Genomic DNA, 71,923 nt, shown 5'->3' with positions numbered 1-71,923 from the left:
GTCCCCAAACATCCTCACAGATGCCCCTGGGAGACTGTGTGACCAAATATCTGGGTGCCCTGTGGCCCAGCCAAGTCACCAGAGGAACCCTTCTAGCTGGGAACGCAACTGTTTTGTTAACTATGTGCTCAGTTGTCCAATGACGCCATTGGGAGAAAAAGGAAGGAGGAGGCATCTGGGGAAAATCAAGAAGCGAGTGAACAGACCTGGGAAGAGAGATGAGTCAGAGACAGAGAAGAGGTAAGATTTTGAGCTTCTGGGGGCACCTGGGTGGCTCCGTCGGTTAAGCGTCTGACTCTTGATTTTGGCTCAGGTCGTGATCTCACGGTTCGTGGGTTCCAGCCTTGCATCGGGCTCTGTGCTGACAGCATGGAGCCTGCTTGGGATTCTCTCCGACCCTTCTCTGCACGCACGCGTGCGCGCGCTCGTGCTCTCTCTCTCAAAATAAAGAAATAAACGTTAGAAAAATAGCAGAAAGTAATGGGCGATCATCATCCCGATCTGCTCAGTCTACACCTGCTGTCCTGGTGGTGTCCTGGTTGGTTCCGCCTTTGGGCCCAATAAAAGTGCCCCAACTAGACCATAAATCATACGATCCCCGTCAGTCCTCTGGCACTTTCTGAGCTGCCTGCATGTTCCCCACAGCTGGGAAAGGTTGCATGTTGGCTGATATCCTTCCAACTCTAATAGGGTGCCGCTCTTAGGGTCCTGGAATCAGGCTGATTCAGGTGACCCAGGAATCACCAACCACCATGGCCCCACCACCGTCTGCGAAGTTGTTCCAGAAACTGCCACGTGTCAGGCACTATCCTGGGCACAGGAGTCGGGGGAGGGGGGCGGTGAGCTACGAGGATGAACCGCATCTGGAGGACAGACCAGTAAGCAGATAATTATAGCGCAGCGTGATGAGGGCTTTGAGGGAAGGAAGCCCGGCGGCTCAGGAAGCCCCATGAAGAAGTGCCTTTTTATCACTGGCCATTGCTGCAGGCGAGTCTTTCTGAGGTGTTCAATATTAATTAATGAGCAGTAATTGAGCACCTGGCCCCCTGCCTTCACCCTCGACCCCCTGCCGTCCACCGTCCACACAGCCAGCAAAAGAGATCCTTTTCAAGTAGGCAGCTGACGAGGTCACTGTCTTCTTTCAACAGCCCCATGCTTCCCACGACAGGAGACTAGCATCCGGGTCCCTGTCCTACCCGCTCTGGCCGCTGGCTACTTCTCTGAGCACGTTCCCCTTGCTAGTGGGGTGTAGATGAGAGAATGCACTCCAGCTATGGGGACTCAGGGAGGTAGAGAGTTAAGCCCAGTGTGAGAAGCTAGGGGGCAAAACGCGCGCTCCAGTGAAGGATGGGCTGACCTGTAAGGTAGTGAGTTCCCTGTCACCGGAGGTATGCGAGCAAAAGAAGGATGCCCACTGGGAACACCCGTGAAAGAATTACAACTTTAAAAGAGGAGCTTCTGCAAGCTGAAACTTAAGGTCTGTTTTAATATGTTAACCTGTGATAAAGGCGTTTTGTCTATAGATGGACGTGCTCCCCTCCTGTCTTCTCAGTTTTCGGCAAGAGAAGAAACACTCGCCTAAGCTGAATCAGCTTTCGGGACCTCACTGGGTGACAGGGCAGCTGGCAGAGTCACCAGGCTGCTCCTTTCTGGCACACTGTTTCCCCAGACTGGAGAAAGGACCATCGGACGGAGCCCCGGCTGGCTGGTCGTCTGTTGTCTCTCTACTATTTTATTTTTCTATCAAATTCTCACCTAGCACTTGCTGTGTACAAGGCACCCCGCTAAGTGTCCTTTCTAACTCAAATAACCCCCAGAAAAACTCTAGCTGGTAGGTACTCTGATCATTCCCATCTTACAGATGAGGACACTGAGGACACAGAGGTTGAGGACCCTGTCCAGGGTCGCACAGATAGGCTGGGAGAGACCAGGATTTGAACCCAGGCGGTGCAGTTCTAGACCATATTCTCAACCACGACAGCCATCATACCACCCTCTTTTTTCCCTGAAAGCTTTGGTTTTTGATGTCTTAGCTTTGGTTTCATTGGAACATAAGTGCCTCCCCCTGGGAGTGTGCTCTGTCTATGGCTTATTTTGCAGGCTTTGGGACCAGGGCTGCAGGGTCTTTCTCTCTGGGCTGTGCTCTCTCACCAGGCACCAGCCGGTGCAGAGACCTGACCTGGGTCATAGGAGGCCAGGGAAGTGGCTGTGGGTGACCCCACGCAGCAGACCCACCTTCTCTCGTAGAGTCATCTCCTGTTCATCCTGGGGATTCCAACGGAACCACCACTTCCGGAGAAGTTTCCTCCGCCCTCTTCCCTGCCCTGCCCTAGGGTGTTAGGCGAGGCCGGGCTATGCTGCAGGAACAACCAACCTCGAATCTCAGCAGGACATCACAGCTAAGGTTCGTTTCTCAGTCATGCCAAGAGTCCCCCGCAGATCCAGGCAACCCCGCAGAACCCTGTGCCGCAACTCCAGGTTATTCCCTGCTTGTGATCGCACCTTCTCCACACGTCTGCCTCAAGGGGGGAGTGAGGGCTGGAGAACCATGGAGAACCGTATGGGGTGGGGCATCGTGTATGCTTGCGTTTCATTGGTCAGAACAAGTCACGTGACTCCAAAATGCCCAGGCAGGAGAGGACTAGACACAGGTGATCACTAGTCTTGTCTTCCACACCAGACCAGGTTTCCTTCTAATTGTTCTCACATCCACGTGTACCTTCCTTTTATGTGTCGGGCTGTAGCGACATACTGGTGTGATTCCATGATGGACGGCCCTCCTTCCCCGATCTCCATTAGAGTATAACTTCCGTGAGGCGGGAGCCATGTCTACATGTAAGTATTGCTGAATGAGTAGGTGAATAGATGAGTGGATGGATGGACGGACAGGTGGATGGATGGATGGATGGATGGATGGACAGATGGATGGTTGGATGGATGAATGGATGGGTGGATGGATGGACAGATGGATGGTTGGATGGATGAATGGATGGACAGATGGTTGGATGAATGGATAAATGGGTGGTTGGTTGGATGGATGAATAGATGGATAGATGGATGGATAGATGGATGAATGGATGGATGGATGGATGGATGGACCGATGGATGGTTGGATGGATGGACGGATGGATGGACGGATGGATGGACAGATGGATGGATGGATGGATGGACAGATGGATGGTTGGATGGATGAATAGGTGGTTGGTTGGATGGATGGATAAATGGGTGGTTGGTTGGATGGATGAATAGATGGATAGATGGATGGATAGATGGATGGATGGATGGATGGATGGATGGATGGGTGGTTGGATGATAAAGGGCGGCGGTGAGCCCTTTCTTTGCATGAAAGATGATGGTATTCACAATTTAGCATTACTTGGATGTGTCTGCTCTTTCCTCCCAAGTTTCAGAACTAATCCTTATAAGAGTTAATTAAGACTTCCTAGGGGATTAACATCTGAGGATTTTTTGGAGGATTAATTATCATTTGGTGTTAATGATGCAGCCAAACTCTCAGGAGAAGTTGTAATCTCTGAACTCAGGCCCTGCTTCCTGCCTCAGTCCCAGCTTCGCTGACCTGCCGGTCCTCCCGTGGCCACGAAGGACAATGGGTGTCTGAAGCCACGCTGGGGAGTGCTCCTTGTCTCTGTCCTTTTATGGCTGCAGCTTCCCTGGGCCATGAGCTCTGAGTATGGAAGGGATGGAAGAGACAGGTGGTACAGTTAGGACATCAGCAGAAAACGTATTCTCCATTCGAGGCCAGAATGTGGCATTAAATGTGTCTGATTTTCAGATGGCCGAGGAGGAGTCAGGGGCCCCTTCCAGGGCGGATAAGAAGGGAGAGGATGCTAAACCTTCACCGTCCTCTTTCCTCATAGAACCTCAGCCTTCTCTACAGTGTCATCAAAGCTTCGTCGTCCCTGTGGCTCTGACACTTTGTGAGAAGTCACTTGGGGGTGAGTTCTCAAGGGGGTGGTACGAGAAGGGTTTAAAATTAGTCACAATCGTCTGTGATGTCGTCCGTTGGTTGAACTGCCGGGGAGGCGAGTTTCATCAGAGGCCACGTCAAACCATCTCTCCTCTCCGTCGTTCAACATGATTTTATGATAAACAGAGCTGTCGCACGGGGTGGTGATCAGCCATGTCACTATCATAGTCAGGTTCTCCCACCTCGGGACACGTGGCAGACCTCTACCTCTCACCTCCTGCCAATGCAGCCATGGACTTGCCTTGTCCAGTGGGATGTGAGAAGAAGTGATGTGTCATATGTTATGACACATGTGATGCTCTGGGCAGAAATTTTTCAGAGTCGTTGGGCAATTCACCTTTTGCCTCCTTCTCCTGCCCCAGTAACTGGTAACCCTCCAGACAGGAGGCCTCAACGGCCCAGATGCACAAATGAGGAGTCTGATGGACTCCTTCCCGCTGGATAACCTATCCCGAAGGATAACCTTCCCGCTGACCTCCAGGGGCCACGCAGCGTGAGGGAAACTATGCTTCTGTTGTGTTTAGGCACTCAGGTTTTCAGTCGTTCGTTCCTGCAGTGTAGCCTAGCCCCTCCTGCCGGAAGGGAGTCCCAGTGTGGACAGCAGACCCCCTGGGAGGCACTGTGGAGCACGTTCCAAGAGCAGGTTCTCTGGAATCAGGCGGTCCTGGGTCTGATCCCTGCTGTGCCTCTTCGAGGCTGAGCCCCTAGAGACAAGTTACTTAACATCTCTGGGCCTCCTTTCCTTTCTCTGAAAAGTGAAGCCAGGACCCATCTCACAGAGTCCTTTGCCAGGACCTGGTGAGAAAATAAAAGAGCCGGGCATGGTTTCCTCCCATTTAGTAAACTCCGTAAATGTTGATGGAGCCAGAGTGCAAACAGGTATAAGTTTCTTTGCTTTGCTACGCAGTTCAATCTACTTCAAGCCGCGAGTTAGAAGCCAGTCAGTTTAGGGGCGCCTGGGTGGCTCAGTCGGTTAGGTGTCCGACCTCGGCTCGGGTCAAGATCTCGAGGTTTGTGAGTTCGAGCCCCGCGTCGGGCTCGTGCTGACAGCTCAGAGCCTGGAGCCTGCTTCGGATTCTGTGTCCCTCTCTCGCTCTGCCGCTCACCTGCTCCTGCTCTTGTGTCTCTCTCTTAAGAATAAATAAGACCCGTAAGAGAAAAAAAAATAGAAGCCAGTCCGTTTAGTGTTGTCTGTTTTGCCCAGTGATACCTCCTCACTCCAGCAGGGCAGGGGGACAAGGGTGACCGTCTTCGATCTCTGTTGGCATCTGCTGAGTCTTCCGTATTGCCATCTCGCTTCTGGTCAGGTGCCCACACCTGCCACGGCCAGAACAGCCTTGCTTCCTGAGAAGACATTCCACATCCCCCTCCTGTCTCCGGGCTTCTGGAAATTTCTCCACAGAAAGTCCCGTTGTCCTGGGTTAGCTGCCGGAGCCCCTGGGAGGCTGTGTGCCCCCTCTGGCTGGACACACCTCTCTATTCTGCTCTCCCTCCGTGCCGGAGGCTCGCTCTTGCTGTGGGAACAGGGACACTGCTATTTCAGCTTTGGAATTCCTTAAATCTACCTGCTTTAGGGTGGGCTGACGGGGGGTGGGGGTGGCTGTCAAGTTCATTGATTTCTTCAGATGCTCCTCCACCCCCAGGGTCTATGGATCTAATCTCGGAAAGACAGTTTGGCTTTCTGAGCCAATGTGAACAAATATGGCCCCAGCGCGTCATGTCTCCCAGAAGGAGATTTGGGGACCCGGGCAATGGGCTCACAAGTACCTTTTCTCTGTCTTTGCTTCCACGTCCTTTCCTGGAGGCAATGGATGCCATATGTTGGAGCCGCTCAGAAGGTAAGGAAGGGTCAGGGGGTAACAGGAAATACCAGCGAAAAACAATAATTGGTATGTATTTAAAATTATCACCCACATCATTAGCTATTACTATAATTGTTATTACTATAATCATTGGAGACATACTGAGTTATGGGTTCTTTTATTAATAAGTGAACTCCCTTCACCTCGTGCTCCCCTATCCAAATAATACCCGCTTAATTAAGGCTTAACTTTTGCCTTGCTGCCTCAAAAACCATTTCCCGACCTCCAGCCCACACGTTTCTTCCCTGCTCTCAGCTCCTGTCTTGCCCACCCTCTCTGGTAGGGATCAGGATCTATTTAAAATGAGCTTTTCCCCGGTGTATGTCTCGCTTTGCTCTCTTGTGCCGGTTACCCGGGGCAGCAACCAGCCCCCAGATTCCCGCTGGGGTGATCCTCGTATTATGTTTAAGGCACGTGTGGCTCAGGGATTAGGGGTGGGTAGAACTCCGACGGTTTGTGTCCGTGCCAGGATATCTGGGACTCTTCTCTGCCCCCACCTCCCACCCCCCACCAAAGGTGGCAGTGACTTGATGGCTGGGGTAGGAATCATCTGGAGATGTCTTTACTCACACGTCTGGCGTTCGATGGTGACTGTTGGCCAGAATGCCTACACCTGACCTCTCCATGTGGACTGGGCTTCCTCCTATCATGGCAGCGTCAGATTCTTCCTGGACGGCTCGGGGCTCCAAAGGACAGTGACCCACGATTACCAGGCAGAAGTACTACCCCTATTATGATCTAGCCTGGATGTCCCATGTCACCGCCGCAACTTCTGTCCCGAGCTGCCCAGGTTCATGGGGGAAAAATGGAGACCCCCACCTGTCTGTGGGAAGAGTGTCAAAGACACGCTGTATTCGGGATGGGAGGTGTTGTAGCGATCTTTGGAAAATACCATCTGCCACGGATCCTGGATACTTGCGCCCCCGCCCGCTGGGGCGCCGGCCTCCAGGATGGAGATCCTGACTTAATTCTCCTTGAATCTTTTCCAGATCTCTCTTGAAAATAATACACGCTCAGCAATATTTATTGGGTGATTAACTGGCCTGTGATCGAGACAGCCACCTGACTGTTTTGGGTTAAAGCAAGTGGAGTGGAATAGCATTTCGTAATGGACGAATCACTCAGATATATGCATTATCCAACTATCACTTAAATACCACAGCAACCCTGCCAAGGAAGTATTGGTAGCCTCATACACGAGTTCCCTGAAGTCTCAGAGCGTCTAGGTAACGTGTCTAATGTCAACGCAGCTGGTAAGGGACAGATTTGAATCCAGGATTTGCCCCTCAGCCCAGGACTCGTCCCCACCTCGAGTGGCAAAAGCCCAGTGGAAACAAAGGTGACCAAGAAAAAAAAAAAAAAAAAAGGCAGGTAAGTGTAACTCTTCAGCCGTTTGTCTCGAAGCTTTTGCCCGTCTCTGATCCAACATCTGCAGGCTGTTTCTACTTCCTGCTGAGCCCCTTTCCAGAAGGCTCCGTCTGGAAAGGACTCCAAATTCAGCACTGAAAGCCCGGCTCCTGGTAACCGAAGATGGTTGGCAAATGGTCTTTGAACAAACCTCTCTCATGAAATGCCGGGTCGGTTTCACAAGTACATAAAATAACAACGGGATCAAAGACATAAACAAGAACAAGCCTGTAATCGTCACAAAGCGGGCAGGCGTGGGGGAAGGAAGGCGGCTTCTGATGCTCTCGCCCCTCCTGTTTTCTTTGCAGGCGAGTCCAACGCTCTGGCCATCTGTTCCTTGTTGTGGGTGGTTAAGTGAAATGGGCTGCCAATACAAATAGCCCCACTTGAGGTTTGTTTGCATAAATTGTTTTGAAAGCTTCATGACGAATTTTCAGGATTACTTGCAGTGGTGGGGACCTCGGTGGAGGCGGAAATATAAATTTAGAGATGCCAGTTGGAATCTCTTAATTTCCTTGAAGCCCATCGCCCTGGCTCTGCTTCTCAACTGGCTGTGTGACCTTGGGCAGGTGAATTAACCTCTCTGGTCTTTAGGCTCCCCATCTGCTCGATGGGAGGTGATAGGCATTGTGGACACCTCATGGGACTATGAATTTGAAACAAGATGAGGCGGACGAAATGGCTTAGCGCGGGGATCGGCGCACGGCGCGAGCTCGGGAAAGGAAGCGATCGGAGCCTTTCTGCTGAAATGAGAGGAAGGGTGGCCCCATTTGGTGCTCAGAGGCAGACAGCCCTGGGGTGGTGGGCCAGCTACGTGACACGCTAGCTGGGTGACCTTGGGAAACATAGCTTCTCTCTGAACCTCGGGTTTTAAATTCGGGGAATGGGGCTAATCATGGGTCATGAAGGCTACACGAGGCCACGTGCAAAGCACGGAGCACGATGTCAAGTGTTCACAACGGCTGCCACGGTGATTATTCCACGAAGGCCATGGCTAGGCTACCGCTGGCTTGGGTTTGGGCTCTTTACTCTCTAGGCCTGGGATGGTGCACCCCCGTTCCGTCCCCTGTTGCTTCCGATCTTGGTCGGAGCCACCCAGAGTGCAGTTTGTTCAGAAGGAGCGAGACGGGGGCGCGGCTAGGAGGGGAGGCACAGGAGTGTCACAGGGGTACTTGACGGCCGTGCTCTGGACTCTGGCAGGGAAGACATTAAGGCCACCGCCTGCGCATGCTCAGCTGATAAAGAAAGAAGACGCACAGAGCGAGGTGGAGAGAGGGAGACACAGCGCAGAACAGCCCGCGGCCAAATGTCGCCAAGCTTGCGCTGGATTCCGGACCCCCCCCCCCCCGGGTGCTGCTGGCATCTCATGGCGCACGGCGAGGGGGTCTCCAGGGAGAGCCCACTTTAGGTCAGTTGTCTTGGGGTAAGAGGGAGAAAGAGACAGACGGGAGGGAGAGAGAAGTAACGAGAGCGTGAGACGAAGGAGGACTGAGCGAGAAGCACAGAAGAGACACAGAGAGCCGGGGAGGAGACAGAGATAGAGTCAGAGGGACATGGGAGAAAGAGAAGAGGCGCGGAGAGAGCAAGAGAAGGAGAGAAGCCCCGAGGGACACGGACAAGGACGGACACAGAGAAGGTGAGACAGAGAGATGGAGAGAGACAGGGAGAGACGCGCGTAGCTATACAGAGAGAGAGAGACACGCGTGCAGAGAGTGCAATAGGGACACGGAGGGGTGGGACAGCAGAGGGAGAGGTGGAGGGATGACCAGAGATAGAGACCGAAGAGAAAAGGAGGCCGCAAAGGCTGTCCACAGCTCCCAGAACCCGAGCAAACGACGCAGTCCGCTCGCTCTTGGATTCAGAGCTGCACGCTCGGGGGCCATCAGAGGTGGTGACGGGCGGTGACCCCCATCTTGTCCCTGGGACACCCGCTGCCCATCTGCCCCCCCCCCCCCCGGCCTGGCACACCGGCCAGACCTTTTTTTTGGCTCCCGGGGGCCTGGCCTGGTTCTTTCGTCTCCCTGCCGCGTGGCCCCGTCTCCTAGTGCACACGGAGAACGGCCCAGATGGAGCAAAGGGCCAGGGCTCGTGGCCATGCCCGTCGGAGCATTTCTACCGATGACAGTTAAATTGCCGGGGCCTCTGTTCTTCATTGACATCACAGACGGGAGAGTCCTCCGACGACCTCCCCCAAATGAAAGCCAGCTGCCCCCCGTCCCATCCGTTGTGCCTTCTTGCTTCCTTTCAGACGGTCTTCTGACTTTCAGCTCCAACCTGCCGTCTGCCTTGACAGGCTGTAGTGCTTAATGATGTTTTATTGTGTGATTTCACCAAACCCTAGAGTTTTTCACTTATTTGAAGCTAATGGACGAAATCTGGACCCATTTGCCAAAACAAGCCCCGTTGTGGCAAGGAGCAGAGTGGTCACACATAAATCAGAGTCTCAGGTAAAAGATTAGGTTTCTCCTGCATCGGAGCCAGCGACAGGCCGTATTTCTACGCGATTGGTACGTGTAGAACCAATGGCCGTCCCGAGGCATGTTTGAAACTCACTTTCCTACCGGGAAGGATGCGGGGCAAACTAGTGCCCTGGGTTCTGTGATAAATGTCGGCCTAACCTCTGTTGTATGTGAGTCCTGGAGGCATCTGTAGCTGGCAGGCACGCTCCAGAAAGCAATCACATCTTGGTAGGGGACGTGCCTATCGTTTGAAGTAGAGAGTGGACCAGTGGGCGAGGTTCTGGGGGGGTATGCCTACCAGCGGGGTTGCACTCTCTCGGCAGTGTGGAGTAGGTGACTCAGAGGGCAAAGCTTCACATTTGGGTAGGTATTAGAGCGGCGGCTCTCGGCCAGAGATGATTGTGCCTTCTGTGGGACCCTCGACAACGTCAGGAACGTTTTCAGTTGCCACAACTGGGAAGGGAGGGTGCCAGGGATGCAGCTAAGCGTCATACCATGGACAGGACAGCTCCCCACAACGCAGAATGATCTGGCCGAATATGTCAATCCTGCTACTGAAGAATCCTGTTTTACGTGGAGGGAAACAGTGTGGTGATATGTATGATCCAGATGACTGGGCGGACAGGTACAGCTGTGCAGGTTGCGCATTGGCCAAATCCAGTGGGTGCTGGTCACATTGCCTCTGGGGAACACGGGCCTCCCGGAGTTGGGCAGTGCAAAAGCCCTTGGGTGGGGGGGGGAGCAAAGTACGGAGTACGAACCAAGTTGGGAGTACGAGCAAAGACTCAAAGGCAGGACAGTTTGTGTTTGGTTTGCCTTGAGCAGAAGATGCCTGGAGGAGATTGGAAGGCAGTGAAAAGTTAGGGTTGGGTCTAGGAGCTCGGACTTCGTTCTGCGAGCGGTGGGGAGCCACGGAAGGCTTTGGGAGATAGCGTGAAATGAGATGTGCTTCGGAAAGACTCGGTGAGCAGCAATCCGTAACGTAGCTGAAAGTCGTCATGGGCGGAGAAAGAGCGGGGAGGCTGGGAGAAAGGGACGCCAGCAAGAGAAGCGCTCCGTGGCCTGTGGGATTAGAAGAGGTGGGCCCGGGGAGCAGACACATCGCGGAGGCCGGTCACGGGCTGAGGAGGGCAGCGAGGATACCCGTACCACCGGGGCCACCAACTCCAAGCCCCTCTTGGATTGACCCCGAGTAGACCCTCCCGCCAGCTTCAGCGTGAAACTGAACACCCTGCGCAGGTGGCCCCGAGGCCCGTGTAACAAACACGGTGCTGTTCTGAGTTATTTGTCCTTTTCGTTTGTGGTGACAAGGGGACCCAGAGAGAGAAACAAGAGCACGCCCGCAGCCTGCCTGAGGATCTGGGGATACCACCCTCCGAGAGCACAGAAGAGAGAGTTTTAGGTGTTTGCTGTCATGGTGAAGGTAAATAAACATTAAAATTAAAAAAAAAAAACAATCGAATGAGTTAATGAATGTAAAATTTTTTTTTTATCATTTATTTATCTATTCTAAGCGGAAGAGAGAGAGCGAGAGAGAATCCCAAGCAGGCTCTCTGCTGTCAGCACAGAGCCCAGCACAGAGCTCGATGTCACGAACCATGAGATCGTGACCGGAGCCAAAATTAAGAGTCAGGTGCCGGGCTGAGACTGAGCCACCCAGGCGCCCCTAAAAGTAAAATGTTTTCGTAGGAACTGGCAGGAAGTAAATGCTCAATAACACGCGAGTCATTTTGATCATTATCATTTGTTACTTTCATTAGCCCTTATGCTCTAGGGTTTGACAGGTACCCCTTAATAACCAGTTAATGCGTTCTGTGTGAAAGATACTCAGCCTCTCAGACACGGAATAATTCTGATCTCCGCTCCCAAGAAGGTCATTTCTTTATCTGCTGTTTTTACATCGTTAACGGCAACGTGCATCTTCTCTGAGTGTTTGTTTAACCACAAGTGTCAGTCTTTGGGGGTTAGCGTGGACCTGAACTGGACCCACTAGAAATGAGCTACACCGCCCCCCCCCCCCCCCCGCCCCCGCCCATTTCCGCATCTGGCATTTGGGGCAAGACCCTGGGACTCGATCAGCTCAGAGTGGAAACAGCCACTGGCAGGAAACAGCAGGGCTTCGCGGGCCAGAGGGAGATGTCTTTGGTTACGCTCAGTCAGTATCACAAACGAAAAAAAGGAAGAAAAACAAAAAACCCACCCTCATTTGGACAAAGTGACTTAAATGAGTGTGTTTCGAAGGAACCTGGAATAACTCAGAGGAGGGAGATGACAAATATCCGGTTCCAGAAAATAGTAGCCGGAGCGGCAATGACTGAGAGGAACATTCACAGCGCCCCCTGCAGGAGGAAACGCGCCACGTCGCCCTGTTGCCTGTGAGCCTGAGTCAGGGACGAAAAGTGGCGCCAGGCCAACCAATGATGCGGTGAGGCTCTACAGGTTTTATGTGCCACGAAAACGTCTGCTTTCTCGGTCGATTATTTAAATGAGTGGCTAGAACACAAAGCGACCGACAAAACAAAGCATCTTTCCCTTCCAAGAGGCAACATTTGAATCCACTGTCTAAAGATCTCTGGAGACCCCCGGCGAGCTCCTGGATTTGTCACGGGTCTGGGTGAGGCGTAAACAAGGATGAGAGAAGTTTCTGACGTGGAATTTGGAACTGCCCCACCGCCGGCAAGAGCCAGCGGCTACCAGGCCCTCTGCTAGGGCAATGTATCTCATTGCAAGCAATGTAGGGCTTGCTGTATCTCAAGCTCATTGCTTGCTCAAGCAATAGAGGGCTTGCTGTATCTCATTTAAATCAACACCGGGGGAGCTCCCCGACTTCAAGACTGGCTCCCTGGTGGTAAATCTTGTCGGCGAGATAATGCCAGATTCACCCCTGGGGACCCCGTGGGGCTGGCCTTCCTGGAGTCAAGCCCGGGGCGGCCCCACCATGGGCCCATGACCTGACGTGGCCACTGGGTGTCACTGTGCCACTGATCTGGGCCACAGAGGGCATTTATCTGGCTGTTAAAAAACCCTGCCTCTTAAGGAAAACACTGGAACATGACAGTTGGGAGAACTACTCAGACAGGCCTTAATTATAATGCAAACCTTGTCAAAAAGATGGTGTTTGCTGTAGGAGGCACTTTACATGACTAACTTCCATGTGCTAGGGGACGTTTTTAGATCCAGTTCCAAACAAAATCAAAACACGAAAGGCGAGAAAGGAGCCAAATGAACAGTCCCGATTCTTAATCCCGCAAATTGTGATATTCTGATATGTTATGTGGTTGTGTTGTGGGACGATGCATGCCAGAATGAATTTTTTCCCTTCAGTTTCCTTTCTTTCTTTCTTTTCTTTCTTTCTTTCTTTCTTTCTTTCTTTCTTTCTTTCTTTCCCTTTCTTTCTTTCTTTCTTTCTTTCTCTTTCTTTCTTTCTTTCTTTCTTTCTTTCTTTCTCTTTCTTTTCTGACAGCTTCCCCCCCTCCTCTTCCAAGAGCCACAAAAAAATGTTTTTCAAATGAACACAGGCAAGGATGTGTCACCCAGTGATGGATTGCTCACTCCGGTTCAGCTTTTGATAATTAAGTTCTACTCTTCACAGACGAAGGCTATTCTGCCAAATCCAAAATAACCCTGGAAAAAATGTAAAATTAGAACCTTATGAGAAAAAAAGATTAAAAGAGCTAAATATATATGTATGTAGTTTGGCTAAGTGATGATTGGGGTGGGGTGGGGTGTGGAGAGGGGGGCACGGTTTGATAATTGCCCACTAATCTGTACAGGGACACACGGCAAGGAAAAAGGGGGGATATTTACACCCTGGGACAAGGTGGAATTAAGAGTCACTAGGTGACTGAAATAAAAAAAAAAAAAAAAAGAAGGACATTTAGGACAAACACCACTGGAACAGCCCCGACTGAATAGGACCTAGTGTTCCACTTAGAGTAGTGCTTCAAAGGGAAAGTCTTAGATAGTCCAACGCTTGAGACATTTTATATGGGTCTACCCTAAACACAGGCTGGCAGTAACCATGCAGAGACCAAAAAACCCTGTTCAGCATCCCCAAGGATGGGGCAAGTTTTCTTAGAACTCTGATTTCTGTCTCTACAAATCTTGCATTTGGGGCCTTGAGGTTACACACCACGAAATGTGATTTGCTAACTGGAGTGTTCAGCTCCAGAAGACTGGCTTTGAATCTTACGAGCAGGGGAATCCATGCGGCCACTCCAGAAGTCTATCAGGAAATCCTGGCTAAGGTCAGAGAGAGCCCTGCCACCCTTGAGGCTGCAACCCACGCTCATTGGCTTGGAGGCCGCCATCTTGTTTTGCTGCATTCGTGGTTTACCCACTATGCTGGTGGAAAATCCAGCTCTGGAAGCAGCCTGTCCTTTCCCCATGGATCAACACCACCGACCACAACAAGCACCAGCAATTGCTGAGTGATTTATTAGAAGAGACTGCAAAAGATACTTTAAAAGCAAATTCCCTTACCCTCGTAATGTACCGGGGGGTGGGGGGGGGGGCACAGGGGTGGAAAGGCCAACAATCCATGTGGCCATTACATTCTTGGCAGGAAGCACCCTCTTAGTTGGCTCAGTCGAGTGGGCAGGAGCTGGGTTTCACAAACCGTTCCTATCTTGAGGACTCCTGGCGCTCATTTGATCGCCCTGAAAGCTGGATCCTTATCTGCCCCAGTAATTTATCTCCTTGGAAGGAGAAAGTAGGGGCAAAGGCAGATGAAGTCGATAAGTACACTATTTTGCAGTGTATAATCAGTCTCAGTTCAGTGTCGAAGGGCTGCCTACGGGGGCTCTGAAACTGATATCTCGAACTCCCCCAACTTGGGGCTAGTTCTCCCCACCCCGGCCACTTTCTGCCCCTGGGAGAGCGACACTCAAGGAGCCCAGTGGGAAATTTCTCAAGTCCGTAGGGAGGATGAGGGGCACAGAGACGAAAGAGGGTATGGCCCAGGCCGGGCCTGGCTGGTTTTTTCTCTTTGCCAAGAAGCTCTTGGATTTTGCATTCAATTTTTTTTTTTTTTTTTTTTTGCATCTGATTGCATGCAATCTTAAGGGCAGTCTGGCTTGACCCTGGGCTCTTGGGGAGTGAGATAGCTTAACACTGCTTTCTGTCAGAACTCTCTCCCCATGGAGATGGCTTGGTGGGAACCCAGAGATAAAAAATGGGAACCGACTTCTTCCATGGGGCAGGAAAACAACCAGGAGGAAAAGAGGACTTCCTGCCCCACTCGGTCAGCCGATAAGCCTAATTGGCTGGCTCGGCCTGCTGCGTGTTGATTCCACAGCCTCATGAAACACTACTGACCGGCACAGGGTGCAACAAGTGGTCCACATGGGCAGTGTCCCGGCCCTTGTTATTTGGTCGGCAATCTCTTCCCGTGGTCTGGCGTCTTAGCATTATAAGTTGGGCTCAAGGTGGCATGCACTCATCTTGGGGACCTCTGAACAACTTTCTGATCAGTCCGGCACCAGCCTGTTGCCCTGTTTGGGCAGGAAAAATGCCTTGGTTGGATTCAGGAAGCACTGAGTTACTCGTTCTACTCTGAGTGTGGCTTGCGTTTTAATTAAGCCTCAGAACGAACACAAACGCTGCTCAGGGATCCCAAGCCCACGTGGCCAGGCTGGGGAGCTAGCTGGACTGGCATTGGCCGTGCACAGTCTCTCAGGGCTGAGGGGGGAAAGCAGAGGAAGGGATGGCCGGTAGGCTGTCTTGAGCCGTAGAACATTGCTGTTATGGCTGAATGAGGCTGGGCAAGTCTCTTGACCTCTCTGAGCTGCCATTCCTCATTTGAGAAATGGAGATAATAATAGTGGTTACCTAAAGAGACTATTGCAAGAATTAAACCCTTCCCACACCCAACATAAAGCTTAGAACAGTGTGAGGTCCGACGCAAGTGCTCAATGCATCTTAGCAATATTTTTCGGTGCCATGAAACCATTCTGAAAGCAATATGGCGGCACCTGGTCAACTTGCATATACAGTGAAACCTTGGATTGTGAATAACTTGTTTGGCGAGTGTTCCACAAAATGGGCAAAGGCTTCTAGTCAATTTTAACTTGATAAACCATCCGTGTCTTGCAATATGAGAGGACGTGGGGTCGAATGTCACACGATCACGACTGAGCCAATGGTGCTTGAAATTCGCTTTGATGGACAAGTGCTTCGGATTACAAGCATGTTTCCAGAAATCATTCTGCTCACAAACCAAGGTTTTACGGGACATACAGCCCAAGACCCAGTCGTAATGACCGTGTGTGTGTGTGTGTGCGTGTGCGTGTGTGTGTGTGTGTGTGTGTGTGTGCCCCACGGGAATTCCAAAGGGATTCCAAAGAGTCATTGCAAAGGGATATCAAAAGGAAATTCATTGTGTTATGTTTTCTGGTGGTGGAGACTTGGAGACAATCTGGGGCTCATCCCTGGGAAATTGAGATAGCCCACCATGGTCATCTGAGACATTCGGCAGCAACAGACTAGATATCCACACAGCAGTGGGACTGGAGTTTCGATGCACGGTGTTAATGGTGGCTAAGTAAGAAACATGATGAAATAGGTAGTGTGATGCGATTTATGTAAGTTAAATGTACACACATGCACACACACACACTCATACAAGATGAAGATATACGTTAGAAGGTCAAGTGAGGAGGGAAATGAGCATTAATGGGAATAATCAGATAACCAAATAAATACCATGAGGTGAGTCTTGCCCAGACCCGTAATGGCAATGTATGGCTGACTGGGGACAAACTTAACTTGCGCCCTACCCCTGAGTTCCCCAAATAAGACTGCTTACCACCACATGTTATTAAAAGTAAAAAAAAGATTAAGCATAGAGAAGTTTAATAAAGCTATGGGTTTTCCCCCATGTTAAACCCTTTTAATTTTGGAATAATTTTAGATTCACAGAAAAGTTGCTAGAAAGTACAGACAATCCCAGTAGCCCCTTCGTCCAGCTTCCTCTAATGTTATCATCTGACCCAACCATGGTGTATTTCAGAAGCCAGCATGGGTACATTACAGCTCCCTGAACTCTAGATTTTATCTGAATTTTGCCATTGCCCACACATTTGGTTGTCATGACCCCGTAGTCTCCTGTGGTAGCAGGCAGTCTCTCAGACTTGTATGAGCTTGGCAGTTTTGAGAAGCACTGATCTGGGACTCTGTAGAATGTCCCTCACTCTGAAATTACCTGTTACTTTCTGATGATTGGTTTGGGTTACGGATTTGGGGGAAGACTACCACAGAGGCGAGATACCCTTCTCATAACAGGATATCGGGGGCACATGAGAGTGACATTATTTTTCACTTGTGACATTGACCTTCACCACTTGGTGAAGGGGTATCTGCCAGGTTTCTCCACTGGTAAGTTAGCATTTTTCCTTTTTCATCCTCTGTTCTTTGGAGATGAGTCACTAAGTCCAACCCAGGCTCAAGGGGGAACGACTCAAGCTCCCCTTCTTAGAGGAGAAAAATAACCTCCTCTAAGAAATTTTTTTTTTTAATTTTTTTTTTCAACGTTTATTTATTTTTGGGACAGAGAGAGACAGAGCATGAACGGGGGAGGGGCAGAGAGAGAGGGAGACACAGAATCGGAAACAGGCTCCAGGCTCTGAGCCATCAGCCCAGAGCCTGACGCGGGGCTCGAACTCACGGACCGCGAGATCGTGACCTGGCTGAAGTCGGACGCTTAACCGACTGCGCCACCCAGGCGCCCCTCCTCTTATTTCTTAATGCATGATTGTTGGTAAAATACATACAACCTACAATTTGCCACCATAACCATGTTTCTTTTTTTTTTCAATATATGAAATTTATTGTCAAATTGGTTTCCATACAACACCCAGTGCTCATCCCAAAAACCATTTTTCAATATATGATTCTGTAATGCATTTCAAATATAGCGTTATTGGGATTTAATTCTCCTACCATAAAGTTCACCCCTTTAAAGCATAAAAATCAGTGGTTTGCATATATTCCTGGGGCCATGCAACTATCACCATTAAATAAGTGTAGGTCATGTTCACAAGTCTGAACAGAAGCTCCATTTTCATTAATAGTCATGTGAGTTGCAAGAATTCTCTAACCGTATTTTTATTAATATTTATTTATTTTTGAGAGACAGAGAGAGAGAGAGAGAGAGAGAGAGGAGAATGCAAGCAAGGGTGGGGCAGAGAGAGAAGGTGGCTAAGGATCCGAAAGTGGGCTTTGCACTGACAGCAGAGAGCTCGATGTGGGGCTTGAACTCACGAACCGGTGAAATCATGACCTGAGCTGAAGTCGGACTCTGAACCGACTGAGCCACCCAGGTGCCCCAAGGATTCTTTCTATATTCAGCAAGCCAATATCTTACCAGGTGAATGATTTACAGATATGCTCCCATTCTATTGATCTGTCCTTCAATCATCAGTTTCTTGATTGTAATACATAATTATATAAAAACAAAAGCTTTTAATTTGGGGGTGATCGATTTTTCTATTTTGTTGTTTTTGTTGCTTGGTAACATTCATGTCCTATCCAAGAAAGCATTGTCTAATTCAAGCTCATGGAGAGGAACTCCTGTGACTTCCAAGAGTTTTAGAGATTTAAGGATATCATTTAGGTCTGTGATCCATTTTTATTTGACTTTTGTGTATGGTCCAAGGAAAGGCTACAAATTCACCCTTTTGTCTGTGGGTATCCAGGGGCTCCTGTACCATTTGCTGAAAAGGCTATCCTTCCCCCCATTGAATTTTCCTGGTACTCAATGCATTTCTGGAATATCAGCATTTTTCAAAAAAAAAAAAAAAAAATAAAAACAAAAACCCAAACTTTTTTGATGTCTCCATTTTGTCTTTCCTAAGCCCCAGGTGACCAATCAACCGTCATCCCCAGGAGCACTACAGGGCAATATTGTTTGACGGAAAAAGCATTTGCTTTTGGTGGGTCAGACGTACCTGGATTTGCTTTCTAACTCCATATTTATGGCTGTGTGACCTAACCTCCCTGAAATGTCACTGAACTTCTCTGAAGCTCATCCCTCTATCTGAGAAATGTGAACTGTGTTGGGTTGTCAGTAGGAAGAAATAAGAATACCTATTAAAATGCTATGTAGGGGCCCCTGGGTGGCTCAGTCAGTTGAGCGTCTTGAGTCTTGATTTCGGCTCAGGTCATGATCCCAGGGTTGTGGGATCGAGCCCCACGTTGGGCTCTATGTGAACATGGAGACTGCTTAAGATTCTCTCTCTCTCTCTCTCTCTCTCTCTCTCTGCCCCTCTCCCTGCTGTGTGTATGCTCTCTCTCTAAAAAAGATAAAAAATAACGATAATAAAAAAAAATCTTAATAAAGGCTGTGTAAAGTATAAAGTGAAGTGTCCTGTATATTTGTTATTTATCACCGCGTAATAAATGACCTCAAACAACATCTTTAAACAACAAGCATTGGATGTCTGAGTGGGCCAAACTGGGCTCTTCCACTGAAGGTCTCTCACAGGCTGCAATCGAGGTGTTAGCTGGGTCATCTGGAGGCTCGAGTGGGGAAGGGTCCACTTTGAAACTCGCTGGCTTGGTGTGGATGGGATTCAGTTCTTCCTGGGCCGTTGGGTGGAGGTGCCCTCAGTTCCTTGCCACATGGTTTTTCCAACAGAGCACCGCACACCATGGTGGCTTGCCTCGTCAGAGCGAGTGAGAAGAATAAGAGAGTGTGTGACAGATGGCCGTCAGTCTTTTATCACCTAATCTCCAGCAATATCTCATCGCTTTTGCATATTCGACTTGTTACAGGCAAGTTATTAGCCCAGCCCACACGCAGAGGGAAGGGGTTACCCAAGGGCACAAGAACCCGGAGGCGATGATCCTCGGGGATCATCTGAGAAGGCGGCCTACTACAATCCTGTCGGGGCAGTGGGACTGAGGCATTTGTAGCTCTCAGGGCATAGGGCTGTGTCCTATACATGGTGAGCCTTCAGCCAGTGTTTGTTGAAAGAACAACTCGTTTCTGTAAGACTTAGTCCGAGCAGCTGTTGGACATCATCAACTTTATTCATTAGAAATTCAGTCCCATGTGTAGTTAGGCAGTTAAAAACATAGCCCTACTTGAAGAAGTTTAAGGAGGGGCCTGCTAGCCAATGGCCTGCTCCATTTCCTGTCCTGAAAACTACATTTCCCAGACTCCTTTGCCAACTGTTTCTGGTGAGCCACTGGGTGGTATTGATGGAGACTGAAGGATAAGAGAAGGAGAGAAGGCGGGGCATCTCTCCTCCCTCCCCCCACTCCTGCTGTAGGTGGCTCTTCTCCCAGGGCTCTGTCTCCAGCTCTCTGCTGGGCAGCTGCTGACCTCATTCCCCCAAGCTCTGACAGTGCCCCCAGTGTCCTTCCAGCCCTGCCACCGCCACCTGTGAGTGGCTTCCACCTCCCCTATTGGGCTTTTCGGACCTCCACCACCTTTGTATTTAATTCTGGGCACTAAATACCATTGATCGGAGTCCCTGGGATGTACTCTGCTTTCTGAATCAGACTGAGGCAATCCCTTCAAAGTTTTAGAACATCTGGTCTTCCGTGATTGGATCTCACGGCATCCTACCAACGCGCCTCTGGGTGGGCAGGAGAGGGAGCAGATATCTGCTGTCCCTCGCTTTAGAGACCCTCATCTGTCCAAACCCTCAGTTGGGAAAGGGGGCTCACCCAAGGTGACACAGAAGCGTTGAGACCCCACCCCAAATACCAGACCCTTCAGCCCCGGACCCCCCAATTTCTGACAGCATGCCCCCCCCCCACGTCCAAGTGCCTTTGCGTTCCGGGACGGACACCCCCGGCTAACGTCACCTTCAGAAGTCGTTCTTAACCACACCTCAGTCAAGTGGTGCTCCGTGGGCAATTTCTGCCCAGAATTTTCACGCCTTCCTGGAGGCAGTGGCACCTGTTTCAAATTCATTATCTCCCAAAGGAGTGCCTTTTATCTAAACTATAGCACGATTTATTTAAAAAAACCTTTTTTTTCAATTATCACATGATTCAGATAAGCAGCGGCTCTGCTCAGAAACCCCGTTGTGGTGGGAAGAGCATCATGCCCTCTCCTCAGACAAATGTGCACCCTCTTACAAAATTGTGCATGATTTCAGGGGTTCCAGGCTCCGCTAAAGGCCACTGGCGCACTCATGAGAAATCCACGGAGTCAAGGTTGACACCAAGATGTGCACTGTTTCAAGGTTTCCCAAATGCTGTAGAAAAGTGTTAACACGTTCCCCTCCCCCCACCTTTCCCATTGTTTATATAATATTTCCGCTGAATTGACTTCTGATAGTTTCATTCAGCTGTAGCAGGGCGCTTGATCCATTCCGGTGACGTCTGTGAAATCACAGCATTCACGTAGTGGCCAAGAGCGTAACTCTGGGGGGGCACCTGGGCGGCTCAGTCCGTTAAGTGTTTGACTCTTGGTTTTGGCTCAGGTCATGAGCTCATGGTTCGTGAGATTGAGCCCCGTGTTGGGCTCTGCACTGACAGTGCTCAGCCTGCTTGGGACTCTCTCCCTCTCTGTCTGCCCCTCTCCCCACTCTCAAGATAAATACATAAACTTCAAAAAAAAAAAAAAAAAGAGCTTAGCTCTGGAGCCAGACTTCCTGGGGTTGGAGTCCTGGTTCTACTATTAATTCACTGTGTGACCTTGAGCAAGTTGCTTAACCTCTCTGTCTCTCTGGTTTTCATTTATAAAATGAGGCTAATAAGAATCATGTCTGCATAGAGTTGTTTTCGTGGGGATTAACTAAGTTAGTGTGTGGAAAGTCTTTGAACAGTGCCTACAACATAGTAAGCATTCAATAAAATACTAGCTATTGTTATAACAACAGGAAATTGTCCGTTTTTAAAATTAATTTATTTTTTAAATATTTTTTAAATGTTTATTTTTGTGAGAGAGAGAGAAGGGGAGGGGCAGAGAGAGAGAGAGAGAGAGAGAGAGAGAGAGGGAGGGAGAGAGAGAGAGAATCCCAAGCAGGCTCCATTGCTGTCAGCACAGAGTGCAACACGGGGGCTCAAACCCACCACCCTTGAGATTATGACCTGAGCTGAAGTCAGATGCTCAACCAACTGACCCACCCAGGCACCCCAGGAAATTGTCTATTTTTAAATGGACAAAAAAATACTAATATTAATAAAGCATCATATGTGTGCCACACCATATCATCTTTGTGCACCCCAGTGGCTCATACATCTTATACTTTGAAAAATGCAGCCGAATAGTCGCGATCTCTCAAAAGAGGATGCACACACACACACACACACACACACACGCACACACACGCACACACACACGCACACACACACGTTTGCTCTCTTTGTTTCTCTCTCCCTCCAGCAAAAGAAACAGGAAATCCCAAGGAGGAGATAAAGTGACTGATCGTGGCTTCGGGAAGATACTGAGAGGGCATCTGAGGGTGTGTTTGTTTCTGGATTACAGTGACAGAGCAATAAGGAAAAACAGACCCTGTGCATCCTGCTCAAGGCTACCTTTCAGAGAGGCCAGGAAACGCGTCTGCCCCTATGGCGACTATGCGGCCGTGGGGCCCTCCTTGGTCCTGTCCTTCTAGCTGGCCGCCGTGAGCCGCTGCAGCCCTTTCGCTGGGCTGCCGGGGAGGGGGGACCCCACCCCGCCCCTCCCAGTGTGGGGGCACCACCTGCCCGGTCTGGATCTGTGCACAGAGGGGTCCTTTTCAGGAGGCGGGTGTGCTGCCTCGGGCCTAACTCATTGGTCCACGGTGGCTAATGAGGAGGGATCTGGACCAGGCCCTGGGGTGTATCATCTGTAAATTTTCTTCTGTGATTTCCTACACCTTTTTCTTGAGGCAAAACCACTCGGATTTTGTTCTAGGGAAGCCCCTCCTACTTTCACTTTGGGTTCAAATTTCAGGGGCGGAGCCTGTGCCCAAAGCTAAGCCAATCAGCTCTTTCCATCCCTCTGGCCACGTTGGTTGGTTTAGGGATGGGCGCATGACTCAAACGGGTCTAATCAGAACCAACCTGACTCAATACTGGGACCTGTGTTTGAGCTATTAGAGACGACACCTCCCTTCCTCTGACCTGGCATTGGGGAGATAGGAGCTTGAATGGCCAGACACGTGTGAGGACGGAACCACATCGTGGGGACCAGGATCAAGAAATGGGTCCTGATAATTGAGCCCGAGTCATCCTGTGCCTGAAGCCCACCGTATTCGTAGATTTGTCTTTTGCAGGTGCAAAATCAAGTACCTGATCCTCAGACTCACTCCAGGGAAAATTAACCATGCCATTGAACAATTCCCGTTGGGGAGCTGGGGAACAGCCTGGTGGCAGGTAGCTAGGGAATGCTTGGCGAGTGTGACTTTAAAATTGGACACCAATGCTATTTGCTTCTTAGTTCTGTGGAAGCATTTACGGCCGCCGGCTTTATCCAGGATGACCATTCAACCTCAGCCTTGGGTGTCCCACTCTTATGTTCGCCTGGCAGTCTTCAGCTTGCAAAGGACCTTCTAAGGCATTGCCTCTTTTGGTGCTCCTGTAATGACCCTTGGAGGAAAGCGAAACCGGAATGAGCACCCCCTGGTTTATAAACGGGCAAACTGAAGGTCCCTGTCCAAGACACCGATCTGATTAGTGGCAGCCGGGACTTACATCCTTGTTCTCTACCATGAACTCACCGCTTTTCCTATTCACCGGTGGGAAAGGCAAGGATCCCGGTTTCAAGAGGCTGCCCTGTCCGGGGGTGGAGGGCGCGGACTCTGGACTCAGACCACACGGGCTCGCGTCCCATCTGTGCTGCTTACCAGCAGTGAGATCTTAAGTACTACTTTTTTGTGCCCCAGTGTTTCCGTCTGTCAAGGGGATGATAATGACACCCACCCCATAGGTGTCCTCCCCTTTGGGCAATGTCAACCCACATCGTTGTGAGGAGTAAAAGAAACCACCCAGGTAAAGGGCTCACAGGGTAAATGCTCAAAGTTAGTGCTTACTGTAGGATTTGTTATGATGCAGTAACACAGGTGGAACAGTGCCATAAAGCTTTGGGCTTTACAGGAAAATAACAGAGGATTCCTAGGAGTGGGGGAAGGAGTCGGGGTAGGGTGGGGCGCCTGCAACTCTTGGCAAATCCACTTCTGTCCAAAAGACTGTAGGAACTGCTCCTCTGAACAGGCTGGTGATCAATTTCAAAGAAAAGATAATTTGACAAGGGAGAAGACAGAGGAAGGGTGGGGTAGGACATGGGAGGTCCCGGATGAAGATAGACCCTGTCTGTCAATGACATCCATTGCTTTCCATTCCGGCCGCCATCCTCGAGGGAGCACACATCCAAAGCACCCAAAGGGCTCGCGAGAACACAGATCAAGGACCCCATCCCCAGAATTTCTGATTCCGTAAGACTGAGAATTTGCTGCTGGGTGGGGGGCATCTTGCTTTGGGAACCACTGCTTTAGAACTTGCCAGGGACACCCCATCTTTGTCATCGGAAATGGTCCAGAAAATTTGATGGAATTCGTTTCCCACAGGCATGTATCAATTTTAAGATAATACTTTGTTGCTCTTGGGTGATCTTTTCTGGTAGGTATTCTGAATCTTAGAACTGGACGTTCTCTGCTTTTTCTAACTCCTTGTGCTTAACGGATGCCACATGCCATCAGAGGGAATTTGTAGGTATCACCCGGGCATTTGAATTGTTCTGGGGGCGTCTTCCTAAACCGGTCTAGGTTCTTGAAGGGGAATCCCATTTGAGGCTGCAAGTGAAGCCTTCTTCTCCTGCTCAGTACACACATCAGCCTTCCCAGACAAGTCCTCGACCACCCTCTGGACCGCTTCTGACTTCTCCGGAAGCACATCTGTGTGACTGCTGAGGTTTTATTTATTTTTTATTTTTTTTTTAATGTTCATTTATTCTTAAGAAACAGAGACAGAGCATGAGCATGGGAGGGGTAGAGGGAGGGAGACACAGAATCCGAAGCAGGCTCCAGGCTCTGAGCTGTCGGCACAGAGCCCGACGCGGGGCTCGAACGCACAGACCGTGAGGTCATGCCCTGAACCGAAGTCGGAGGCTCAACTGACTGAACCACCCAGGCGCCCCATGCCTTGTATTTTAAAATGTGATTTCAACGCCCCTTCACCTGTTACCACTTTTGATCTTCACTGCCGCTCTGGGCAGGTGACTTTATACTCGTCTTACAGGAAATTAAGATGCCCGAGTCTCAGGCAGCTTGAACATGGACACCTGACAGGTGAGTGGATGGAGCTGGGCCTCTGGTCCTCTCTGGGGCTCGATGGTTCCAGTTCCATGCGACTTTGACTCCGATTCAGTCACTGCTTCCCAAGGACTAGTGAAGGGCTTGCAGAACGGTTCCCCACAAACCACAATTGTACACGGACCATTGGATTACGTATTAGTCGCCATGATCATCACTGATTCCATCCTAGTTAAAAAAAAAAAACAAAGAGTCCTGGAATCTCTGGGGATTTTGAGCCTTTGAGAGATTATTGTTATAGGGAATAATAGTTGTAGCAATTATTATTGTATTATTATTATTATTATTATTGTAATTGTAGCAATTAGGAACAGCAATAACGACACAACAAGCACACGAAGTGCTTCCTGCCAAGATGTCACAAAAACTTTGCCTCGTGACCTGCATGCTGTGGGTATCGTGCCCGTTCGAGAGACCAGGAAACTGAGGCTTGGTGGTGTTAGGGGATTCACCTGGGGTGGCAGAGCCAGGACTCGAACCCCCACTCCACAGTCTCTGCACCTTCTCCGGGGCCATGCTGCCGCCTCCACTTGAAGCTTCGTGACCTCCACGACACCCCCTTTCGTCGTGGGGTACCTCCGCTGAGGATGCCCTCATCTCCCAGTGGTTCTGCCCACTGCCCGTTATCCTCACTGCTGCCTTCATAATAATATCTCTTCCTAAATCTTTAATCACTTGGCACTTGATTAATAACGTAATACAAGGATCGTAATGTAAACTGATAGGTTACACTTATTGTTGTTTCAGTGACGAGCGGGAAGAGAACGTTCATAAAATATTTAAATGTTTCTTTTCCCTCGAGGGCTGTGATTCGAAGGCTCCCCCCACTCCCGCCTCTGTGCAGTTTTCCTCTCTAATCTGAAGCATAAGAGGCAAGCGAGAACCTTCCAGGGCTGTTGCTCTGTCTGCAGGAAGTATGCCCTCCTGGTCCCTATTGGTTTAGGCAGAGATTGCTTGATTGACCCTAGTTTTAGCAAAAGAAAAGAAAAGAAAAGAACAAGGAGTTAATCCTAAGGCTGTTAGACGCGTCTCATGGAACCTGTATTGGCCATCATGCCCTTAACAAACCACCTAAAACATCAGTTAGTTTGAAGAAGGAGCGTGCTTTTTGGTTGATGAGTCTGTGGATTGATGATATGAGCGGCAGCAGGGTGGTGCTTCTGGCCCCCTTCCTTCTTGCCTGGCTTGGTCAATAGTACCATCAACCATACAGGCAATACAGGATGAAAACTTCAGAGTCCTACTTTCATGCTTCTTACCGCCAGCTCCCACCCAAGCCATCAGCAAATCCAGCAAATCCTACGACCACCATATTGGTCAAATCCATTCACTTCTCCCCATCTCCTTTGGCCCCACCATTGGTGTCCAGGAAAGCATTCTTGTTCTAGATGCCCACAGTAGTGCCCAGGCTCCCGGTCACTTTCAATCTGTTGCCCTGTTTCTTTAACTCCACAGCATTTACTATTATCCTAGATCATTATCGTATGCTTGCTTGTATCTGTCCCCTCACAGCCGATGGTGGACTCTTTGAGGACAGAGGATTTTTGTCTCTTTTGGTGAGGATTTTTGTCTCCTTTGGTGTATATATATACCCAGTGCCTGGTCGTATACATCCCCTCTTGATATTGGTGAATGTCAGCCGCTCCGTGTTGAATGAATGGAAAGAGGTGAGTCATGTAAATACAAACATGGCTGCCATCTCCCCACTTCCCCACCGTCTACTCATCCTGCACTGGTGGGAGATTCTCGGCGGGGGGGAGGCGGGGAGGAAAGGGGCAGAGGGCACCCTTGATAGGCATTGACTATAGCCACAGATGCCAAGTCTGAGTTAAGAACACAGGGCATGAAGTCAGGGTTCCCCGAGCGATGCCCTGTGTGAACAGCACCGGACGTGAGGCAGATTCAGCCTCAGCCTACTTATGATGAATAGGGAAGATTTCTTTGTAATTAGTACAACCACTGGCCTACAATTAGTATGGAAGCTAGTCCTCTAATTTAGTCAACAAAGCAGTCCCAGCAGGACCTCAACTTAGAAATAATTTGTCAGCAGTTAAATTCATAGAATGGCAGTGACTAAAGAGTCACTGTAAATACTGGAGAGTAATAAAGCTGCACCCACTTAAAAAATATTCTATAATTCTGCCTTCTCCCTGGCCTGCTCCCCAGTTAATCCAAATGTGTTTATTTATGATGTCTACGCTTCCTATTTCCCAAAAGGATTTGATGTGGCTTACATTAAAGGCGCATTTCCAATGGAGAGAATATATTTAAAGAGAGAGCCCATCCAGCCAACTCTTAGGCCTCCCCCTGCGAAGCCAGAGGAGGGGGAGGAAGGAGGCAGAGTGGTGATGGGGGCCTCTGGCTGAGGGGCTGAGGGGTGGGCATGTGGGGGGGGGGGGGGGGGGGGGGGAGGTACCCACGCTGGGATGGCAAATTTCTAAGGAAATTTCCCATCTGTCTGTCTGCTGAGATTCCTTTTCCAAAGTTGCTTTCTTATGTTGCCAGCGGGTAGAGCCTATCCCATCTCTGTGGGCATATTTCCCCAGATACGGTGTGTGGAGGGGAAAGGAGGTGGGGGAGAGAATAGGGCTGACCAACCAAGCAAAGCTAATACTTCTATAGACCCTACCCTGTGTCAAGCACTGTTCTAAGCACTTTCTATGAAGTAACCCAGTCTTTCTGTAGTGATCCTGTCATTACCCCCCACTTTACAGATGACGAGATAGAGGCATGGAGAAGTTCCGGAACTTGCCCAAGAGCAGCACACAACAGAGCTGAGATGGAAACCCAAGTGGTGCGACTCCTGGGTCCAGGCTCCTCACCTCTGGGCAATACCTCCTCTCTGCAGGCCAGGGCTCTGTGCTGGGGCATCTCCGCCATAGACCTTGCCTACAGCAAGAGGAGGTCACCAGGCCAGGCCCAGAGGACTAGCTTCCGGGGACATGGGGCTGAGAGGCAGGGGCCAGTATGCACCGTGCAGGCTGTCGTCAGCCTCGGGCAGCATGAGGGCACCCTGACCAGTATCTAGACCCCAGGAAAGGCTCTGGGAGAGTCCCCGAGGCTGGCCAAGAAGGGGGACTGAAAAAGAGGACTGTATCAAGAGGGGATGAGAACCGACAATCCCAAGTGGTAGAGTGGATGTATCGTTCTAGATTCAGAGAGCACACACTTCACAAAGGACCTTATTACTTGACTTACGCCACGTAATAGACACCCGGGAGTTACTCTGGAGACACCCTGATCTATTTAGCTCCCTTGGAATTTAGTAAACTACTTGCTCTCTATAAGCCCTGAGCCTTATAACTCAATATTTTGGGGGTGACCAGAAATTGTGAGTGGAGGGTCTGACTCCAAAGTACGGAGAGGGACTTCCCTCCATCCGTGCCTGACTGATCTGCACAAATGTGCCCTTCTCATGATCCCTATCCGGGAAAAAGGAAACGCAGTGGATGTCTTTGTCCATTGCGAATAGCCCATCCCCGCCCCCCCATCCCAGGTCTTCTGAGATTCCTGAAGCTCAGCACCGACTAGCTGCGGGATCGTGAGCCAACTATCTCAGTCCACTGTGCCTCAGTTCCCTCATCTGTAAAATGGGGATCATAATAGTCCCCACGTCTTCTGGGTACTTTCCAGATCAAATGACTAATACATAACAGAACAATTAACACAGTAGCTGCCGATCAGTATGTGCTCAATAACTGCTAGTTATTATCGTACTTACTGTATCAACTCATTGGGTCCACAGTAATGCTGTGTGACAAACAACCTCATAATGTCAGTGGCACACCACAATAATTTATTTCTCATTAGTTGGTGGGGCCAGCTGGAGGTTGGCCGATCTGGGCTGGCGCACTTGTGTATCTTCAGGTCAGCGAGGGCCCTGCCCCAAGCTGAGCTTGGCTGGGCCACCTTAGCTCATCTTTCTAGGCCAGGCATGGATTTGTCGTGGCAACGACAGGAAAGCAAGTGAGTCAGGAGAAACAAGCAAGGCCTCTGGAAGCCAAAGACAGGAACGGATACGGATACAGAGCCCCTTCTCTCTCTTCTATTGGCCAGACAAGTCCCGTGGGAGGAGTGAGATGTACTCTGCCTTTTTTGGGAGGAGCTCCAAAGTCACTGGAGAAGGGCATGGGTATAAGGAGGGTCAAGAATTAGGGCCATTAATACAATGGGTCTATTGCATTGATTATCACCATGACTCTTCATACTCAAATGCAGGATTTGAATCACAATCTTTCAGCCTAGGGCCGGTTGAATCTCCACCCCAGGTGATTCTGACGCAAGAGGTCTGGCTTTGGGAAAATCTCGTTTCACTAGCGACCGATATTAAGGACCATCTGATGAGGAAAAAAAGAGTGTGATTCCTAGGCTCCTCCCCCAGAGATTTCAGGGAGGGTCCTGGAACCTGACTTTTAATAAATGCCCTGCAACGGTATTCTCGCGACTGGGAAAACTTGAAAACATTCTCTAGGAGGGCACTTTTTTTTTTTTTTTTTTTTTTTAGAAATTAAGACTAAGGCCCAGAAAGGTCACCCAGAGAGAAAATTCTAACTGGGACTAGAAATCAGATGACTTAGGGGCGCCTGGGTGGCGCAGTCGGTTAAGCGTCCGACTTCAGCCAGCTCACGATCTCGGGGTCCGGGAGTTCGAGCCCCGCGTCAGGCTCTGGGCTGATGGCTCAGAGCCTGGAGCCAGTTTCCGATTCTGTGTCTCCCTCTCTCTCTGCCCCTCCCCCGTTCATGCTCTGTCTCTCTCTGTCGCAAAAATAAATAAAAGTTGAAAAAAAATTTTTTTTAAGAAATCAGATGACTTAGCACCCTTGTGAACAAGCGTCTTTTCCAAGTACGCTTAATGGCTAGAAGTTTCTACACCTCAAACATGTCACCACAGAGTCCCAGCGTGATTCAGAGGGTCTTAGGAAAAATCAAGTCAACCTTGGTTTAAAATGGCCTCTGATTCACCGTGTCTCCTGCACGAAGATTCCCAGCGATCTAACATACGAGGGCATATAGGTGCCCTCCCATGACACCTGCTCCAGCTGTGATAGACTGCCACTCAGACCGCCCTCTGGGGTGGGTCGGCTGCCCAGCTGTGGGGGGGAGGGGGGGTCAGCAGGCAGCCTCCAGCTCTGGCTCCCTCAGGGCCTGTTGAGCTGCAGAGAACCACCTTACCCAAGGTCATGCCCTTCCTGGCATACCAGGCACCTGGGTGAGGTAGGGTCAAAGGCCTGATACCCAGAGAGGGTCAGTGCTCACCGGGGAACTCCCTTCCCCTCTGGCCACATCTGTGTGGGGCTGCATCTCGCAGTTAGGTTTACTGGTGCCCAGTCTTGTTTCCTCTTATTCTCCTCACAGGTGTCGACTCTTAAAAAAACCCATCTTGCGACCCCAGACTCCATCTTGGCATGTCTTTTGGGAGAACGCAACCTGCGGTGGGGGACAAAACCAACATGGGTGGCGTGGCGGGGGAAGGCTTCGGCCCTGGCAGTGAACTTTGGGAAGGGGGACGCACGATGGGGAAACGGAGGGGCGAACCACATAAAATGCACGCTTTTAAGGAAGGCTTGGCTGACAGATGTCCAGGAGACACCTAAACATTTAAATCACCTTTTCCTATTGATCAAGGTAAATACTTTACTGATGGCGTTAATCAATACCCCTATAAATTTTGCACGTGTGATGGTTTTACTGTGCATTTAATGTTTCTGTCTTTAATTGAGTTACATCCCCCTCAGCCCAAAATGATGAACTGAAAGTTAGAAATCATCATGGCTCTGACAAAAATGGGGAGGGTTTTGTTTTTTTTTTTTTCTTTGTTTGGTTTGAAGAACTACAGCTCTGGAATATAAGTCAGCAAGGTGACCAAGTGGTTGGTCTCATCTCTTTACCTGTCTGGGTCTTGATCTTCTCCTGTAAAGGTGGGGAACATGGCTGCTTTGCCCGTGAAAGGTAACCACTGGCGAAGCCATGAAGCTGGAGTGGAGATTTACAAATGCCCCGAAGCACCGATCAGTAAGAAATCTTGCCAGAATCTTCCATGGTACCCACAGGGGGTGGCCACAGGGCTCCTGGAGCCTGTTAATTCCTCCCATGGCCCTCTTTCTACACTGCCACCAACTGATTGATTTGCCCATTGAGTCATCTGAGTGTAAATATCCACCTGTCAATCACTCCATTATGCTAAGTGCCCAGTCAGCCTGGAATGGTGATTTACGTCCTTCCATGGAAGGCTCTGGTCCTCCTGGCAGCTGTGCTGTGTGCACGGTGGGCAGAGTGGGGCACGGCGGCTTGCATCATCTGGTCTACACTCCAGACCCCCAGAAACAAGGTCTTTTCCCCAAAGAGGGGTCTGGATGACAGATGAGGGGCACGCTTACACCCCCATTTCCATCCCCAGTCCTGCTGAGAGAATGACCTTCAGCAAAGCTCGGAATCCAAAGGAACAGCTTCTGAAATCAGAATCCCCGGGCTTGAATCTTGTCTTCACCACCTGCATGTCTCTCTGCCCCTCCCCTGCTCCACTCTGTCTGTCTGTCTGTCTCGAAAATAAATAAATGTTAAAAAGATTTTTTTAAATGCTGTTTCTTTAAACAAAAGAATGGCGTCTTGTTTTAAAGTTTGTTTAAGGGGCGCCTGGGTGGCGCAGTCGGTTAAGCGTCCGACTTCAGCCAGGTCACGATCTCGCGGTCCGTGGGTTCGAGCCCCGCGTCGGGCTCTGGGCTGATGGCTCGGAGCCTGGAGCCTGTTTCCGATTCTGTGTCTCCCTCTCTCTCTGCCCCTCCCCCGTTCATGCTCTGTTTCTCTCTGTCCCAAAAATAAACGTTGAAAAAAAATTAAAAAAAAAAAAAAAGTTTGTTTAAAACAAAACAAACTAGTGAGGTTGGATATTTAAATATGATTTCAGTTATTTATATATTTTTCTGGTTTGAATTGTCTGTTCATGTCCTTCGTCCATTTTTCTTCAGGGAATTTTTTTCTGTTTTCCTTTTGTATAAAGTCCTTAGATTAGACTAGCCTTTAAATTAAGAGGAGTGTATTTGTTATAACTATTTCCCCCAGTCTATTGTTTGACTTTTACAGATATGTATATATATGCATATATTTATGTGAGTTTACATCAAGACATTTTCTATATAAGTGACGTATCACTGAATTTGACTCTTGAGTTCATTATTACACTACATGTTAACTAACTTGGGTTTAAATAAAATTAAAAAATAAATAAAAAATAAAAAATTAAAATTAAAAACCAAAAACGTGTATAAAAAAGACATTTGAATGTATTTGGTCAAATCCTTTCATTTTCTTTTGGAATTTATCCCATTGCTTTTTGTTTTTTTTAACATTTTATTTATTTTTGAGACAGGGAGAGACAGAGCATGAACAGGGGAGGGTCAGAGAGAGGGAGACACAGAATCTGAAACAGGCTCCAGGCTCTGAGCTGTCGGCACAGAGCCCGATGCGGGGCTCGAACTCATGGACCGTGAGATCATGACCTGAGCTGAAGTCGGCCGCTTAACTGACTGAGCCACCCAGGTGCCCCCCCATTGCTTTTAAGGTCAGTCATTTCTTTTCTTGTCTTAATCATAGGTAAATATGACTAATATATGTATTTTTACACATTTATAGAGAGGCTTTTATTTTAATCATACAAGCAGGATTAAGATATAATTAAAGATAAAGATATAGCTACCTATATATAGTTTTTCCTGTCTTTTAAAAGATTTTTTTAAATATGTTTAGCATCTGAAGTTTATTCACGGGACTAGGTAAGAAACTAATATTTTTCACCTCAAATGTTTGACCAGTTTTCCCGGTGGTTTTATTACCTAATTGTGTTCCCTTTCCCCGACATGGTGCCTCACGTATGGTATTCTTCTACTTAATGGAATTGGTTTGTTGGGTAGCTGCTTCTTTCTTTGTTTGTTTTTGTTCCCTCAAGCATCTGTAGTAGTTATTAATGCAACTCACCAATATTTCTGGCTTTCTGGCTTCCAGGAAAGTGATTAGGTTACATTAGCTGGTAGCCATACTCCTTATGTGTGAATGGAGTCATGTGACTAGCTCTGGCCAATGAAAAATGAGCAGACATGAGGTGGCTCTTTTCTGGGCTGGAAACTTCACTTGCCAGGGGGAGACATTCCAGAACTCTGTTCTTTTCCATCACTGATTTCATTAGCTGGAGGAAGGAGAATTGGAGCTGAATCCCCAGTCAACCTCTAATGTATGTGCCTCAGAAAGATAGAAGTCTTTGTTTCTAAGACACTCCTATTTGGGGGTTATTTGTTTACTACAGCAGAAGCTAGTCTGTGCTGACTGAGACATATCCTACTCTTTTATTTATTTAGTTTTTAAAATGTTTATTTATTTTTGAGAGACAGAGAGCATGCTAGTGTGGGAGGGGCCGAGAGAGAGGGAGACAGAGGATCTGAGGCAGGCTCTGTGCTGACAGCAGAGATCCCGATGTGGGGCTTGAACTCAGGAACCACGAGACCATGACCCGAGCCAGACACTTAACCCACTGAGCCACCCAGGTGCCCTTCCTACTATTTTATTTATAGTATCTCTAATGCAGTTTAATACGTGGTCATGGAATCCAATCCTTGCTGCTTCCCCACCCCTTCAAAATATGGTCTGAATAGGGGCGCCTGGGTGGCGCAGTCGGTTAAGCGTCCGACTTCAGCCAGGTCACGATCTCGCGGTCCGGGAGTTCGAGCCCCGCGTCGGGCTCTGGGCTGATGGCTCAGAGCCTGGAGCCTGTTTCCGATTCTGTGTCTCCCTCTCTCTCTGCCCCTCCCCCGTTCATGCTCTGTCTCTCTCTGTCCCAAAAATAAATAAACGTTGAAAAAAAAAAATTAAAAAAAAAAAAATATGGTCTGAATAATATAATCTATTTGTCTTTCCCCAAAACCTTTTGATTCATGGCATTAAGTATTACCCCTCCTTGCTTTCCCGGGTGAATCTCGGTGGGATCTGGTCTAAATTGTATACAATATGTTATTAAATTTAGTAATAATTTTTAAATTATTTCATCTTCCCATCCAGAAACATGGCATCTTAGTCATTTTGTTTACAAATTCTTTTACGTCGTTTTCTAGAGAATCCTGCGTATTGATCGTAAACATTATTCTTAAGTATTTTACGTATATCGTTGTTTTGTGTCTGGGGTCATTGTATCAATACAATTTTATAACAGGTTTCTGCTGCTATTTATGAAAGCTTTTTATTTTGTGCATTTTGTTATGAATTCTTCTACCTTACTGTATTTTCATTACGTTTTAATTTAATTATTTCTAGTAATTTTTCAGTTCATTGTTTTCGACTATTTTTCAAACACTTTATTTTTCGGGGCGCCTGGGTGGCGCAGTCGGTTAAGCGTCCGACGTCAGCCAGGTCACGATCTCGCGGTCCGTGAGTTCGAGCCCCGCGTCGGGCTCTGCGCTGATGGCTCGGAGCCTGTTTAACTCTTTATAGAGAATGTATAACGAACTCACATGTATATCCATCTTCTAGCTTTAAAAATTTTTAACTCATGACCACCCTTGTTTTATTTACACTTGCCCAATCCTTATCCACACTGACACACACACACACACACACACACACACACACGCACACACACGCACATGCACACGTGCATGCATGCACACACAAAGATACACACGTGCACACACAGAACACACACACAGTTTTCCACTAAACTGCTCAGCAGAAAATGCCACACAATCATGTCATTTCATATATCCTAATTTTTAGTCTAAATTATGAACTTGTCCTCTTTAATTTAAAATCTCCAAATTCTAGACGTTATCCTGAAAACCTGCCGTTGGCTGTCCCTATAATATGGTTCTACCTTTCTTTTTAATAGAACAGATTATACTTGTGCATCATTAAAAAAAAAATCTTTTCTTAAATTTCCAAACAATAGAAAGGGATGTTCCATGCAGAGTGAATTGATGTCTTTCCCCAGGCCTCAAATACTTCTTTCTCAAGAGTGTCTTGTCTGTTTTTTCTCTCAGATATTCCAGGTTGACATCATGCCATCTGCAAGAAAAACAAAAAACAAAAAACAAAAGCCCGATGAAGGCTAGACCTTCCAACATAACCGAGATTATACTGTTTGTCTCTAGCAATTTGAGAAAGTCGGGATTCATATCCATGAGCTTCAATGCCAGAACACGTGTTTTTAAGTACTATCCCAGACTTTAACACAGTAAAGAAGTATGCTTCTCTTTCCAGGTTACTAAGAACTGGAGGTTGAATTTGATCCAATTCCTATTTGGAATCTATTGAAATGATTGGCTGGTCTTATCCTTTGATTTACTCATGTAAATTTCTGTCTTAATAATGTTACTAATTTAAACCCATTGTTTAGATCCGCAGATAACTAATATTTTGGAATCATATTTGGTTAGCTGTATTTTAACACACTGCTGGTTTCAATTTGTTAAGTGTTTTTTTTTTTCTTTCTTTCTTTTTTTTTTTAGAAAACATTTAAAAGCCCATATTTGTAAGTACGATTGGGCTATAGATTTCTGTGTTATCTTTGTCATATTTTTCTATACTGTAAAATGAATCAGGAAGCTTTTTAACTTTCTCTAACTTTGGAAAGATGATTAGTATGGAGGTAATCTGACCCCCTGGGAGGGTGAAAGTATTCATGTTTTTTAAATTTTTTTGTTTATTTATTTATTTTTGAGAGAGAGACAGAGAGAGTGAGCTGGGGGGGAGGGGCAGAGAGAGAGGGAGAGAGAGAATCTCAAGCAGACTCCGTGCTTACAGCCCCAATGTGGGGCTCGATCCCCCAAACCATGAGATCATGACCCAAGCTAAAACCAAGAGCCAGATGCTTAACTGACTGAGGCACTCAAGAACCCCAAGAAAGTATTCATATTAGATAGGCTAGCTCTGAAGATTTATTCAAAGGCAACTTTTTGATAGTTTTGAAATGCCTCAAATCAATTTTGATCAATTATATTTTCTTAGAAACTGTCCATTGCACTGAGAATTTTCAGAAAAAAATTATTTAATATTGAATTTAACTTGATTCCAAAGATACATATGTGTTAATTTTAGAACACTTGAAAATGTAGTAAAGCAAATTTTAAAAATAAAAATCACATGGATTTCCAGCTCCTTTTAACATTTTGGTTTATAAACTTTATACCTGTCTAGCTGGTTCCATAATTTGTTTAATAAAACATGAAATTTTGTCATTATTTTTCAAAAAACGTGATTTAAGCACTACATAATATTTTACGCTATGGATTTACCGTAAGTTATTTATCTAATTTCTTATTGTTAGAAATTAGTTAATTCTACTTTTTCTTATGAATAACACTAGAATTATATAGCTTTGTAAACATGTACACAATATGTGGTTATTTTCTCAGTATATATTTTTAGAAAGAGAGTTGGTAAGTCAAAGGTTATGAATATTTTAAGCCTTTTTGGTCCTTATTTCCAAGCCAGTTTGCCTATCTATACCTTTACCAACTCTGGCTATTACCGTTCAAATATCTGGCTTGTTTTGTTTTTTTCATCTTTTTGTTATTATTTAGATTAAACATTTTTTTCCATATGTATTGGGCACTTATAGTTCTAATTCTCTGAGTTGCCTATTCATATGCTTCCCCCACTTCTATAGGGTGCTCATATTACCCTTATTAATTTAGATGATCTGTCAACTGTATAGATTGAAAATATTTTTTCCTAGATTGCTGTATGCTTTTGATTTTTAATTTCTGGAGATTACGGAAACGTTTCTTATTTATGTAGTCTATTAATATCTTTTTTCCTTTATGCTTTCTTCTTTTACTTTTTTTTTTTTTTTTTTGTAAAGTTTATTTATTTTTGAAAGAGAGAGAGAAACAGAGCATGAGTGGGGGAGGAGCAGAGAGAGAGAGGGAGACAGAGAGGGAGACACAGAATCCGAAGCAGGCTCCAGGCTCTGAGCTGTCAGCCCAGAGCCAGATGCGTGGCTCCAACCCATGAACCACCAGATCGTGACCCAAGCTGAAGTCGAACGCTTAACCAGGTGCCCCTTTTCTGTTACGTTTATACTTGGAAAAGACTTCATTATTTTATTTTGTAATTTTTCTCATTATTTCATGTAAAAAAGCTCTTATCTCTTATTACTTTCCCTCGCTCGTTTCCAGTTTTATTTGAGCTTATTCTTGCTTTCCTTTTTATTGTTGAATTGGCCGGCATAAAGTCTGTTTTCTTACAGCTTTAATGAGTCACCTTACGCATTTATACTGCGCCTTCTCTTTTTGGTTTTTATCCATTTAATTTGTACCCAGCTTTCCTTCGGCTTGTTTTGTTGTTCATTTGTTAAATTCTGGAAACAAACATTTAATTCACTTATTGTGATTCTTTCTTGTTTAATAATAAAACAACTTATTGCTTTGCATTTCTTTTCCCTAAGTGTAACTTTGGCAGTGGTCCATGAGCTCTGACAAAGCGTTGTTTTGTTCTCATTTTATTGTTGTCTAAATAGTCTGTAACTGAGGTTTTTATTTCCCTTTTGACTCAATAACTATTTATGAGAATTTTTTTACTTATTTATTTATTATCCACGTTTCTAGAATTTTCTTTGTGGCTGTTAGAACTGTTGCCATTTGGTTTAGTTCTATCGGGGAATTTGGCCTGTAAACTTTTCTTTCTCATCGAGATTTTCTCGGCAGTGCAGTACGTGGCAAGCTTTTGAAAACGTTGTACTAACACTTGAAAAAGTATTTATAGGGAACAAAGTTGGATATCCTATATATCTTTAGTCTTAGTTTCTTGTTTTCTCGGTTGATGTATTGAAGGCAGCTGAGGGTCATTAACCTTCTCACAAATGCGTCTCTTTTGGGTCCTGTGTACATTTCCAAAACGTTTAAATATCTTGAAGGTTCATACAGAGCTTTATGATATCTTCATTGGAGATTTTATTCTTGTCCTAATTAAATGGCCTTCTTTCATTCCAAGCCTTGGATTATTTTTTCCTTTCTTTGTGTGCAAATCTGTCCTTTTTCAATGCCTTTTTTTAGACCCCTTATTCTCATTTTTTAATGGGCCTCTCATTTTTTTATAGGTTCATGGAAGTAGAATGTAGTCAAGTTTTACTTCTACTCCGAGGAAATTCAACAACAACTTGGCAAGGTGAAGGGTACATGTTTGGAACCTAGGACCCTGCACACGGAGGCAAGAGAAACACAGGGGTAATTATTATATCTAGGGCCCTATTTCCACCCTTGTAGGTTGGTATTGTCTAGGGAACGTGAATTTACTTTCAGAGCTAATGTGTATGTTCACATTTCTTTTATTTATATTTTGTGTTTTCCATTTTATTTGTATACTTTTTTTGGGTGTTCTCTTTTTGGGGGGCACCTGGATGGCTCCAGTCAGTTAAGCACCTGACTTCCACTCATGTGGAAGTGGGTTCGTGGGTTTGAGCCCCGTGTCCGGGAGTTCCAGCCCCGCGTCGGGCTCTGTGCTGACAGCTCAGAGCCTGGACCCTGCTTCAGATTCTGTGTCTCCCTTTCTCTGCCTCTCCCCCTGCTTGCACTTTGTCTCTCTCTCTCTCTCTCTCTTTCCCTCTCTCTCTCAAAGGTAAATAAAACATTAAAAACATTTTTAATGTTCTTTTTTAAAGGTTATTTGTTTATTTTGTGAGAAAGAGAGAGAGCATGTGTGAGCACAAGCAGGGGAGGGGCAGAGAGAGAGGGAGAGAAAGAGTCCCAAGCAGGCTCCCAGCTGTTAGCGTAGGGCTCAATCCCATGAATCAAGAGATCATAATCTGAGCAGACATCAAGAGTCCAACGCTTAACCGACTGAGCCACCCAGGCGCCCCTGTGTTTTCCATTTTAAATGATGTGTTCATTGATCTCCCAATATAATCCTCACGGGCTTTGTTTTGTTTTGCTCTCTTCTTCCTGTTCTCTTTTCTTAGGATTTGGAAAGTTTTCTTTCTTTCCTAAAAAGCAATTTAAGGTTCTACTGTTAAACTTTCAAGAAAGAGCTCTACCTTGAGCTTGAACCACAGGCTCCTGAGGGTTCAGACAAGTCTGGCGAGCTTCAGGGAGGCACATGCCAGGGGTCTATTTTCATGAAGGACTGAGGGATTTCCTGGGAAAGAAGCATGTACTTTCTCCACATTTATCATCTTCCTTGCATCATTTTCCTTTAGGAATCTCCTAAGAGAAGAGAGCATCACATATAATAAACTGTGGCAGGTTAAAGATGTCTGTGAGTTTTGACGCTCCTCCCATGGAGACCTGGGGTCCTGTGTCTTCTTCTCTTGGACCTGGGCGGGCTCTCTGACTGCCTGACGAGTAGAATTGGGCAGAAGATTCTCTGTGCCGGTTTCTGAGCCCAGGCAACTTCTACTTCCTGTCTCTGGGAGCACTCGCTTTTGGTACCCTAGGCGGCCACGTAAGGAGTAGGACTTCTCTGCTCCACGTGGACAAAGCTGGAGCTACGTGGAGAGTGAAAGGGGCCCCATTGAGCCCAGTCCTCCAGCCATTCACCAGGGTGCCTATGCGGGAGTGGAGAAGCGTTTTGAAAATGAATCCTCTAGCCCAGCTGACACCATGTGACTCAGAGATGAACCGTCCGGCTGAGCCCTGTCTACATCCTTCCCACAGAATCCTGAGCAAGATAAAGTGACTTTATGTATTTGTTTGTTTGTTTGTTTATTTATTTATTAAAGTTTACTTATTTATTTTGAGAGCGGGAAAGAGTGCAAGGAGGGGAAGGGCGGAGAGAGCGGGAAGGAGGGAGAATCGCAAGCAGGCTCCTCACTGTCAGCACTGGGCACAGTGTGGGGCTTGATCTCACGAACGATGAGGTGACGACCTGAGCCCAAATCAAGAGCCGGACGCTTGGCCAACTGAGCCACCCAGGTACCCCCATAAAGTGGTTTTTAAAGTCACCTAATTTGCGAATAGTTGGATACCTCACAATAGGTAACCAATACTCAACTTTGGACATTGGAGAGAAGACTGATGATTTTGAGGGGTGATAACCATTCACCTCTCTTCTGGCCCAGCTCTGCATGGGCTTGTACCTACATACCATGGACAGCAACGCAACCCCGAGGAATCGTTTTTTTATGGCAAACTATTTAGATTATAGGGGTTTAAGCACTACTGCACCCACTAACAAATTATAACCAAAAAAGTTGAGACAATTCCCTTCACCCGTCCTTGTATTTTCTCCACACTTCTCCCTCTCCTTGCATCATTATCAACGACCTTTTCCTTTCTTCTACATTCTGGAGAGTTTCTCTAGCCTGTTCTCCATCCCATGACTTGATGATCACCTATTGATTCTGCCCTTTCCTGCATGAAATCCGGATTTCGATTTTGTCAGTACATTTCTGTTTCCTTACGGTTCTTCTGGATCCCATTTGCGTTTACTTGTATCTCAGTCTGTTGGTGTGAGTCTCATCCCTCTTAGAGCTTGGTATACCAGTTTCATGGAAATCGTATCTTGGTGGATGCTCTTCAGGGCCCCCAAGAGTTCCCTAGAGTCGTTATCTCCTTCTTGTGGATTGTGTTTTCAAAGTCCTGCTCATCCTTTGCCTCTTCAGGGTGTTGCTCTCTTTCCTTTCTCAGTAGGTTGTGGTCACCCGCAATGTTCGCTTTTCCCCTGTTTCTTGAGAAAGCTCTCTCCAGACACAAGGAGGTGTTGAATATCTCTGTCCAGCTCTCTCTTCGCCAGCACACGGGTCTCAAATGCCATTCGCAGTCCAAGCGAGTGGCACATTGGTGTGCTCGGTTTCAGTCTGGCCCATGCTAAGTCACAACTCTAGCTGACTTTTATCTTTAAGGGCTCTGGCGCATCCAGATGGGGGCACTGTCTCCTCCCTCTGAGTTCTGTTTCCTGGTCTGCGTGTTTACAGGGTTCTTCTTGTCTCCACATCCTTCCCCCACACCACTAGGAGCTTCATGTGAACAGACAGACACCGAGTTCTAGGGCTGGGAGTCATAGGTGAAGGTTCTAGATGCTCTTGTGAGCCCCCTTCTGTTTACCATTCCCAAGCAGATGATGCTACATCGCCTCGCCATGCCTTTGCTTGTGCCGTGACCGCTGCCTGGAATGTCTCTGTTGTGCTTGCCCATCGCACAGTGTACCCGGTGAAATCCTGCTTACCTTTGAAGCTCCACTTAAACGTTGTCATCTTCCCTCTGCGAACTTTGCTCCTATGTCCTCATTCTTGCTCTGTGTACCCATGGCATGTGCTCAGGTTTTATAGAGCTTATTTTATTGTCTATCTTATTTTATTTTATTTTTTAAAAGTAACGTCTACACCCAGTGTGGGGCTCAAACTCACAACCTTCAAATCAAGAGTCGCATCCTCTATCAGCTGAGCCCGCCGGGCACCCCCTTCGTTGCCATTTATTGCTGTGAAAAATGGTACGTTCCTCAAAGGAAACGGGCAGGCCTTATTCACTCTCATGTCTCCACCCCCAGCATGGTGCAGGCTTTGCACAGGACCTGATGCATAGTAGGTCTCATACGTGTTTGCGGAAGGGGTTGGTTTTGCTCTCGTGGGGTCTTGCAATTGACTGAACAGCCCAAAGACTCTTGTCACCTCGGGGTCGGAATTGGGTCTCAGGTCAAAAGGGCCCAAGTGTCCGAAGATCAGGCCTCATTGCACCTGCTGGTAGTCTACTGGTGTGAAGGATGTGGCCGGTTCACTCAGGCCATGAGGGTCCTACCTCTCCCTTTGGATGACTCCTTAGGATCAGTCTGTTTAGCAATATCAGTGCTATACTTGGGGAACAGAGTGTAGTGAATCATGGAAGGCCTCCAGTGCCGCGCTCCAGAGTTTGTGGGGGCTAGGAATGCACCGTTCCCTGGTCGTGCACTTCCGGTCATATCTATCCACGTCATTGTTCCCCAGCCCGTCTGTAACGTGGGAGGGATACCAGTACATACCCTGTAGGGTTGTCGTGGAGATTAAATGAGTCACTACACGTAAATCACGGAGCATGCTGCCTGTTCATCGTAAGTGCTACATAAGTGATGCGATTGTTATCCTTCTCAATGGAGGTTGACTGGCCTTATCTGCCTGTGTTGAGAGGGATTCTGAGGCCTCATCTGGGCTTAGCTAGAGAGAAAGTACGGTGTCTCCTGTGCAGGAGGTGGTGGTCCACACGCCATGGATTTGCAAATCTTGCTGTAGGCACTAGGAAACTGAGAAGTTTTCATTTTAGCAGGGCACTACAGGAGTGGTGTGGATCTGTCAGCTTCTAGATGATCCCTGGAGTTTAGTTCTAAGGAGAGGCCAAAGGAATTGCTACCTAATCCCTCTTGGTAGACATGACGGAGCGTGCATGGGCAAACACGTTGAACACATATCACCCGTGCATGTAACACCCAAGAAGACGGAGGCAACAACCTCAAGGTGTGTGACACGTGCTTTTGTCTCTTCTCCGCACCCTGGGCCAAACTTTTCTGTGGCGAAGTAAAGGGTTAAGAGTCTAGAGAGGCTCCTGGGCCCATTTTGCATATGAGCATTTCCATGTTAATAGGACATTTAAGGGAAAATGCTCTCTGTCAATTGATTGTATAAATATTTTATCCCGCGTAAGTGGCAGCAATGACGGTCTCTAGAAGACTTTCCCTGCGAGCGGTGTGAAGGATAAAATTAGGGCGTTATTGTGGAAGAAATAGGACACAACGGGGAGTTACAAACACTTGATCCAAAGTGTAAAAAATGGTCCCCTCGCCTCTGTGCAGCCTGGAGCCTGGGCCGATTAAATCCATAATGGAATGAGTAAGTTTGGGCCGCATAAATTTGTCTCCCTTCCCCAGGAATCCTGCCCGCCGCCCGGCTAGATTAATGGCCAGGAGCCCTGCACATAATGAAGTGCGCTACCCTGGCACCCGTTCATGAATTTATTATGGTGTCCACAATTGGGCTGGATGGCGGAGACATCTTTATAAATCCTGCATTTAGCGCTGCCGAGATGAGCACTTCACTCCTAATGGCGAGCCTGATTTATCACCAGGGGCCTTGCTCCTCAGCCAGGCCCCCTCCTCAGCACTTCTCGAAGGAAATACAGGTCATCTTGCTGATGGAAATGAAATGTGAAGGTAATTAGAGGAAGCCAAATGGAGATGGGAGAGGGGGCACGATGGACATTTTAAATATGTTGGTCATCTTTTTCCTCCGAGCAATTATATCAGGCTGATTTATTTTTACAGTTTATAATCACTTAACTACCTGTGGCTAGGGATTTTTTTCTTTAACCTTAAGCTTTGGACCAAGAGACGGGCTTTTGATTTCTCTTTTTTAGGATGGCATGAGGGGAGCTCAGGTCGAGGGCCTTAGGCTCTGAGTTCCCGTGCATTCTCACAGCCCCTGCGGCTGGCAGCTGGGAGAGGTCCTGGTCAGTCCCTCTCTGGGCCATCCGAGTTGTATGTGGCCCCATACAGGACCCATCTCCACGGGAGGATGTACTCTTCCCAGAAGGTCACAGGGGTTGGCCCACAACAGGGGGCAGAACAGGATTAAGAGTAATGTCTGATGGGCACGGACTCCAATCCCGCCTCCTCGGCCTCCTAGCTAGCTGACGCTGTCTGTCCTACTTCATTTTTCTAAGCCGAAGTGTTTTTTTCATCCATCAAATGGGTATAATAATAGTGTCCCCGTTAGGCTGTTGTGGAAATCACATGAGAAAATGCTTGCAGACTCTCAGCCTAGTGCCTAAATCGGAGTAATCGCCCACAAATTTTAGAGCTGTGAACTCTTTGGGGCCACCACGTTATAACTTGGTCAGCCCACATTGAACTTACAAATTATGTTTGGATACTGTGAATATAGACTTAAGGCTTTACCCTGCCACTTTGGGTTCTCCTTTAGTGGGGAGGGCTGGGCATTGAAGACAATGTCAGTACAGAGCTGCAGAAATGGGGAGAATACATACGATGGGAGCACCATGGAGGAGTCCTAAACCGCCAAGAGTGATTCTAGAGGTGCCGTATCAGGGACGGCTTCCTGGAGCAGAGGAATCTTACCTTTTCAGCATGAATTACAGCTGACCCAACACTTTCATGTGTTGGGTAACTTTACTTTTTGTAAAAAGTAACTTTACTTTTTGTAATAATCTTGGGCAATGGACAACTGACAGGCGAGGAGGTGGGGAACAGAGAGGGAAAGCGGCTTGCAGGGAAGCGGCTTGTCTGCTTGTCCAGAGACAGCAGCGGATTCAGGGTTTACCAACATGGATTTGAATCTTGGCAGGGTGTAGACTTCATACCAGTTGGCGTACTCAACTCCCATCTAATATGAGTGAAATAGAACTAAGAGTTTGGTTGCGATGCACTTGCCTGGGTGACATGATGTGAAGGTGCACGTGTGTGTGAATATATATATACATGGATGTCTATATCTATATCATCTATATCTATATTTATATCTACATCTACATCTCTATCTATATCTATTTATCTCTCTAGATGCTTTTAAGATTTTCCTCTCATCTTTGGCTTTCAACAGTTATTTTATGGTGTGTTTTTGTCTTTAATTCTGCTTGTGGTTCACAGCACACCTTGAGTGTGTCCCCTGATATCTTTGGCAGTTTTGTCACATTCTCAGCCATTATCTTTTCAGACACCGCCTTTTCCCTTTTCCCCATCGTTCTCCTTTTCCAGACATTTTCGGACTGGGTATTTCCTACCCCCATACTCTCCAGATCGTCAGTCCTCTTTTCAGCTGTGTCGAATCTGATAAATCCGTGGATTAAGTTCTTCATTTTAGCTATCGTAATTTCCACCTCTAGACTTTCTGTTGGGTTTATTAGATGCAGGGAGTCTAGCTCCTCGGTTAAATTCTCTTGAATTAGAATTCTTTCTAGAAAGTTCTATTTTCTGGCACATAAGAATCACAGTCATTTTTAAGTTCACCTTGGATAACTCCAATATCTGGATTACCTGTGAGTCTCTCCAGTTGTTGTTGTTGTTGTTTTTTTTTTCATCCTGCCTCCTAGTATGTTTGGCAATTTTTCATCAAATACATATTGTGTGTAAACAGGTGTAGAGGCTCTGGCTGCTGTCTTCTTTTCTTCAGGGAGTTTAGTTTCTAGGAGGCAATGAGAGTGAACTCAGGTCATCCTAACACGTATTGAGATGCCTTAAGGTTAGGTCTCAGCCTCTCCATTGCTACTTCTTAAGCACTAGCAGATATGTGGAGGGGAAAAACGGTAGAGAACTTGAAGCTCGCCTCAGTGAGTTCACTTCTCTTTGGGATCCTGGTCCCTCGGGTCTCGGCTGTTTGGTATTTCTCTGCAGCCCTTCAAACAGAATTTTTAAAAATGCTTAGCCAGATTTTCTAGTTACTCTCATGACGGGGTGACCTACTACAAGCTCACAGCCAAGAGTAGAGGTCTGGCATATATTAGTTACAATTTTGCAGTTTTTTTTTCATATTTTGGTGCCTATAATTTTTATTCTTGTCTAAACTTATTTTTATAGGCTCTTTATAAGCTCATAGGTCCTGTATTCTTCAACTTACCAGCTGAACAAGATTGATAGCGATAATAACAATAAGTAATGTTTATTTAGTGCCTGTTATGTGCCAGAAATAATTCTAACTGCTTTAAAAAAAAACTATTTTTTTAGTGTTTTATTTATTTTTGACAGAGAGAGAGAGAGAGACAGAGACAGAGCATGAGTGGGGCAGGGGCCGAGAGAGAGGGAGACACAGAATCCAAAGCAGGCTCCAGGCTCCGAGCTGTCAGCACAGAGCCCGACACGGGGCTCGAACTCACGGACCTCGAGATCAAGACCTGAGCCGAAGTCGGACGCTCAACCGACTGAGCCATCCGGGAGCCCCTTTTCTAACTGCTTTCATGCAGATTAAGTTATTGGGGCATCATTAACCCCATTTTACAGATGAATCCTGAGCCACAGAGAGGATGGCAGCTGGCCTCCAAGATGGCGCCAAATGCTCCTTGGCTCCCGGTTGGGTGGTCGCCCCCCACCGTGTACCAGGCTTCGTCCGTCTGGCCAGTGAACTGTGCCAGAGGTGATGATACGTCACTGCCGAGATCAGGTTGTAAAAGGCTCTGTGGTTTCCGTCTGGATTATTTGCTCACATCCTTTATTTCTTACATAGGACTTGTTCTCCCTCAGACCCCTTGCTTTCGGAGAAGCCATCTGCCGTGTCACACGTAGTCCTATTTTACAGGGAGGCTCATGTGACCAGGAAAGCCTCCCGCCAACATCTAAGGGAGTACTCTCGGAAGCCCACACAGTACCCCAGTCAAACCTTCAGATGCCTGCGCCCCTGGCCGACAGCATGACCCTGGGCCGGAACCCCCAGCCAAGCCACTGCTGGCTTCCTGACTCTCAGAAACTGTGTGGCACAAAGCGTGTTTCTGATCTTCAGCTGTTGGATTTGGGCGGGGGGGGGGGGGGGGTCCTTTGTCAGGCAGCAGTGGGTAATTAATCCAGAATCCAGAGAGGTTTAAAAATGTTGACGTGGACAGTACAGGGATGAGTATGGGGATTAATCGGGCAAAGCATTCAACTCTGTTGTGGAAAAAAAAGATCGCAGGCTGCAAATATGAAGTTTTTAAATTTGAAAACAAGATTCTGTTCTTTATAAGGAGGGAGGCAGAGGAGAGGAGGGGAGGAGGCAGAGGAGAGCGCATCAGCAGGAAGGAGGCTGGGGACTTTCTCGTCCCCGGTGCTAACACATCAGACTTTTTCTTGCAGGAAGACGACCTAAGACCTAGTGAGAGTGAGCGTTTCCTGACAGCTGACAAGAGAACAGAAACCTCAGTCCTACGACCGTAAGACACTGCTTTCCATGAACAACCTGGATGAACCTGGAAGAAGATACCAAACCAAGCTGCGGCTGACCCCCTGGCTGCAGCCTCGTGAGCCCCCTGAGCATGGAACTCGACAAGGCTCGATTCAGATTTCAGAGCCCTGGAAGCTGCGTGATAATAAATCTACGTCGTTTTATGTTTGTGGCGAGTGCTAAGCAGTTAACACTAACACCAAGTTAAAAGGCAACATTTAAGGAGAACCTGGGTGGCTCCGTCGACCTCGCAGTTCGTGGGTTCAAGCCCCGCATCGGGCTCTGTGCTGACAGCTCGGAGCCCGGAGCCTGCCTCAGATTCTGCGTCTCCCTCTCTCTCTGCCCCTCCCCTGCTCACGTTCTGTCGGTCTCTCTCAAAAAACAAACACACGTTAAAAATTAAAAAAAAATAAAATAAAATGCAACATTTAAGTTTTAAAAGTCAAGCAAGGATTACAGTAAAGGTTCTTTGGATGGACTCCCTCCCCCGTTTGAAATTAGAAATGATGGCTGACAGCGACAAGTTTTATTTTACTCTCACATCCAGCCTCAACCTGAATATTGTTGAGAGTCAGGGAGATCCAGATTTCCTCAGATAAGCCGTTATTAATCGCTCAATTTGCAAATCCTGGGTGCTCTTCAATTATTCAGAGCTAGAAGGAGAAGCTTAACTTCGGGGCCTGTCCCAGAGCGATTTTGCTGGTCAGTCCAAGTTAATGATTTGGTGGTCCTGGGTGTATTAAATTTGGTATCCAGCATCTGGAGAGTTGCAGGGATTAAAAAAAAAAAAATGCTTTTAGAAATAACGAGAACTATGTTGTTTTTTTTTTTAATTTTTTTTTTAACATTTATTTATTTTTGAGACAGAGAGAGACAGAGCATGAATGGGGGAGGGTCAGAGAGAAGGAGACACAGAATCCGAAACAGGCTCCAGGCTCCGAGCTGTCAGCACAGAGCCTGATGCGGGGCTCGAACTCCCGGACCGTGAGATCATGACCTGAGCCGAAGTCGGCCGCTTAACCGACCGAGCCACCCAGGCGCCCCTGAGAACTCTGTTTTAAAAAGAATTATAAGTGGAGTATTTGGGAAATCTCTGAAGGACTTTGATCAGATTCAGGGCTCCAGAAGACACAGGAAAAATCCCAGGCTTGGCAATTTCCCCAAGGACTTTCTAGCTGTGCTTTTTGTTGATCTGTAATTACTTTAGTTAGAGTGTCTTACCTCTTCCTTCACACTACCTTAGAAGGTCATTAGGTCACAAGTGTTTCCACACATGGACGCACACACCCACGTATGTACGTGAGTGTATATATATCTATGACATTAATATGTATGTACATATATGAAGCATTATGTATGCATATATATGAGGCAGTGTGTGTGTGTGTGTGTGTGTGTGTGTGTGTGTGGCATTACCTATACCTATGTATATTCCGAAAGGGAGCCCAGGTCTGAGTAGGGGGTTGGAGCTAAGGGCACTGGTGGGCACAGGATGATGTGTGCCTATATGTATAATAAGTGGAGAACAAATACACAACTATTTGAGAACATACTGCTTACTATATTCAAGTTTACCGTGCTCCTCTGCTGACTTTTCATTGTGTATTCAGTGGACACGATCTCACCGAGGAGGCCAAAGAGGTTTGGTATGCATTAAGGCTGCTTCGGCAATCTGATTCCGGTTGTGCAAAAATATGCAGTCTCAGAATGATCTAGAACGTGGTTTTCAACTCAGCAATACCGACACTTGGGGGCCGACAATGTCCGGCGCATTAGAGATGTTCTGTAGCATCCCTGGTCTCTACCCACAAGATTCCAGTAGCACCTCCCCAAGCCCGCTCCGGGCCATGACAATCACAACTGTCCCCTGGGGGACAAACCAGGCAGCTGGGAACCTCTATTCTAGAAGAAACCAAGCTTCGGGCTTAGAGCAGCTGTTTGGGCCCAACAGTTTTTCTTCTTCTTGGGCTCCTCCCATCTGGCACTCGGTATTGGGGATCTTCAGAGAGCCAGGAACTGGGTGCCAACCGTTCCCTAGTTGGCAAGGTACCTTATCTTCTCTGTCTCTCCATCTCTGAGTCTCTGTGTCACACACGCACACCCGTCGTCTTTTCCTGTCCGACCCCGGCAGTCTGCATGGATTGGGGCTAACACAAATTCAAGGCAAGAAAGGAGGCGCTGTTCCACTGACTAATCAAATACACATAAAAGCTCCTTCTGAACTATAATTACGTTTGTTCGCTCCTTGGGTTGATTTATTTTTTATTTTAATTGTCAGCCCTGCTCCACCATGATGCTAATAGAAATGTTATTGCAGCCAATATGCGCTAAAATGATGTCTAAAGATTATTAATGAAAGCAATAAGAAGGTGTCTTCATAATAAGTCAGCATTAACGGAGTAATTCATTTTACCTGATGTAATTGGATTGTAGCGTCTCAATAGCCTGGGACTTCCTCCTAATTGGGATTAGCTACAGCTTCCTCCTTTTAGGAGAACATTTAACTCTTCCTCTTCTACTTTCCAGTTTTTTATGAAGTCATTAAATGTGAACCGTTGGGCATTTCGGGAAAGGGAGCCAAGATCTGAGTAGACACGGGGTGGTGAGGGGAAGGGGCGGAGCCTAGGTCACCGAGGGCCCCAGGCCAGGAGAGTCAGTCCTGCCCTCCTCCCTTCCTTCTCGATCCTCCCTGCCAGCCCCTCCTCCTCCCTCCTCCCCAAGCTCAGCTTCCTCAGCCCCGCCTCTTCCTGTTCACCAACCCTTCGGATTCTTCGGGAAGGAGGCTGGGATCTTAGCGTGGAAGTGAGGCCAAAACCATGCTCTGCGAGGCTCGATTTAGCCAGCGTCCCCTGGCCTGTTAAGAGGAAACTCCGATCTAGGTCCTACCGGGTTCCCGGGATTCAGGTCGGTCTCCGGGTCCCGTGGAACAGCTCCAGAGCAGCCTTGTTTTCTTGATGAGGAAATCGGGGCTCCGGCACCAGACCCAGGCTGTCCACCTGCTTTGCCCTGAAACGCCCTCCCCCCGCACCCTCCCCTCACTCAGGCAGCCAAGAATGTTCGGGCAGATTCCCCCAGGTTGGGGAATTCATGGTACAGGAAAGGATTTTACGGGGGTGCAGAGACCAAGAGTGTTTCCTGAATATGACTTTTAATGAGAGTTGGGGGAAAAGACGAGCATCGGACACTGAGCAGCAGAGCCAGAGGCAGTAGATGGTCGCAATAACCGTCACCTTCCTCTTCCTCCTCCCCCTCGTCGTCATCTCAACGGCAGGCGCCACATAGCGAGCCATTATCCCGTGCCAGGCAACGGCGCACTTGCCAGGCGTTATCTCATTTAACCTTTACAGCCCTTCCCCCACCTTCTCGTCATCTCTACTATGTGTGCGGAGGCACAGAGCACGCAAGCAAGTTGCCCAAGCTCACACAGCATTGCCAGGCAGCCTGAAGAAATAGATTAGGACGACGGTTCTGGGCTCAGAGGCCGGGAGATAGTCAGGCTACACTCCCAGGGCAGGGAGGACATCGCTGCTGAAACCCAGTCACCGCTGCCGCCCGTGGCTTCCACTGACCTTTGGCCAGGCCGTGGCGACCAATGCCAGACAGCCCTCTACTCTGTGCCCCGCTTGGGATCCCAAACTGCCCCTCCAGAGCTTGGGCAAGAAATATCTGTTTGGATAGGCCTACGTATTATGGTCCCAGACACAAGGGCAGATGGGAAGGTGATTGTTTCTGCAGTAGTACACGGTCTCTGTCCTGTGAGCCGTGAAACGATGAAAAATTCTGGAACACGGCTGTTCTCAGACTTTTCGGTCTCAGGATCCCTTTGCATCTCAAAAATTATTACTGTTGAGGAATCCAAAACCTTGTGTTCAGGGGAGTTATTTCTCTTGCTATTTTACTTACCACGTTAGAAATTAAGAATGAGATGGGGCGCCTAGGTGGCTCGGCCGGTTGAGCCGCCGACCTCGGCTCAGGTCACGATCTCACAGTCCGTGAGTTCGAGCCCCGCATCGGGCTCTGGGCTGACAGCTCAGAGCCTGGAGCCTGTTTTGGATTCTGTGTCCCCCTCTCTCTCTGCCCCTCCCCTGTTCATACTCTGTCTCTGTCTCAAAAATAAATAAACGTTAAAAAAAAAGAAATTAAAGAATGAGAAATATTTACTAATTTATTGACATATCTACATAATAACAATAATGAAGCGTGTCACTGTTTTACAGCCTTATAAACGTAGAATGGTCTCTGGGGACACTCCCCTAAAGGCTCCCGAGAGAGTGACAATTGAAAAAAACGGCAAATAACGTTTTAGCATGACCATGGAAATAATGGGTAGGCTTCTGGAACCCCCAGGGGTTCCTTGGCCTCACTTTGAGAACCACCGCCCTAAGACACAGAACAACTTCAGCGATCAGATAAAATCCAATACCGAGGTGTGTCCCCTGCCCCCCTCCTCCCTCCCCGACCCTCCTGAGGCTGAGCTCCTCCCACTCTTTTGCCTGACGTGTGGGCAGGGCTTCCCTAGCCTGTAGCCCTGCCACCTGTGGGAGCTATCTGCAGACAGTGCCGGACAGACATAGAATTTTCTGGAGTGCTTGGTATTTCGTTAAAGTGGGAAAGAAGCTCCCCCTTCGTTTTCTGTGGTCCTGCTGTGTGCCGGGCACAGAACCAGGCCCTGGGGACAGAGTAGCGGATTCGGCATGGCCCCTCGCGGACAAGCTAACAGATGATCTCACCGCCCCAATCCGGTGCTCTGATTAAAGCAAAGGGTGCTGGGGACCCCAAGGGGGGAGCGGCGTGTTGACCTGGGTCGGGAGCCACAGGCTCCGTCTGCGGGAATACTCTTGCCCAAGTCTCCCTTCAACCCCAGGGAAGGTTGAATGCCTCCTCAACTCCTCCTCTGTGTTCGCCTCTGCGCAAGTCAGGCTGCTTAGGGATCACCCACTCCTCCAAGTAAGGGCAGGAGACTCGAGGCCCCAGTGGGCAGCCCACAACCAATGACGGATGGGGAGTCAGCACCCCGGCCCCCTTGTCCTTGGGTGGTCGGTAACTCTGAAGAGCGCTCCCCACAGTGTCCCCGAAGTCCTCAGAGAGCCACAGGGTCACCTGCTCAATTACACACTTTTTGTGGGGTCCCTCCTTCTCCTGCCTCACTTCCCCACTCTCCTGCTGGCATTTCCCGGGGCCATCTTCCCAATAAACTATTTGCATACGAACCCTTATCTCGGGGTCTGCCTCTGGGGAAAACAGAAAATGGGGTTTAACGGATTTTCAGATGCTCCAGCACAGAAGTCTAGCGCAGCACGTTTGTGTGATCCTTGGTTCGGTGTCTGGGTTCCCACAAGACTGGAAGTGCCTTGGCAAGAGAACCGTGACCCTCTGTTCGTTATTGAATCCTTAGTACTGAAACACAGGTTTTGGCACACGGTTGTCCCCCCTTGGGAGAACACTTGTTGACAGACTGAGCGTCCAAGATGATTAAATGCATGAAATCCTTCACACTATTCTCCAGCTGTCCTAGCAAGTTCAGCCGCCATCGTCACAGAAACCTTGTTGCTAGGGCAGGGGTTGGCACCCATTTTCTGCGAAGGACCAGGGAGTAAATATTTCAGGCTTTAGTGCTGCTACACAGCCTCAGTTGCTGTCGTAACTATCCAGCGTGGCTGTTGTAGCACGAAAGCAGCCATACGCAATATGTATGTCCCAATAAAGCTTTATCGACAGAAACAGACGGTCGGAATTTGGCCCGAGCGCCACAGTTTACTGACTTTAGTCCAGGATACAGACGTCAGCCATTCCGTGCGTGGTGTTATTCAAAGCATTATGTTTGGTTCTCACGGCGGGACGGCTGTCCTCCTTCCGAGAACCCTCCTCAGGCCCCTCCACAGCTCCACCCTTCCCCTCCCTCACTGTCCAGGAGCTCTTCTGAGGTGAGTGCGGATCACCTCAGGGCCTTAGGGCCGTGGCTCTGGACCTTTTTGCATGTCTGGTGACCCGTTGCCCTGTTGGTACCTACAGCTGCTATTTTCATGATCTGTTTGCTGGCCTTGGTCAGGGCCTGAGGTCCTCCCTTACGACCCGGCCAGCCCTACCTCGGCCGTGTTGGTCCCTGGAACCCCAGCTTTCAGCCGCATCCCCCATTTTGCCCTGGACTTATGCTGTTCACTCTGAGCCCTCCGCAGTGAGGTCACCTGGCTCCTTTCTTGGCGGCTTCATTGCAAGTCTGTCTCAGGCAGCTTGGGCTGCATAACAAATATCACCCCCCCTCCCCCAACTGGGTGGCTTAAACAACGGAGGTTTGGTGTTTTACAAAATTTCTTTTTGCAACTCCGGAGGCTGAAAGTCCAAGATCAACGTGTTGGTAGGTTTGGTGTCTTCTGAGGCCTCTCTCCTTGGTTCGCAGATGTCCACCTTCTTGCGGAGTCCTCACACGACTTTTCTCTGTGTGTGCAGGTCCCTTGTATCTCTCCGTCCCCAAATTTCCTCCCCTTATAGGAACACCTGTCATACTGGAGTAGGACCCACATTCTGATGTCGTTTTAGCTTAATCGCCTCTTTAAACAGCCTGTCTCCAAATACAGTCACGTACAGGGGTTAGGACTTCAACGTAATTTTAGGGGTCACAATTCAGCCCACGACAGGGACAGCTGGCTAAGTTCCACATCCCCTGTTGGAAACTTTGGATCCCTCTAGCGCCTGATGGGAGACAAAGGGGCTCAGAATGCTAGCTCACATCTCTCCCCATGTAACCGTCTCATGACTTCAGGTTCAGTCTACCGCATTACCCACCTTGAAACAGGGACATCCGTGTTTAGCGATCTCTGATTTCCAAGTAAGAATTAGGGCACCAGCTCTCCCTGTTTAGTTTTTTCCCCTCAACCCAGAACCCTTACCTCTGGGATTTGGGTCCAGAGAGAGGAGTCCAGACATATGCCGCTGCCTTCTGTTCCAGAACAGCATTGTGGATATTAGCGTTCAAATCCAGCAAGATCTTTAAACTTCCAGTCTTCTGTTTCCTCATCTGTAAAATGGGGTTAACAGTTGTAACCAGCCCCAAGCTGGTTGTAAGAAGTGAATCAGTCAATAAATATAAAGGGTGTCGCACTTCTGTGTATATGAATTAAGACATATAGATACATTTACATACCGATATACAGTTAGCCCTCAGTACATGTGACCACGGAGTATCCTGACCTCTGTCCTCCTTCTGTCACTCACACTGCCCAGGGCATTATTCTTCTTATGTGTCAGGCACTCCTTCTCCCTCAAATCTATCCCCTCCCAGAGGGAACATTGGTTTTCCCCACTGCCCTGAGCCCATAAGGGGGGGGGGGGTGTGACTGCAGGAGACCATGTTTAATGGGAGAAGCAGCATATAAAAATATGTTGATTTAACATTTAAAAAAATCATACCCATTATAGATAAGTAGGCCAGGCACTGGGCGAACCATGGGAAGACAGAGACTTTTAACAAAAGGACATGGCTCCTACCTCCTTGTAGAGTATTTTTCTATGCTGGAGACATGCCAGATCGAAGAAGTTCAAACGCTGGCCCTGACCTTTAATACCTGTGTGTCCTGAGCACGTTGCTTTTCCCCTCTGAGCCTCCATTTACTCCTCTGTATATTGGGATGATAGAAGAAGCTACCATGAGGGGTGACTGAGACAATGCATATAAAATGGGTTTACACATAATAGATACGAAATAATACTATAAGCCAGGTAAACAGTCAGACGATAAACCCGATCATGTAGATAAAGGGGCTGCCGTAGGGCCTGCCATGCACACGAGCACAGCTTCTAGAATGCTCGTGGAGGTCCCCGCAAGACGGGGCGATGAAGTGCCGAATGAGTACTGGCGATTCCGTGGCGAGGAAGAATTTTGGAACAGCCCAAATGTCAGATCTAGGTCTGGAAGCGACGCCGCGGCCCCAGGGAGATTAGATTCCTGCCCAGGAACGAGGAAGAGCTGGAACAGCATCTCTCGGGTGCTGAGCACACAGAAGACAGAGGCCGCCTGTCTCTCTCGGCCGTGTATTTAGGAAGAAAACCAGGAATTAGTGTTTGGGGCCGTCAAGATGCCAAGGAGAACTCGCTGCCAGGCCAAACCTGGGTTCCGTCCAAAAGCCACTTGCAAAGACAGCAGGGAAAACGCGGTGGTCACAGGCCAGCCCGCGATGATGGAGGCTTCCCCTTCTACCCTGTTCCATCAACCCGGAGTCTGGCTGTCGGAGGGCATCGGGGGCTTGGGGAGTGGGGAGTCTCCTGGTCTCCACCCGAGAGGTTTTCCTTCCTGGGGGGCTGTGGCGGGAATCAGCAGCGTCTGGGGAGGGGGGGGGCGCAAAGAAGGAAGTGACGCTCCCCACCCTGAGCTCCCCGCGGCCCCCCCACCCGTTACGGCCACAGCTGTGATGCTGAACCTCAGATTGTCCCACTATTGATCCCCCTCCCATAATGAACTGTAACAACAACTCCATTACTCTGTGCTCGCCCATTGGCTGAGGATAATATAAAATTAGCCAGCGTGCATGGGGCCTCTCAGGATCGATTTTCCTACTCAGATTACTTGTTACGAAAGAATAGAGCTGTCTCCCCCATAATTGAACAAGTTAACTCCTTGTCTCATAAAATGTAAGCCAGTATTGATTGGCTGTTGTGGCACACAGAGGGGGGCTCGGAGGGGGTGGGAGACCCAGGGTGTGGGGATGGTCTCCCCCCCCGCCCCCCACCTCGTGACGCTGCCCCCATTAGCTTCCGCGGTTGGGGCATCAGCCTGAGGCTGGATCCTTGGTCTAAATGGAACTATGGGGAGTGGGTCTCTGAACCCCAGTTTAATGCCCTCAGCCCCTGCCTTTCCCTACCAAGGACGTTAATACCTGTCAGAACACTTGAGGCTTTGGGTTCAAGTCCTGGCTGTGCCCAATGTTAGCTGTATGACCTTGGACCGGCTCCCCGGGCCCTCTGAGCCTCTGTTCATGCGGATAGTACCAATAACCACCTTGGAGTGTTTCTGCAGAAGACTGGATGAGCCAACCCACGCACGAAGCCAGGGACACTGGGCAGAGGCATCCACATTTTTGTCAGTAACAGAAACCCATCAAGGTGACGTACGACCTGGAGAAACACACACGGTTTTCTGCTGGGTGAGCGAGTGGAGACTTCAAGGAGCGGGGGCAGAAAGTTCGGCCGTAAACACCTCTGACCGTCTTTCGTGTGTGGCCAGAAGCCGCCGGCGTCGTGACAGGCAGGCTTACTCGGGCATGTGTTCCAACGGCGCAGCTGACTTGTCGCTCCGGAAAGGGAGAGGCTCACCTCGCTGACCACAGCAGCCCGCCGGCCCCACACGTGACCACCCCCACCCCGGCCCCAGCTATCACTGCTCTGTCATCGCACACAGCCTCCCAGACGGGGCCGGAGGGCTCGTGTTCGCTGGGTTTGGGACCCCGTCCCGAGGCCCGCACATCAATCGGCGGTGAGCGACGGTGCCCAGGCGAGTCTAGTTTTCAGGGCTATCATCTCCTACCGACATCGGCTGGGATGTCAGCGGGGAGGAGGGGGCGGGAGGCAGTGAGGACAAGGTGGCGAACCCCAGCCCGGGCCCCAGGTCCGGGCTCTTGGCGTATGCTCATGGCAAACAGTAGCCATCACTTACGGTGTGGACAGGGTGACTTGGCCTGTAGACAGGTGCGAGGCATAAGGCTCGTTCTGCAGGTGGGACCAACAGTAAACTCACTCAGGAATTACTTCCTTAGTAGCCGTGCAAATGGGGAATTCTTGTCCTGATAATAATATCAATAATAATAATGTGAACCCTTAGCATGTGGGCTCACTATAGGCCCGGGCTCTGTTCTAAACACTTAGCCAGGGTCCCCTGGTAGAATTTTACCGGCAGCAAAAACAGGTGACGTTATCGTTGTATCAGGCATCGCTTTGTTGAGACCTGCTCTGAGGATATCCTATAGGAATGTTCTGGGACCACAGAAGCTTCCAGGCTGTGAGCGTCGTGGTGGACCCATTCCTGATAAAGACGGTCAAGGGAGGCCAGCCGCAGACCAGCAAGTCTCCGGGAAGTATTGAAACGCGCGAAGTGTTTCATGGTGCCGTGCTCCATAGCCAAGGCACCGCCTCCGATGCTTGCTTTAAAAAAAATTTTTTTTTTTTAATGTTTGTTCGTTTTCGAGAAAGAGGAACGGGGTGCAAGCAGGGGAGGGACGGAGACAAAACCGGAAGCAGGCTCCACGCTGTCAGCACAGAGCTGGACGTGGGGCTCGAACTCATGGACTGTGAGATCACGACCTGAGCTGACGTCGGATGCTTAACCGACTGAGCCACCCAGGCGCCCCTGCGCTTGGTTTTCTTGACAAGTACTCATATGTCGTGACTTGATACAGTCCCCTTCCCCCCATGCTCAGCCCCAGCTGCCCTAAATTCAAGTTGGCTTGGAGAGGGGCTCCTGAACATGCCACCAGGCCTTGACCTTTGGCTGTGTCTTCGCAAAGAGAGTCGTAGAAGGCACCCTTCCTCTATGCCCTTTGGTTTGGCCATTGCACTGGTGTCCCCACTCTTTCGTTGCAAGCTTTTGCTCTGTATTTTCATTGTGAAAGTCGTATGTAGCAAATTCAAATGGCGGAAGAGGGAACACAATGCAAAAAGGTCTGTCATGCCAGATCTTTCTCCAGAGGCAGCCAGCCCTGCGTTATATGTGGTATTTCCAGACAGTTTCTAAACAGAGGCAAGTGCGTGTGGGTGTGTGGTTTTAAAAATACCGAGTTCGTGATGCTTGTTTTGTACTTTGCGTCCTAAAACCTTTTTCAAAATTAATTTTGGGGCCTCCTAGGTGGCTCAGTCCGTTGGAGTCCAACTCTTGATTTCGGCTCAGGTCATGATCCCAGGGCTGTGGGATCGAGCCCCATGCTGGGCTCTGTGCTGGGCATGCATTCAGCTTAAGATTCTCTCTCTCCCTCTGCCCCTCTCCCCTGCTCCTGTTCTTTTTCTCTAAAACAAATAATAATAATAATAATAAATGAAAATAATTTTCGATTCAAATAAAAGTTATAAAAATAGTATGAGTTTACGGACGCTTCACCCAGCTTCCCTCTATGTTAACAACCTATAGAGCCATAGTTCAGTGATCAAAACTGGGAAATTAACAGTAATACAAAACTATTAATTAAGCTACAGACCTTATTCAAATTTGATCAGTCATTCTTCTGACATTAGGATATTGATGTCCCAGGATTCAATTCAAGATCCCACAGGGCATCCAGAGCTTTTGAGTTTCCTACCTGTGACAATTCCTCAGTCTTTCATGACCTTTGAAGAAGGCGGGTCAGGCAGTATGTGGAAAGTCTGTTAATTTGGATTTGTCTACTGTTTTCTCATGATTGGACTGATATCATGCAAATTTGAGGCACAGATACCACGGTAGCAACGCCGTGTCCTTCTCCGTGTAGTACATCCGGGGGGGGTGTGATGTTGACATGGCGTTTTCTGGGGCTACCAAACAAAGGTGCCTTCTTTTGACAACATGTCACTTCCCTCCCCCGGCTTCTCATTGTACTTGGGAAAAAGTCACAAGTCCTTAGCAAGGTCCACCAGGGGCCGTATGATAGGCCCCTGCATGCAGTCTCGCTTATGTTCAAGACGGCTGGCCTCTTTGTGGTCTGGGAAGGAACTCAGAGGCTTCTCTGAGGCTTTGGCACTTGCTAGTCCCTCTGCAGAATGTTCTTCCTCGAGGCCGACTTCTTGTCCTCATTTGGGATTTGGCTCCAAATGTCACCTCTTCCAAGAAGTCCTCCCTGATCCCCCAGGCACCCGGTTCTTTCTCACACAGTATTCTATTTTATTATTTTCACAGACTTATCGCAGCCCAAAGCACTTCCTTATTTATGTTTTTCTTAGCACTAGCTCCAGGATGTGAGCTCCCCAAGGACAACGACGTGGCCTCCCTTCTTTGTTTACCTTTACATTCTAAGGATTCTTGGACCTTAATGTAAAGGAGGATGTGCCAGGCACGGAGCCTGGAGGGTGTGAGAAATTGCACGAAGGCAGGTGGTCAGGGTCCCCCCTAAAAATAGGGCAATGTCTTTTCGGAAACCGAACAAAACGGTGAAATTGTGATGGCTTGTATCAGTCACTTAGCTGCTCTATCTAGACTCACAGATGGTGCTGCTTGGCTGATGTTCCACGTTGAACTTGGACTATGGAGCCTTTTGGGGGACTTGGGTTGAAAAACCCTATACCAGCCCTTTTCCCCAAGGGCCCCACCCCAGAGCCCCGAGATTGTGTTGGAACAGGTCTCCCCTGCCGTGCCCACCAGTAAATTCAGCTCAGCCCTAGCGATGTCCCAGAGCTGTTATATTTCCTTGGTCAATCCCCAGTTCCTGGCACGGAGAAATGCTCCATAAATGTTGGAAGCAAGAATGAAAGAAAGGAAGGAAGGAAGGAAGGAGGGAGGGAGGGAGGAGGGAGGGAGGGAGGGAGGGAGGAAGGAAGGAAGGAAGTTAGTTGCCTTAGACTAGATGTTGGCGGAGGCCTGAGCCCACAAGCAGTTGGGCTTTTTTTTTTTTTTTTTTAAACTGAATGTGGTTCTTAGGTTCTTGCTATGAATCTAAACAACCACATTTACTCATTTCAGATAAGGCTCTGGATAGCCTTACTCTTGATTTTTGTATGCAACTAATTCCTCGTAAGCGCACAAGTAATAGATGCCTATCGTAGAAAAAGCTGGGAGACAGAGACAAACCAAAAGAAAATGAAATTATACATATATCCTCACTCTCACTCCTGTGATGATGACTGTTGTTTATTTCGTGTCTGTTGTCGTAGACTGTTTTTCTATTTGGATGCAATACACACACACACACACACACACACACACACACGCATTTAACCTAAACGGGACAATATTATTCAATTTTGTGACCTTCTTTTTTAACTCGGCATTATACTTTGGACACCTTTCCTTGTCAGCGGGTATGCATCCTAAATCACCTTTGGTAAAATCTACCCACGGTGATATTTTCCAAACTGTAGCTCATGACTCTTCAGTGGGTAAGAACATGAATTTAGTGAGTCAAGATCAATATTTAAAATAAATGAGACAGAAAAAGAATAGGGCTGGGTGGAATAGAAAAATCGGATGTGTTGCGTGAGGGAAGATAAGTATCTGTGCAACGATTCTGCGTGGTTAAACAAATGGGGGCATACTGGGTTGGGATAGAATATGTATTTCTTATGTGAATTCCAGTCGAAAGAGTTTGAAAACTTCTCATTTGCTGCCAATAGGATTCGTCAGAATCTATTGAGCACATACCCTATTCTTGAATGTTTTTGTTGTTTGTACATCGAATTTCTCATGTTTGTCGAATTACTTCCTTCCTTAGGATTTCTAATGCAACTGGAGTGGGTCATAAGGGTGTATCCATTTTTAATGTGTCTTCCAGAAAGAAGGAGCCAATGTAGGTTTCTACCAGCTGAGTATGCGAACACCTGTTTACCCATTTTCTGGCCTCCACTCGGTTTTATTGTCTTTTAATACTTGCCAAATTAAGGTTATTAAGGACAGTAACTATCATGCTTGCAGTATTCCATGTTCCAGGCTCTATGTGAAGTGTGTCATCCATTCATTAGCTCCTTGGATCTTATGTTAACCTTCTGAAATTCGTGCTGTTTGCTCCGTTTTGCAGATAAGAAGCTGAGGCTGGAAAAGGTTAAGATCCTGGCAGAGAGAGGATTTGAACTCCTGTCTGACTGCAAAGACCACATGCGCCCGTTACCGTTGTTCTCAGTGGAGGCTCTCACTGACACGGTTCATATGTAGCCCATACCTGGAAAGACTGGAATCTTCCATATGTCTATCACATAGCACAATTAAAAATGGTTTCAAATACATTTTGATGGTTCTTCAGAGTCCTTACGGTGTATCGTCTGGGATTCAGAGTCCAGAGCTTGGCCCTGGGATACACATATATGTGTGTGTGTGTGTGTGTGCATCTATATATATCTTAATATATATATATATCTATCATAATATATCTTATATACATTTATATCTATCTATATATCTATATCTTATATAGATATCTATATCTTATATATACATATAAATATATACCTTATATACACATATAAATATATATAATAAATATATATCTTAAAGTGCGTTGTGCATTTTCCAGGGATGTTCCTGGGGGATACGGAAAGCCACAGCACAAACAAGACAACATCTTCCTGAAGCCTTAATTTAATGAGCAATTTGAGGGAAAATGTTATTTTTATACTAGGATGATCACTAGTTTGCCATGGAGTACAATATTTTTATTTTGATTTATTTTTAAATTTATTTATTTTTGAGAGGGAGAGAGAGAGAGAGAGAGAGAGAGAGAGAGAGAGAGAGAATGAATGGGGGAGGGCAAGAGAGAGGGAGAGAGAGAGAGAGAATCCCAAGCAGGCCCTGCCCAGTCAATGTGGAGCCTGACAGAGGGCTTGAATTCACAAACCGTGAGATCACGGCCTGAGCCAAAACCAAGAGTCAGATGCTTAACCGACTGAGCCAACCAGGTGCCCTTACCATGGAGGACCATATTTTTAAAATTAAAACACAAAACTTCAAAGAAACGTGATCTTGCCACAGACAGGTGTATCAGTCAGTAGAGGCTAGGTTATGCTGTGGTAACAAACAGTTCCAACACTTCAGTGGCTGAAAACAACTGACGTTTGTTTCTCTGTGGCACAACATGTCTATTGCCTGTTGTTTGGGGCTCTGTTCTGCTGGATTCTCTCTACGGGATCCAGGAACAGCCCCCACTGAGAACAGTGTTGCTATGGGTACGAATGTGCTCTGGAGGGTATCATGCCAATAGTTTTAGATCCTTAAGCCCAGAAGTGCCTCCACCTTACCCCTTTTTTGGCCAGGGCTAGTCACATTGTCCCACCCAACCACAAAGGAGCAGGAAGAGCAATTTTATCATATACCTGACATGGAAAGAGCCGGAATATTTGGGGAAACAGCCTAAAAGCTACCACGGTTGTTTGGGCTCTGCCTCCAGACCCACCCGACTTCTTGAGTCCTTGACTGATCCTCCAAGAAAGAACAAAATGTTATCCAATTAGCTATGAGAAGACAGTATCAGAACTTCTATATCTGCTATTTAAAAAACCCAGCAAGGCAGAAGATGACTTCTCTGTCATGTAATAGAGTGCAGAGATACGCGTTCTAGAACTTGTGTAATAGTCCAAAGTGACCAGGATCCAGGACTGTTCCGTCTTCTTGATCCACTATCATGAATCTACCCAAAGGTTCAAGGAGGCTACTCGAGCTGCAGCCATCATGTTTTTATATTCAAGCCAGCAGGAAAGAATATCTATTTAATATTTTCAACAGTTGTATTGAGATGTAATTCACATGCTATTCAATTCATGCACCTAAGGTATACAATTCAGTGGCTTGTAATATATCCACAGGTATGTACAACCTTTCTCGGTCAGTTTGAAAACATTTTTGTCACCTCAAAGATATGTTTTAGCTATTACCTCCCCCCACCACACACACACACCCTCAGCCTCCCGTAGCCCTAGGCAACCACAAACCTACTTGCTGTTCCTACAGACTTCCCTATTCCGGGAATTCATTTCGTATGAATGGAGTCACGTAATACGTGGTCTCTTGTGACTGGTTTCTTCCGCTTAGCATAACGTTGTCAAAGCATGTTGTCGTATGTATCAGTCTCTCATTCCTTCACCTGGCCAAAAACATTCTGTTGCATGGAGACACTGCATTATGTTTATTCATCCATCAGCTGATGGACACTGGGGTTGCTTCCACTGTTTGGCTATTATGAATAATGCTGCTATCAACAAATATTCATGTACAAGTCTCTGTGTAATCGTAGGTTGCCGTTTATACTGGGAATGTACCTAGGAGTAAAGTCGCCGGACCTTACAGTAAGTCTATATTTTAATCATGTGAAGAACCATCAGACTGCTTTCCAAAGCAGCTACACCGTTTTACGCACCCCCCCCCCCCAGCGGTGTATGAAGCCTCCAGTTTTCCCACATCCTCACGACACTTGTTTGTGTGACTTTTTGATTATAGTCTCCTCGTAGGTGTGGAGGGGTAGCTGCCTGAGGTTTCGATTTGCATTTCTTTGATGACTAATGATGCCCAGCAGTTTTTCATGTACTTATTAGCCATTTCTATGATAGTTTTTGGAGACAGGTTTGTTCATCTCTTTTGCGCATTTTTAAAACTTGTGAGTCTTTACATATTTGTCCTGATAGATATAATTTGTTTTTATGTATCCTAGCTACGAGTCCTTATCAGATGTATAATCTGCAAACATTTTCTCCTATTCTGCGGGTTGTCTTTTCACTTTCTTGATGGTGTTCATTGCAGCACAAATCTTTAATTCTGCTGAATTTCAATGTATCTACCTTCTCTCTGTGGTTGGTCACGCTTTAGGTATCATATCTAAGAATTCTTTGCTGAGTGCAGGGTCAGGAAGATTTACTCCTATGTTTTCTTCTGTGAGTTTTATGGATTTAGCTCTTACATTTAGGTCTTTGATCCATTTTGAATTCATTTTTTTTTAATCTAGTGAGGTAGGGATCCAATTTTATTCTTTTGCTTGTGGCTCTCAAGTTGTCCCAGGATCGTTTTTGAAAATCCTATTATTCCTCCGTTGGATGGTCTTGGCATCCTTGCTGAAAATCAGCAAGGTCACAGGATACCAGATCAGTATGCAACAAATGAAACAACCAATTGTAATGGATACAATTGCAGTGAACAATCTGGAAATTAAGTGAAGAAAACTATTCACTTTGTAATAACAACAAAAAGAATAAAACAGGAATAAGTTCAGTGGAATAAATAATAAAGCAGATTAAAATGCATTAATTTAATCAATAATTAAAATAATAATATAGGTAACATACCCAATGGAAACTACAAACGTTGTTGAAAGAAATTAAACAAAATCTAAATAACTGAAAAAATATCCCATGTGCATATGTTGTAGGACTTAACATCGCTACAGTGTTTATACTCCCCGAGACTGGTCTACAAATTCATTGTAATCCCTATTAGAATCCTGGCTGACTTCTTTGTAGCAAGTGACAAGTAGACTTAAAAAATTCATAGGAGGGGCACCTGGGTGGCTCAGTCGGTTGAGCGGCCGACTTCGGCTCAGGTCACGATCTTGCGGTCCGTGAGTTCGAGCCCTGCGTCGGGCTCTGTGCTGATGGCTCAGAGCCTGGAGCCTGTTTCAGATTCTGTGTCTCCCTCTCTCTCTGACCCTCCCCCGTTCATGCTCTGTCTCTCTCTGTCTCAAAAATAAATAAACGTTTAAAAAAATTAAAAAAAAAATTCATAGGAATTGCAAGACCCCAAATAGCCAAAATAACACTGGAAAAAACAAACTAGGAACACTGATGCTTCTAGATTTTATTTAACCATTTTTTTTTCAAGTTTACTTATTTAGAGAGAAAGAGGGCAGGTTTGGGAAGGGGGAGAGAGAGAGAGAAACAGGGAGACAGAGAGAATCCCAAGCAGGCTCTGCACCAGCCTTGTAGAGCCCAATGCAGGGGCTTGAACTCATGAACTGCAAGATCATGACCTGAGATGAAGTTGGACACTTAACCAACTGAGCTACCCAGGCGCCCTCGCTTACTACAAAGCAATGGTAATCAAGGCAGTGTGGTAATGGCACAGGGAGAGACCTATAGAGCATTGGAACAGAGTCGAGTCCCTAAATAAATCACATTTTTTTAATCTAAAATTTGGGAACTAAATGAAGCTTTAACAGTTTTTAAATTTGCTGATTGGCACTGGTTTTCTCACTCTGTCCTATGTCACAAAGGTTGTATGTGCTTTGAATCCTACAAGAGATCCTGAGAAGAGTGGACGTCACCACTAGGAGGAATGGATTGCTTCTTTCTTTTTTTTTTTTTTTTAATGTTTATTGATTTTTGAGACAGAGACAGACAGAGCGAGAGCAGGGGAGGGGCAGAGAGAGAGGGAGACACAGAATCCGAAGCAGGCTCCGGGCTCCGAGCTGTCAGCACAGAGCCTGACTCGGGGCTCGAACCCACAGACCGCGAGATCGTGACCTGGGCCGAAGTTGGATGCTTAACCGACTGAGCCACCCAGGTGCCCCAGATCGCTTATTTCTTACTCATTTTTTCTTCTTTCAGTACATTTTGAGGAGTTGTATTTTCCATGTGTCGCAAGTTAATTGGATTTACAGGTGATCTTACGTCGTTTAACTACATCAGACTTCCCAAAAAGGACAAGTGGCTGAAGACGATTCCCAGGGAGAGACCACAATTAAAGTTCATAATAAGAATGCCAGCAGAAGCAAGGAAGAGTGTGGAGGGGCCGTCACGCCCTCTTCCCTCACCGGCTGTAGTGCGAGATCAAAACGATGGTTATCTAATAAGATCTGAAAGTCATTGGTCAAAAACCACTGAAATTAACCAAAAGATCATTTGAAATTTGGATTTACATCCCTACTGTTGACACCCCACCCCCGCCCGAGGGGATAGTGGGCTCTGAGATATTAGCTGGTGATAGTATGACACCCTCACAATTAGAAAAAACATTAAAAATAACGGCTCATTTTATCCCATCATTTCACAACTTCATTCTTCGTACATGTGCATTCAGATACATTTATTCCTTTACTGGGCAGAGCATTGGTCTGGAGACCGTGCATTAATCAAGAATGCAATTATGTTGCTCTCACAGAGCTGACATGCTCCGGGGGAGAGGCCGACAATGAAGAAAAAGCATAGAGAATATAATGTTCATTATACACATTTGTTCAGACCTATGCGTATATGTGCGTGTGCGTGCAACGTTTTTCTCTTTGTGGTTCACGATCATTAAAATTTGGTAACCACAAGTCCGGATACTTAAACAGCATCCTTTGCCATGAATGATACCTTGAAGGAAAAGTTTGGGACGTACCAACATGGAACCTGACTCCCGAATAATGGTGGCTTATCATCCCTTCTGTCTTCCTGACGCTTCCTTCTGTCCGCCTTCCTGCTCTTGTATTATCTTGGACAAAATAAAATTCCAAGAACCAGCATTTCGATTGTTTCGCTATATGTCTCAGTTATCTATAAATGTGTAAAAAAATGACTACAAACCGAACAGCCTAAAACAGGAGACGCCTATCTTCGCCCAGTTTCTGTGGGTCAGGAATCCAGGCACAGTTAATGAGCTCTTCTGCTTCAGGGTTGAGTGAAGGGGTTGGTCAGACTACGGTTTCATCTGAAGCCTTGACTGGGGAAGGGCGTTTCTGCAAGCTCAGCTGATTGTGGGCAGAATTCAGTTCCCAGGGGCCGTTGGAGTGAGGGTCTTAGTTTCTAACTGGCTGTTGGCCAGAGATCACCTTCAGTTCTCTGCCACGTGGGCCCTCCAACATGGTGGCCTGCTTCAGCGACACATGCAAGCTTAGAAAACACTAGAGAAAGTTCGCTAAGGAGGCAGGATCCGTATTTGTATGTAACCTGATCATGAAGTGACATCCTGTCACCTTTGATGTACTCTTCTTTTTTTTCTAATTTTTTTTAATGTTTATTTATTATTGAGAGACAGGGAGAGACAGAACATGAGCGGGGGAGGGGCGGAGAGACAGGGAGACACAGAATCCGAGGCAGGCTCCAGGCTCCGAGCGGTCAGCACAGAGCCCGACGCGGGGCTCGAACGCACGAACCGGGAGATCATGACCTGGGCCGAAGTCGGACGCTCGACCGACTGAGCCACCCAGGCGCCCCTTCTTTTTTTTTTTTTTTTCTTTTTAAAGTTAAACTTTGGATTTTGAGACAATTGCAGGTTCACATGCAGCTATAAGAAATAACACAGAGAGCCCCCGTGTGCCTGTTAACCAGTTCCCCCCAAAAGGCAACACCTTGCAATATCACGACTAGGGTATGGACACCGATACGGTCAAAATACCAAACATTTCCACAATCACAGGGGTTCCTCATACTTGCCCCAGTAGCCACAGCCATTTCCCTCCCTTACTCACCCCCTCTTTAGCCCCTGACAACCATCCATCGGTTCTCCATTTCCATAATTTTGTCACTTGGCGAATGTTAAATAAATGTAGTCATGTGGTATACACCTATCTTTTAAAATCTCTTTTTTTGAGGGGGTGGGTCTTTTCCAGGAATCAGGGATAAGTTTGTAGGCAATGTTTCTTTTTTTTTTTTTTTTTAACGTTTATTTATTGTTGAGACAGAGAGAGACAGAGCATGAACGGGGGAGGGGCAGAGAGAGAGGGAGACACAGAATCGGAAACAGGCTCCAGGCTCCGAGCCATCAGCCCAGAGCCTGACACGGGGCTCGAACTCACGGACCGCGAGATCGTGACCTGAGCTGAAGTCGGACGCTCAACCGACTGAGCCACCCAGGCGCCCCAATGTTTCTTTTTAAAAAAAAAAATGTTTATTTATGTATTTTGAAGGAGAGAGAGAGGGTGCACACAAACAGAGGAGGGGCAGAGAGCGAGAGAGAGAGAGAGAGAGAGAGAGAGAGAATCTCAAGCAGGCTCCACGCTGTCAGCACAGAGCCCCACATGGGACTTGATCACAGGAACCTCTAGATCACGGCCAGAGCTGAAATCAAGAGTCGGTCGCTCAACCAACTGAGCCACCCGGGCGCCCCTGTAGATAATATTTCTAACCGGACACAGCGACACATTTTCTGGGTCACCTTAGTCTGATTTTCTTCTTACTCTTAACTACTCCTTAAATAGTCAACATTTTCATTTTTAAAAACCGACTGAAAACTACTGAATTAGATGCCCTGGAGGCTGAGTCTAAGGTGGAGGTCTGTGCAGAGAAGACCCACGGGGGCCTGGAAGGCAGGACTGGGCAGGAGAGAAAGGTGCCACACGGCATGGTTGTAGCTGGGGCCTCGGGACACCTTGCGGGGAGCTCTGAAACCAGATGGCCCTTGGCCGTGGTCCTAAATTAAGGCAAGGGGGCCGGACCTATGTATCTCCATTCTGGTTCCTCTGATTCTCCAGGTACATTTTAGAATCGGCTTGTAGACTCCTACAAAGAATCCTGCTGGGGTTTCTATTCGAGTTATCTATTCTAATCTGTAAATCTATCTGGTAGGAACCGACACATTCCCAGTATGCAATCTTCCAGTCCCGAGACGTGGTATATATATCCTTAGATCTCTTCCGTCAGTGTTTTATAGTTTTCAGCCCACAGATCCTTGCCTTTGTCGTATCCTACCGGTCGGAAGCAAAGCGAAGGTTTCTTCCTCTCACTCCAGAGGAGGGGATTACCCCAAGGCGTGGACCCCAGAAGGAGGAGATCACCGCAGGTCAGCCGGAGTCGGCCTGTTGTCGTCTCTGGGTGGTGGTGACCCTCACAGCCTCCTGGCTCCCAGGGCCCTGGTGTTCATGTGCCCTGGGGCTCTGGGGATAAGCCACCTCGAAGTGGTTCCGAAGGAGAAGAGGTGAGCGTTCTCGATGTGGTCCGAACCGCTCCCCCCCTCCCCCCAGCTCCCTTCACACAGTTTCTGCACATACTCTGCTCTCTCCTGCTCTCACACGTATTGAGCCTCCAGCCTGGAACTGGATCACCCACTTTCTCTATTTATCAAACCACTGACGCCCTTGTGAGCCCAGGCTCGAAGACTCCCATCTCCAGGAAGGATTCCCTTGTGTCCCTGGGAGAATCAAGCTCTCCTCGCAGCCCGCCTATGACACTTAACCTCGCTCTGCCTTCTTCTGCACAAGTTAGGCACGTTCTTTCTGTCGTGACAGTAGACCAGTTCTGGCCAAAAAAGCCACCGTATTGGCTCGTGAAATGGGCAAGTCCAGGGGTGTAGAGGGATCGGATCAACGATAGCAGGACCCAGTCTCCTCCATCATCTGTTCCGTCTCGTTTGGGGGTCCTTTTCCCCAGGCTCCTGGGGAAGCAAGACGTTTCCCACGGTTCCAGACAGAAGGTAACTACGTCTAACCGGATCTGAAAGAAGGAGCGTCCCTTTCTCCCCACAGAGGGTCCTGGGGGCTCCTGGGCCATGCGTCCATCCCTGAGCTCACCATGGAGGCCAGGTGGCATGGCACACATCAGGTGAGGAAACCCAGGACATCGGACCAGAAGCAGCAGGAGGGTACTGAGTTGTGCTGCAGCCCCAAGGGGTCCAGGTCTGTTTCCCCCACCTCCTGCGAGATCCCCAGGGGCGCCGCAGGAACGGTGGTCTTTCCCTTTTTTGTGTTTTCCAGCACCCGGCCCAGGGCCTGGCACAGGTCCCAAGGGCTGAGTGAACGTTTGTTGAGTGAATAGATGAGCGTGTGGCTGACCGGGGTAGCAGTCGGCAGACATCGTCTAAACGGCCAGAGATAGTCACCATTTCCTGGCTCTGAGGCTCTGCCGTTGTAGCAGAAAACAGCCGCGGGCAATAAAAACAGACGAAGGTGGCCGCGTTCTAATAAAACTTTATGCGCACTGAAATCTGACCGTCGTGTCAATTTCACGTGACACGAACCGTACATACCTCGCTCACCGGGGTACAAAGGCAGGCGGCGCAAGCTTCAGTTTGCTGCCTCCGGGGACAGAGCACTGCAGGGCGGGAGGCTGAAAAAATAACTCAGCTCGAGGGCCACCTACCTCCTCCTGCGGTTCCGCCCCCCCCCCCCCCCCACCCCGCCAAGCCGAGGCCCATTGTTGCGGCGGAAACGCGAGAAAAGGTAACATTTAATTTAGGTCGCGCATCTGGAGCTCGCGACGAGCCTTCATCAGGCTGTATTTAAATTTCTGCGTTCCACACACCAGTGCCTCCAAAATTGTTAAACTGCGGCGGCCTTGCAGCTTTATTAAACCTCGCACGTTCCAGCCAAGCTTGACGAAGGCTTGAGCTGAGTTGCCTCCGAGTCCCCTAGATTTGCCAGGCAGGATCCCGCTCCCTCCCCGACGCTCCGGGAAGCCAACAGACGTCCCAGCCCCCCGGCCCTTTGTGCGGGCGCCCAGCGCCCACCAATTGTGTCTCTAATCAACTGCCTCTAAGCAGGTGAGCATTTATCTCAGTCAGTTACCCCTTATAATTACTGTATTGAACCTAGTTGTCTATAAAATGAATGGTTTGTTCAGACACTTTACCCGAAGAGTTCATTAGGGGTTAAACAAAATGCAATCCCATTTGCAAAGAGTATAATAAATTGTTTCATCTGTGAATTTAGCTGTTCTCCCTAATGCAGACATGGGTGTTACAGTGGCTTTCCCTTGATAGGGTTATGGGTTAATGAAATGCCTTTTCTGTTGCTTATTTTCCTCTCTTCTGTGCTGAGTGATAAGTAGCTAACCAACGAAGCTTGTAATTACAATCTTACAGAAACCGGGCCGATCTGTATATAAATCTCACCATCCAATTACAAGATGTAATAATTTTGCACTCAAGCTGGTAATGAGGTCTAATACTCGTGCATGCGATAATCCCCTCTGGATGCTGGCTTGATCAGATGTTGGCTTTGTAATTAGACGGGCAGAAAATCATTATTTCATGTTCAGGAAAAAATTAGGTTGGTGGGAAGTTAATTTTCTCACCGCTCTCTGAAGCGTAGACAAGAATTTAATGATTTAATCATGATTGTTAGCTCTTTTGCAATCAATTTGTAATGATTGTGTAGCAACTCTCTTCAAGGGAAGCTGCTTTGGAGAGGAGTTTGCAAACAGCCCCGTCCAGGGGGGGGCTGGCCTTCGAGGGACACGTGACAGCAGGCCCATTAAAGCCGTCTTCAGCGTGACTGACACGCGGGGAGCCCCGGCCTTCCGGCTTCCCGAAGGGCTCTCCTTCCCGCCGGGAGGGTCTTGGCACTTCAGCCTTCCAGGGACCCTGACTCCGTGCTCAAGGAACGGGATGCTTAGCCGCCCGTGCCTGGAGAATAATTTTGCGGATGTCATTTCCTCTCAATTTACTTAATTCTAACGCGGAGACTCAGGCTCCCAGGTTGGTGGGACCCGTAACTTCAGATCGGCTGAATTCTCTGCCCCACCTCCTGAGAGGGGCCGACATCCCGACCTCACACAGGCCACAGCCCCTCCTGTCTCTGCCGGCAAGGTCCCCTCAGGCCGCAAGGCTTCCAAGCGTGAGACACAAGAACCTTTGGGGAGGCCGGGAACTGCGGAGCTGGGGGCCCGCCTCCGGAGCTCTGATGAAATTGTACCTCCGTGGGGGGACGGGTCCTGGCTTGGGCCAGTCTCCCTTGCCAGCCTCAGGGCCAGCTCCCCGTTTCCCACGTGGAGGGCCCTCTCGGGCGCCCCCAGCCCGCTCCGACGGCCACACACCACCTCATCACTGGCTTTCCTTTTCCAAACGATCGGAAGAGGCTTTAACGTCAGGCCGTTTCTGTGTGCGGCCCTGTTAAAACTCCAGAGGCCAAGAATTACAAAGCCCGCCTACCTGCTTCAAGGGGAAGACGGAGGGAGAACCGACTCTAATTAATATTTCAATAAATTATCCTCCTGTATTGACTCAGAACTTCCTCCTGTGTGTTCACCCGATGATTTACTTTCCGAGTGAGCCAAACACATTTTCTCTCCCGATATCGGATAGCGTGATTAGCACTCGCAGGTATCTGGCTGTTCATCGAAGCCATTCTGGAAGTTTTTATTAAGCTCCAGCTAGATGCTTAAGATCGAGCAAAGGGTATCCTGTGTGTGCGGTGGGGTGTGCGGGGGGGGGGGGGGTTGATAAACAGCGTTAACATTTATGAGTGCGCTTTACTGAATTTCTTCGACTGCATCGATTGTAAAATGCGTCATTATTTTATCTGCTAAGAAAGTAAAAAGTCATGGCCAACCACGGAAGTACGATGCTTCTTTAATCGCTTAGGATTTGTATCTCATTCTTAATGAGAGCCCTCTTTCACACTTCTGTAAACATGGATTTTTATCAGAGATCTTTCCTTTGTGCTCATAAAGAGTAAAATGGGAGTGGAATAAATTGGCGAAGATATTCCTTAACCGTCTTCATGTTCGGGGAACAAATTTTCTGAGCTCAGAGTCACTGATGCCCGTGTCTTCTTGACAGAATACCGCCCTCCTGCCTTCAGAATTCTCTTCTAAGAAATGCCCCCCTTGGGTAAATGTTGACACCCACGTGCCGGTAACACTGATGATGTCATGGTCGCTTCC

General features: G+C 47.8%; 2 long non-coding RNA genes across 2 annotated transcripts; both read left to right on the top strand.

Moving 5' to 3' along the window:
- Window positions 1-5,099: 5,099 nt before the first annotated feature.
- On the top strand, window positions 5,100-11,269 carry LOC121045314 (uncharacterized). Its single transcript, XR_005797698.1, has 3 exons — window positions 5,100-5,826; window positions 6,840-11,139; window positions 11,231-11,269. It is a non-coding gene; the product is annotated as an uncharacterized LOC121045314 (long non-coding RNA).
- A 25,682-nt stretch (window positions 11,270-36,951) lies between these two features.
- On the top strand, window positions 36,952-39,600 carry LOC121010017 (uncharacterized). Its single transcript, XR_005780967.1, has 3 exons — window positions 36,952-37,000; window positions 38,042-38,168; window positions 39,137-39,600. It is a non-coding gene; the product is annotated as an uncharacterized LOC121010017 (long non-coding RNA).
- Window positions 39,601-71,923: the final 32,323 nt, after the last annotated feature.

Source organism: Herpailurus yagouaroundi, unplaced genomic scaffold (genome assembly GCF_014898765.1).
Source record: "Herpailurus yagouaroundi ecotype Mexico unplaced genomic scaffold, PumYag 190, whole genome shotgun sequence".
NCBI classification, from domain to species: domain Eukaryota; kingdom Metazoa; phylum Chordata; class Mammalia; order Carnivora; family Felidae; genus Herpailurus; species Herpailurus yagouaroundi.
The sequence above is the reverse complement of the archived record's forward strand: the minus strand, read 5'-3'. Positions and strand labels throughout refer to the sequence as shown.